Below are 72,089 nucleotides of genomic sequence, written 5' to 3'. Positions count from 1 at the left end.
CTAGCATCTCATTCCGTGTCAATCGCCGTAGTAAGTGTCTTATACTTGTTCATCTATTGTCATTCTTATAAGTTAACAAACCCTAATTTGGTTAATTTGGGGATTTAGGGTTTTGGTCATCATATGTCGTTGATTGTTGATTATCGCTATTGTAGGTGATGATGTGTTACTAGTTGTGCATTTGTATGATTGATTGCAGCGTAGCGGATTAAAAAAGGTAGGGTTTCTCCTACTCGATCGTTAATTGATTGAGATTGCATATGTTTTATAATTGTTGTTATCTGCACGATCATCGGAGGTTGGGTGTTGTGGTGACGGTATTGGGGTGGTTGTCTTTGCCGACGATTGTGGTGTTGTGACAGCTGTGATGCTGTGTGTGTGATTGTGGTGGAGTCACTTGCGGGAGTGGCTTCACACCCTAGTTCGCCCTCCGTGGAACCCGTCACGGGAGGGGATGTGCACATTAAGGGACAGGGATTGTTAGTCGCTCGTTGATGAGCTGGACTAGGTGGGGATGGGCTGCGGTCACCCACTGGCGGCGAGGATTACCTGTTGCGATGGGTAATCTGGCAGGGCTACACACTTCGGTGTGTAGTCGGTTACTGTGTGAGATCGATGATCAGCTGGTTGTATTGTTGTTGTCTTATATTGATTGGGTAGTACTGACCCCGTGTTGTTGTTTTGTAAAACCTGCGGTGATCCATTCGGGGATGGTGAGCAGATTGTGACAGGTAATGCAGATGTTTAGCTATGGGACAGTCATGGGGAGTCATCACGTCAAGTCTAGCTTCCGTTGTTATGAGTTTAGATGTATTGGATTTCATTTGTATTGAGACCTTGTACGTTTATTTTGAGTTGGTCTGAGATAATGTAATCTTTAACTTTTATACTTTAATAAATGTGGTTTGGAATTTGTAACTTTGATATACTAACCTCGGGAAACCGAGATGGTAACAGCCTTTCATGCTAGGGTAGTCCTTGGTAAGGTACCTTGGTATGAGGGGGTGTTACAGGGGGGGTGTAACACCCTCATACTCCAAGTGCCTTACCAGGACCACTTAAGGCATGGAAGTGCTACCATATCGGTTTCCCGAGGCAATGATAAACATAAGACAATAACGAAACATACTTAAAAGTAAATAATGTTTAAAGTGATTACCAACCAACTCCAAAACTGATAAAAAGAAATACAAGATTCTCAGACGGTCTACTGCTAAAACTATCAAGGCTATAAAACATCATCTCGACACGGCGAAGACTTCTAACTCGCCACGTGATGACTCATCCCGCTATCCCATACGCGTCATATCATACCGCTCAATAACCGCTCACCACCCCGAATGGATCACCACAGTTTTTAAAACATTTAAACGGGGTCAGTACTGATTACATAAAAACAAATGCCACAAAGAAACAACGTCACAAACAGCTCAAGCAGTTCACACAAATCTCCAGTCTCCATCTCCAAACTCCACACAACTGACTACACACTAAAGTGTGTAGCCCTGCCAGAGTACCCATCGCAACAAGTACTCCACGCCGCCAGTGGGGGACCGCAGCCGTACCCACCAAATCCCCGCTCATCTCCATCGAGCGATAAACCCAAGTTCATTAATGTGCACATCCCCTCTGTGACGGGTTCCACAGAGGGCGAATCAAGGGCGTGAAGCCACTCCCGCAAGTGACTCCACTCAGCCAGGGACGCTCCCCGAAGAACACAGACAGTTACACAATCAATCAACAATATACAGCCAACAACCGTCAAAATCAACCAACAATATAATTAACCAATAATCACAACAACAATCACCACACATTATGTAGCCAATACTGAGTAGGGAAACCCTACCTGGAATGCAACACAAACATCAGACGATCTAGCAGCTGTCTCAAAACCTTTCCTCTACGAACCATTCTCCTATACACATAATCATACAATCACTACCACATCAACATAAACATAGAAAACCCCCAATCCCAAAATTAGGGTTTAACGAAACTTAATTAAATATAACAAAATTGGTATGTAGATCTTACCCATGACGCAAGGAACACTATGATGCAAAGAACGAGATGATCCGACACTCCTAGCCTTGGGGATTTGCCAACATCGCAACGAGAAAACATGCTCTATGTCTCAATTAAGCCATAACGATCTTCCTTTTCTTTTTCCACTATCTATCACAACCACATATAACTCATGTTCTCCCACCGAACTCATACTCACCACAGATGCCACTCACTACACCACAAGATTGGGTAACTTACGCGTCAAGACCAACGTACATGTAAAACAATGCATAAAGAAGCAAAATATCACCTTTGAATTAAACATAATATGCAACGAAGTCAAAAGATAAGCATATGACCCAAAATAGGGGTCACTAGATCGAGTACAAGACACTCGATCGAGTAAATGACTTACTCGATCAAGTAGGTGAAAGTCAGAGACACGTATATAAAAATGATCAGGGCTACTCGATCGATTAAGGGGTACTCGATCGAGTACCAAGGTTCACTCGATCGAGTAAGGGCCACTCGATCGAGTACCCTACGCATTTCTCAGCACTGTCCAGTTTTCGTAAAACGGTCATAACTCACTCATTTCTTGGTCGTTTTGGGCGTGTGACCTATCGTTAGAATCGTAAAAGAACAAGCTATCACCTCCAATTGGAATCACATTAAAATCATTTATAAATCTCAAGTTATAACAGTTTAAAGACAACCTCTTTATAATCGAAAAACACAACTACTTGATTTTACTTCCAAACAACTTAAACGACAACAAGGTAAACAAAAACAACCCAATACTCATAAAACCAGTAGTCCCAATCATATGTTACTATTTTCGAAAGCAAAGCAACAACATTCATCATGCAAATAATTTATTTAACTTGCCAATCATGACTTACCCACATGCTTTTATTCTATCACTTTTCGTAAACAAAACATACTCATGCATTACAAATCCTATTTCCATGTTACTAATACAACAATATTACAAATACACTTCGTCACCTAAACATATTCATAATCACAAATTCATATTCTCATGCAATTGCCACTTCATCTTTTCCAATCAATTCATCCATTTCCACCACATTCTTCATACAACATATACATATGAACAATAGTAGACATGTATAAGAAATCATTATATAAAATTACACAAACAAAATTATGTATAATCATATCACATATGAACTACTTCCTTTTTTCCACCACATTACTCATCATTCTCATACACTTTTCTAACAATTCCAACCAACATTGTAAACCAACTATCATGCAACATGCTTTCAATCAACAACATACGAAATCACATCATCACCATCTTTTCTACACATTCCCCATTATCCACATACGTACATCCACTGATTCATGTCACACATCACTATATAGATACACAATTCACAAGATAAACACATAGCGATCCCGACTCATATCCCATGGTGACCGGTTCAAAATTGTAGGGCGAGTTCGCGACTTTAGGACGTCTCCCAAGTCTTTGCATTAGCTCCTACAACTTCTACCCCGGGTTCATTTTATTTGACTCCCTATATTCATTGGATTCATTGGTTACAGGTTTCAGGATCGTCGCTCTGATACCATTTTGTAACACCCCCATACTCCAAGTGCCTTACCAGGACCACTTAAAGCATGGAAGTGCTACCATCTCGGTTTCCCGAGGCAATGATAATCATAAGACAATAACGAAACATACTTAAAAGTAAATAATGTTAAAAGTGATTACCAACCAACTCCAAAACTGATAAAAAGAAATACAAGATTCTCGGGCGGTCTCTCGCTAAAACTATCAAGGCTATAAAACATCGTCGACACACGAAGACTTCTAACAGCCACGTGATGACTCATCCCGGCTATCCCATACGCGTCATATCATACCCGCTCAATAACCGCTCACCACCCCGAATGGATCACCACGTTTTTAAAACATTTAAACGGGGTCGATCGATTACATAAAAACAAATGCCACAAAGAAACAACGTCACAAACAGCTCAAGCAGTTCACACAAATCCCCAGTCTCCATCTCCAAACTCCACACAACTGACTACACACTAAAGTGTGTAGCCCTGCCAGAGTACCCATCGCAACAAGTGTAACACCCCCATATCCAGAGGAGCCTTAACACTAGGCCTTCCTTAGCATATAAGGGCATTACCATCTCGGTTGCCCGAGGACAGTAATAATCAAATGTCGATAAAAGAACTATTATGTTATATTACAAGTGATTTAAAACCAACGAACGTATAAAAGATACAACTCAGAGGCTACTCACTATAACTATCAATTCTCGTGAAGACTCATCCCTGCCCGGACTCCAGCTATCAACGATATCCACACCTGCTAAGACAGACTGCTCACCATACGGGATCACGGCAGACACATAAACAAACAAGACAACCACACAAGGTCAGTACTGAGATAAGACACAACAATATCAACAACAGCTATCAACACAGTACAACACAATCGGTCACACACACAAGCACACCCACTCCAATCAATCTCCACCATCGACTGTCCACTGGACCAGCCCTGCCAGTGGGGGACCGCAGCCGTACCCACCAAATCCCCGCTCATCATACCGAGCGATAACCCTGTCCCATTAATGTGCACATCCCCTTCCGTGGCGGGTTCCACGAAGGGCGAAACTAGGGCGTGAAGCCACTCCCGCAAGTGACTCCACTCAGCCGAGAACGCATCTCGAGAACCAGAGACAAACAATCACAACCATCAACAGCAATCAATCAACAACCATCATGAAACCGGTACGACAATATACAACAACCACAACACAACCACAACAACTGACACACTAGACCATCTACAGCAACTGAGTAGGCGAACCTACCTTTAAGCAACCGCGACCAATCCATGCCAAAATACGACATATCCAGCAATCAAGCAAAGCCTATAACCACAACACAATCATCTATTACTATCAAGCAAACCCTAATTGTAAAGACAAGGATACGGATGATGATGACAGCGTACCTACAAGGAGAAACCCGGCAAAAGACCGCTACCCGACCCCATGCCAGCTATGCTTTCCTAAGGCACAAGGACCTTCAAAAGGGCTTCCATGGAGGTTTTATGGTGAAGGGAAGGGAAAGAGGCGACTAAAGGATAGAAGGAATGAGGCGGAAATGATTTGCGGATTTAACAAAACGCGATTAAAAACCCTCGCTGAAAACACGATACTCGATCGAGTGTCCCACATACTCGATCGAGTGACACCCTACTCGATCGAGTAACTAAGCTACTCGATCGAGTAGCCTCTACTCTATCGAGTACCTCGCATAACTCCCAACCCAAGGTGATCTGGCACGCACTTCTAAGGGCTAAATCGCTCCCAAGGTCAATCAACGCTGGTCAAAGGGTCTCTAAAAGGGCGGGTATCACAACAAGTACTCCACGCCGCCAGTGGGGGACCGCAGCCGTACCCACCAAATCCCCGCTCATCTCCATCGAGCGATAAACCCAAGTTCATTAATGTGCACATCCCCTATGTGACGGGTTCCACAGAGGGCGAATCAAGGGCGTGAAGCCACTCCCGCAAGTGACTCCACTCAGCCAGAGACGCGCCCCGCATAACACAGACAGTTACACAATCAATCAACAATATACAGCCAACAACCGTCAAAATCAACCAACAGTATAATTAACCAATAATCACAACAACAATCACCACATATTATGTAGCCAATACTGAGTAGGGAAACCCTACCTGGAATGCAACACAAACATCAGACGATCTAGCAGCTGTCTCAAAACCTTTCCTCTACGAACCCTTCTCCTATACACATAATCATACAATCACTACCACATCAACATAAACATAGAAAACCCCCAATCCCAAAATTAGGGTTTAACGAAACTTAATTAAATATAACAAAATTGGTATGTAGATCTTCCCCTTGACGCAAGGAACACTATGATGCAAAGAACGAGATGATCCGACACTCCTAGCCTTGGGGATTTGCCAACAACGCAACGAGAGAGAACTACGTAACTCCTTTTTCTTTTGAAAGGTTTAGAAAGGATAAAAGTGATTAAAAATACTGACGGAAACCTTTTATATTAAACTCGCGTTATTAGCAAAACCCGATAAAACAACCCCGTAAAACACACTTACTCGATCGAGTAACTGACGTACTCGATCGAGTGCCGCCTGCTCGATCGAGTACCAACGCTACTCGATCGAGTACCCTACAGGTCAGAAACTATTTTAAATTGCAAACCACTCTTACTCGACAGAGTAAGGCCCACTCGATAGAGTACTGATACCCGTCGTTGTGAGTACCAAAAATAATATTTATATTTCCTATTAAGACTAACAGAAGCTAGTGGTAACAGGGTCGAACCACAGGGAGGCGAATGTAATTAATAGTTGTCTAATTTAGTCTAAGGTAACGAATGTGGGGGTTGATTTGATTTGGTCTATAGCTAATGGCAATAAAAGACAATAAACTAAATAAACGGATAAAACAGATAAAAGAAGGGTACTAGGATGGTCGATTCACTATAGTTTCGGCGGCAGCATACTAAGTAGGTCTAAATCAAACACATGAGGCGGGAAAACAAGAGGTCCTCTCGGTCCACTCTTAACATATAACATCTCTCGATCTCGCTATAAGTCCCTAATATCACTAATATTGACTTTCGTCCTGAAAAGTGACTGATAATCTAAACTTTACCTATCTTTCGATCTCAGCATAGTTTAGTCATTTTAATTGGTGGTCAATCAACTGTCCTTATCTCTCGATCTAATGGGTCAGTCAAATATTAAGCATTCAACTAGTCGTGTGCACTCGATTCGTCGAATATAACAATTAAAACAATTAAAATGAAATAAAACTCACGAGGTCAGTCGATCGACCAAGTAGGGTGGTCGATCGACCAACACGCGATTCAGGCCATGTTAATTCTACGCCGCCTAACCTACAGATCCCCTACATCCTAGCACGATTAAATTAGCTACTCATACTAGGGATGATAACAACAATGAAATTAACGAAATTAACTACTGAATTCATGATTAAAACAACGGAACAAAAGGCTAGCATAAAACGATAATTATGGTTTCGGGAAACTAACTAACAATTCTATATCCATGAATGCAAATAAAGTAATAAACTGGAATAAGAAGAATACCAAAATCGCAGAAGAATTGTAACGGAATGATTGAAAGCACGAACGAAAATCCAATGCGAAATAATATCCCGAACCCTAATTATTTGATAAACTAAAACTGAATGTAACTGGATAATTTTCTCAATGCATAATCCGTAAACCTACCTTACGTTATATAGAATACAACGTAGTTCTTATTCCAAAACCTAATGTATCATGGGCTTCAAGTTCCTCGATCTTTTAATTCTCGTCTGAAGTACGGTCTGGTCGATCGACCACGATGACCGTCGATCGATCGATGAAATGTGTGTACAAGAGAGCTTCGGATGTCGTGGGTTGGTCGATCGACTGAAGGCAGTGGTCGATCGACTGAAGTAGCTGACACTTGACTTCTAACTTCTCGTGGATTTGTCTTTTGGGCCTCGAAATGCGCACCAAACTCGTTCCTTAAGTGAATACTTCACGTCAAATGCAATGCAAGATACTCGGGGGCGGATTTAGCTTGATTTCCGCTGAATTCTTCACATTTCTGCAATAATGTACAAAAACACGAAAGTAGACGGAAATAGGGGAAATAGTAGCATAAACTACACAAATGAGCTCTGAAATGCGTGTAAAATGAGCTATAAAACATCATATAAATGACACGCATCAAACTTCCCCAAACCAAACCCTTGCTTGTCCCCAAGCAAGAACTAGACTCGATCTAATGACCTAATGGAACGAGTTCAATCTCAGAGCGAATTGCAAACTATAAAGCCTAAACCATTTTAATGCAATAACTAACAATCAATTAGTAATGTGAATCATGCAAACGAATTATGAAGTCGTTAAAAACTGCTGAACCGTCAACTGTAGAGACTTATCAAATCGGACTCTCACGGGTCGCTCATATCACACATAAGCACAGGTGAATATATAAGAAGATAGAAAGAATTAATTTTGTAATAACTCTCACCTAACTACGACCTATAAGAACATGCCTGCAGTATAATATGAAAGTAATCTCTATGACCGTACATATGCATTCCAACCAACAAATGACCATGACACATGCCGAGGTATGTATGGATATGTGAGGTGATGGGTAAGAAGAGGCAAAACATTTATGGAAATGTAGGGGTACAGGTGATCAAGCTAGTACCTAACAGAACCATACGATAACATCCAACTTCTTGCTCATAATCAATCGAAATGGTGCTATTAGCAAGCACAAATCTCACAATCTCCAAAATAATAGTAATCAACCAACTCCCCATAAGATACTAATGCAACATGGGAGCAAAAATCGCCATAAGATAAAGGCTTGAATTATGCGAATTGACTTCTTTCTTTTTCTTCGGACCCCAGTCGATCGACCAGAAAGGGCAGCCGATCGACCGTTTTGAACAGTACATAACTCTTTTTTTTTCTTTCTTTTTCGAATCATTTTTTTCTTTTTTCCTTTTCTTTTTTTCTTTCTTTGTTTCTTTCAACTTTTTTTTCCTCCTTCATTCTTTTTATCCAACTAAATCTCAATAAGAGCATATGCCACCAAAAACGAAGTAACAATCCCAAGAACATAGACTACTAGCTTGACAAGGGCAGGCTAAGTGTAGAATGTAGTAATGGGACAAAAAGGCTGTTTTTGGCAGTGTGGAGCTTATGGGCAAAACGAATAAAGGGAAACCTCTACCACATGTGTCAACAAACCACAAACCGAATGCATACAGGTATTAAGCAGATTAAGTTCATATTTATGCACATTAATGTAACATGTCTCATAAGGAGTACTACTCACATTCCTAGATAAACCGGTCATAGATGTCACCAGTTATAGACTCTAAAACTCAGAATATGAATAGTTTGCCAAATATCAAAGTCAAGTCTCAAGTCCAGCAAATAATTTAACGAAAACTCGTAGACTATGCATTTGATTCTACTAATAACATGTCAATTTAGCACGGCTTAGGCATAAATAGATGCAAATGCAATGTCATCATTGAAATACTACCGTTCCGACTCGACCTATATGCTAAAGTAAACGTGATATTTTTTTGAAATTTTTCGAAATTTTTCAATTTTTTTGGATTTTCTGTATATATAAGAAATGAAATAAACGATGCAAAACATAAATGTAAACGTGAATGGAAGCAAATGATATGCGACGCAAAACCCTTCCCCAAACCAAATCGCACAATGTCCCCATTGTGCAAAATCATGTAATGAAAGAAAAGAGAAACGAGAATTTGCGTGAAATGAAATAAATAAATATGACATGAAGTGGAAAATCGGGAACTCACAAGACTTTAAGCGCAGCAAGGGAAACCTCCCCAAACCAGCGGGAGCTAGGAGGTTTCAGTAGCCAGCAGTGCTACCATAGGTACCTGAAAAGACAAACAAAGTACCACGCATAAAATCGAGAAAGCAATAAAGAAGCGATATTTTGTGCATAATTGAGAAAAATAGAAGAAATAAATAATGACGGAAGATAAGGTGGAGTAGAAAACTCCCTCAATTCCGCAAATCGACCAAACACAGCAGAGGAGAGGTCGTGAACAGGTACAGCAGTGCAGGGCGGTCGATCGACCACATCACTCAGTCGATCGACCAAGGCGAAAGAAACAAGAGGCTCTCCCGGAAATCTGAGACGACCGATCGATCGACCATACATCTGAATGATCGATCGAAAAATACTGTAATTTCTGATTTCTTCGTATTTGCTCAATTACTTGATCTAATGAGGTCTATAAACCTGCAAGTGCACAATAATACGCGCCCAAAATTGCGCAAAAACCCAAACTAAAGTCTAAAGTATTTAAAAACTCCTAAACAAAATAATTAAATGCGAAGTCTCGCTCACACAAATGCAATAAAAAGAGAGTCTAACAAAAGCAAATAAAATAAAGGTTTTTGATAAAACATGTGATCAACTAGTAGTTGATCAAGAACGGCCACGGTATGGCCCACTTGGTCGGCTTCTGGCTACAAGAGGTAGCCTCAACGGTGCTCATCTTATCAGTTGCACCCTTCTTAGCTTCCATGTCCGTAGAACTCAACGGATCAACACTTTCATCATTTCCCCACTCAATGACTTCTTCAGACTCATCAGAATCCAAGTCGGACTCCGTTGCTTTGACTGGCTCATCATCAAGCTCCTCATCAGTGCCATAGCTAAGGCATCCTAAGCCACCTCTTTGAACGATCGGCTCCTTCACAGCTGGAGCAACATGCGGCTCTTCCTTCCCCAAACCAGCTCCTGCAATATCAGAAACAGACGAATCTTCCTCCAATTTTCTCCCAGTCTGGGGCGGAGGTGTCACAACAGGAGTAGGAATAGAGACAGGCATATCAGGAAGTATAAAATAAGATTTCTTTTCAGAAACCGTGTTGCAAGTGACAGGCCACATGGGGTCTTTCTTCCTAGCTGTATGGGCAAAGACAATGGAATGCTTCCCCACTTTGAATGTCAAGGTACCCGAACCGACATCAATAACTGCACCAGCAGTGTGCAGAAAGGGCCTACCTAGTATGATAGGTATGTGTGCATCTTCGGGCATATCTAATACCACGAAGTCAACAGGGAAGAAAAACTTCCCTATTTGCACGGGGATGTCCTCTAAGACTCCTATTGGCTGGACCGCAGAGCGATCAGCCATCTGTACTGTCATATCTGTGACTGCAAACCTATTCAACTTTAACTTCCTAGCAAGACTCAAAGGCATTACACTAATACTGGCTCCTAGGTCACATAAGGCTTTCTCAATAGGAAAGGTGCCAATATTACACGGGACTGAAAAACTACCCGGGTCTTCTAGCTTAAGGGGTGCGATGTGGACAAATAAGAGCATGTCTCTTCGATTAATGCGACAAAGATGCACGATTTCAAGTGACTTCTTTTAGACAAGAATTGCTTCATAAACTTCATGTAAGCAGGCACTTGATTAACTAATTCAGGGAAAGGTACTTGTACGTTTAAGCTACGAACAACATTTTCAAATTTATTGAAAGATACCTGTTCCTTCGTCGGCACTAGTCTCTCTGGATAAGGGGCTGTAAGAAGTAACTTAGCCCTCTCCTCTAAATCTCTTATGCCGGCATCGGTGGACTTAGGCTGAAAGTCCACTACCTTCTCCTTGTTGTAGCTTGAACCCTCTTCAGACCGTCTCAAATAGGAACCATTGATCGACATTAGGTCGTACTTAGGAACCGGGACTGACCCATCAGCACTCGGGTCTTGCCCCAATATTTTCGGGACTGTCGTACCCCGAAACAAGTGATCCCTCAAGTTATTAGGCATCGGAGGACGAAAAGGTTCACTATCAGCAGCGATCTCAGTCGATCGACCAGTGAGGTCAGTCGATCGACTGTCTTGAACAGGACCAGAAGCTACTGTTTGTCGCACTTCAGTCGATCGACCGGGTATGTCAGTCGATCGACTGACATACCTGTTGATCGTCTTTTTCTTTCAACTTTTCGTTCCAGCTTTGTTTTGACTCGGTTCCGGCTTATCTTTTTCAGGGGCATCCTCAATCATAGCAGGCCCCTCCAGGGTAGACCCACTCCTCAAAGTGATGGCATTAAGGGTCTCCTTTTGGTCAGTTTGAGTCGGTAAGTGTCCCGGAGCTCGAGTGGTATTCTTGCTAGCCAATTGAGCAATTTGGCTTTCTAGCAGTTTCATCTCGGCCTCTCTAGCTTGGGACTCCTTTTGCAACATATTCTTCAACTCAACAAAGTCGGAATTTTGGGATTGTTGCTGCTGCGGCACATAGGGAGGTTTTTGATATTGTTGTTGCTTGTGAGGGGGCACATAAGTTTGCTGCTGCTGCTGCTGTGGAGGTTGAGTCGGATTCAGAACATTCTGGCTACTCCACCTCAAGTTGGGATGGACATTCGGATCATAGTACGTGTTTGTCTGCCTGTAATGTTGAAAGGCAGCACAAGACTCGAAGGGACTAGGACAATTTTCTGAAACATGTCCCTCAGCTCCACATCTTCTACAGACGAAAGGACCGTCGAAACAGCATTCACATGATACATCCCTCCTTTTGAAGCTCCTCCCAACTCGTATTTGTCAAACCTCGTCGTGAGAGCCTCTAATGCAGCTACAGAAGGGGATTCAGCACTCCTCCTCTGATTGCCTCTCGAATTCCCATATTTAGCTTTATGGGTGGCTAAGTCATCAATGATCTTCCACCCCTTAGTCTCTCCCATATTCTCAGCAAATCGGTCATTGGTCGCAGATCCAAGATAGCCCTCTCGATCGTCATACACCCGTTATAGAACCGATTGCAAAGACTCCATTTTTCGAACCCATGGTGCGGAATGGTTCGCACCAGCTTCTTGAAACGGACCCATGCTTCATGAAAGTTCTCATCAGGTCCCTGTTTAAAGCTCGTGATCTGATCTCTAATGGCATTCGTCTTCGAGGCAGAGAAGTATTTTTTGTAGAATGTCAGGGCTAATGAATTCCAGTCGGTGATCCCATGAGCAGCTCGATCCAGATCTATGTACCACTCCCTATCAGCATCGCGGAGTGAGAATATAAACATGGTCTCCTTTATCTGGTCCTGGGTCACACCGGTCGGTGGGGGTATAGAGCAGCAATAATCGATAAATATCTCCATATGCTTGGCTGCATCTTCATTTGCAGCACCCCCGAACTGGTTCCTCTCAACCAAGTTGATATAAGAAGGCTTCGGTTCGAATTTCCTATCAGCTCCCGGTAATTCGAACCCCTTGTATAGATTTACAGCTGTCGGCTCAGAGTGACTTGCTATGGTTGCTTCTTCAGCCATGATTGGAATTTCCGGAGATGTGACTGTCTCAGCTGAAGAAGTAGAAGCAGGAGATGTAGGTGGATCTTCTTCGAACAACTCGTTCTCGTAGTAACTAGACAGAGTACTCAGCTCTTCCTCTGTCGGCAATATCCTAGATGATCGTCTCAACTCGCGCAAGGTCTTCTCAATCTCAGGATTGAACGGTACTAGTTCACCACCCTGTGACCTGCGCATAAGAAGAAACTACAAAAATAATATAAGAAAAGTTTAAGGAACGGATGTCCCTTAAACTAAGAAAGACTAAATAAAAACAACTAAAAATTAGAACAATTGCCTCCCCGGCAACGGCGCCAAAATTTGATACCCGTCGTTGTGAGTACCAAAAATAATATTTATATTTCCTATTAAGACTAACAGAAGCTAGTGGTAACAGGGTCGAACCACAGGGAGGCGAATGTAATTAATAGTTGTCTAATTTAGTCTAAGGTAACGAATGTGGGGGTTGATTTGATTTGGTCTATAGCTAATGGCAATAAAAGACAATAAACTAAATAAACGGATAAAACAGATAAAAGAAAGGTACTAGGATGGTCGGTTCACTATAGTTTCGGCGGCAGCATACTAAGTAGGTCTAAATCAAACACATGAGGCGGGAAAACAAGAGGTCCTCTCGGTCCACTCTTAACAGATAGCATCTCTCGATCTCGCTATAAGTCCCTAATATCACTAATACTGACTTTCGTCCTGAAAAGTGACTGATAATCTAAACTTTACCTATCTTTCGATCTCAGCATAGTTTAGTCATTTTAATTGGTGGTCAATCAATTGTCCCTATCTCTCGATCTAATGGGTCAGTCAAATATTAAGCATTCAACTAGTCGTGTGCACTCGATTCGTCGAATATAACAATTAAAACAATTAAACCGAAATAAAACTCACGAGGTCAGTCGATCGACCAAGTAGGGTGGTCGATCGTGTTGGGGCTGGTGTCCTCTACAGTTAGTGTAAGGACTTATAAATCTCTAAAACGATCAAAGGGCATACTTTTGTATTATTATCAGTTGGTCCACGTTTATCAATAATGGTTGGCTTGCTAGATAAGTTTGACGTTATTGTCATACAGATGGCGGTGATCAACTGGTCCCTAAAAGTCACACCTATAGGATACGTTTGAGAGATGTGACGGTATGAAAATACAGTCATGTTGATGCCAAATTTGACTAACCAGTTAGTCGGAGTTATTGACTAGTAATTAGTCAAACGCGATGTTGAGATAATTATTTAATACGGATTAAATAATAATGGCTAAGACGAATTAAGCAGTTATTAGTTGATGCTTTAATAACCTATAACCGATGACGATTTATAATAAAACCGCGTCATATACATTTAGCATTTTTCGAGCCGGACCACGAGTTAAAATTAAAAGGAAGTGGAAGCCCACTTCCCATGAGGGCTCACGGTTTTGGCCGAATGAAGCAAACAAAAGAGCGCTCTCTCTCTTTTGTAACCTAATGATTCATTTTGCAAAAATATTAGGGTTTTTGAGGAGCATTTTCTCTCTGAAAAACCTAGATCTCACATCTAGCAAAAACTCACATAACAATTCTCTCAATATTGCAAGGCAATTAGAGAATACATTCTAGCACAAGGGCATGGTCTCAGACGGTCTTGGGTGCAACAATTAGGAGAAAATCTACGTTGATTTCTATTCATTTTGCCGAATTGCACTAGGACCCGAGGTTGATTCTTTACCTTTATCTTTTCTATTGTATTTTCGTTTGATACTGTCGTTTCGTACCAAAAATAAAATACCTAAGTACAACTAACAGAAGTCAGCGGTAAGTAGGGTCGATCTCCACAGGGAGGCGGTGTACTATCTATTTGTCTATTTATCTGTCTAAATGTCACTAATGGGGGTTTTGATTGATTTGGACTAACTAAATTACTGAAGCTAAAGGCAAGAGAAAAGGAATAAAGGAAGTTAACAATAAAAGAAAGGAAGTATGCTAGGAGTCGGTCCACCGTGGCAGCTATCAGATCTTATACTATCGAGAATACTAAGGCGATTAGACTATTGATAAGAAGAGCTATGGTCGTCACCTTTCGGTCCTTAAACCGCCCTAGAGCGTAAAAAAACTTAACTTTCGCCCTCACTGCAATACCCTATTGTAATTAAGCAAGCCTTCCCTTCCAATCTTTCGATCTAGGTCGGGGTTAACTAAATTTATGGTCTCCTGCATGCATTCATTCGACCGCATAACAATTAAATTGCCTAATACAATTCCTATCGCAAGACTAATCTATATAAGTCAGTTAAAACACATTGCTACCACGGCTTCCCTAATCCTAACATACTAAGGGGATTTAGCTAGACATAATTAAAGGAGAACAAGAAATAAAGAAAGAACAAATAATAAACATTAAATTAAATTAAAGAGAGAAAAGGGAAGAAATGTTACTGAAATAATGATCCGGAATAAAAAGCAAAGTAACAGTAATAATGCAACAGTGTGTGTCGTTCCCAGAGAAAAAGAGGAGAGAGGGAGAAGTCCCGTATATTGATCCCCTTTGATTTATATATAACCTCAAAACATAAAACCTAATCTAAACTTCACGTGAATAGAGGCCCAATAGCTTGTAACTGCACGATCGAACAGTTAAGTCACTCGATCGAACAGTTTCTGCGTCTGTTTACTCGATCGACCAAAGATAAGGCTCGATCGAACAGTTGGCCACTCGATCGAACAGTTCTTCCGTCTGTTCACTCGATCGACCAAGAGAAACTGCTCGATCGAGTGGTTCCTGGTTCCAGCTCGTGTTGGTCTTGTAGTTTGGTCTTTGACTTGTCCTCTTAGCTCCCGAAATAGCTTCACGCATCCCAAGACAGCAATATTTCCCGCTCCAAATTATCTCTTCCTCCAAATGCATGCAAAACGGACGGTAAATGACTTGATTTCGCTACTTTATGGCTCATTCCTGCAAATAAGACAAGAACTTCCAAAGTATGCAATTCGGGGCATTTCGTAGCATAAAACCACGATAAAAGCATAGAAATACGTGCATAAAATAGGCTAAAAAGACTATATAAAATGCACGTATCAAATCTCCCCAAACCAAACCTTTACTCGTCCCCGAGTAAACTGAAATGCAACTAAAGGAACGGAAAAGGATAACTCAGAGCTAGCTACAAATGCCCACTTAAACCAATTTAATGCAAGCAAACTAGCACTTATAGCAGACAGTCAAATGCAAACGAGTTATAAGATGTTTATAATAAAGCTGAACCGTCGACCTTGCAAGACCTTTAATAATGGACTCTCACGGGTCACTCTTCTCTCATAAAGCAAAGGGTAAGCATATATATGTAAGAGAGAAAGAAAAATAGTCGCTCACTTAAACTACGACCCACATAAACACGCATGCAACTAATATGATAGACAATTCTAACTACCGTACACACATTCCAACCAAACAAGGTCCCGTCACAGCCGAGGGCTTACAAAAATATGGTAAGGTGAGGCAATGGGTAAGAAAAGGCAAAACATTTATGGGAATGTGGAGGTATAGGTGATCAAGCTAGTACCTAAACAGAACCATATGAAACATATCCATTTCCAACTCAATTATGAATTAAGCATATGCCCTTCATTTGGCATAAAATCTCACCAAACCGAACTAGAAATACTCCTCAAATGATATAAGATAGAACATAGGAGCAGAAACCGTCTCATCAACATCTTTTTTTTTTTTCGATTTTTTTTCTTTTCTATTTCTTTTTTTTCGGTTTCTTTTCTTCACATTTTTTTGTTTTCAACTTCTTTTTTTTTTCCTTTTTCACGTTTTTTTTTTCATCATCCTCCTTCCCTCTTCATAAATTACCAACTCCGATTCAACAGAATCCAAGCCAAAATTTGATACAATAGACAAAATACCGCAGAACAATCTAAACTAGCTTGACAAGGCAGGCTAAATTTGGATGTAGCTAAGGGTCAACTGGCAAATTTGGCTAATGTGGAGTTAAATGGGTAAAAATGAAAGAAAGGGAAATTGTAAGCACCTCCATGCATGTGACACCAACCACTAACCCGAATGTATGACAGCAAAAAAGCAATTGAATTTCATAAACGTGCAAATTGATGATACATGATATGCAAGGAGTAACTACTCACAATCCTACATGAAACTGGTCATAAATGACACCAGTTTATAAGGCTCTAAATCTTAGAAATTATAAGTAGGTTGCCAAAATTTAAGGTCCAGTCTATTCGTTCAGCTAAATTTAAACATTAACTCGTAGATTATGCAAAAAGACAAAGCTAAAAGATAACAGTTTAATGCAAGGCTTAAGCAAAAAGACAATTGCAGTGCAATTTCATCATTGAAATCTACCGTTCCGACTCAACCTACATGCTAAAGTAAACGTGCAAATTTTTTTTGAATTTTAACAATTTTCTGATTTTTTTATTGAATTTTTTTGAATTTTTATGAAAATAAACAACAATGCAAACATAAATTAAACGTGATAACTGAAATGCAATAAAAACAAGATGCAGACACAAATATGGATGCATAACCTCCCCAAACCAGACCGTACAATGCCCCCATTGTACCAAAACATGGAAAGGAGATGCAAACTGAAAGAGAAAGAGAGTAAAAGCGGAAAAACTCACAAAATGCGCGAATAAGGGGACCTCCCCAAACCGACCATGAAATGGGAGGTTGCTAAGGCCCGGAAAACCGTCTCAGGAAGCTAATCCAAGTCAACAATACTCGATCTAGAGGAATAGTGTCTGATCGAGTAACATGGGCGCTCAAAAACTGCTCGATCGAGTAAAATAGCAGTCGATCGAGTGGTTCTCTATTTGCAGGTGGTCGATCGAGTGGATGAAATGCTCGATCGAATGGATTTGGCAGCAAAAGTGCTCGATCGAGTACAAAAAGTACTCGATCGAGTGATCCTCAGCGTATTCCTGCAAAATGCAATGAAAAACAGCCCGCAAACTAACAAGACAAGCATACTGAGAAGTCTATGGTATAAAAACCATTTATTACAACTGGAAGTAAATAAAAATGCAAGATAAAATCGCCGGGTTGCCTCCCGGGTAGCGCTAGCTTCAGTCAGGTCCCAGCTCGACCTTCTTTTTCTTCGAGCTCCTCTAATTAATCACAATCAAAACAGCTCAAAGCGCGCAGCAACCTGTCAAAAAGCTGCGCATGTGCTACACAAAAGCATAAGTAGCACAAAAGTGGATTACAGAAATAGGAAATAAAAATATGTAAACATTTAAGTCTAACAAATTTCCTATGCGAACTCCTAAATTTATCCACGAAATATAGGAGCGCGGGAGCAATTGTCAGTATATCAGGGTCCCGTTTCAAATTAACAAGTTTGTGACGATAAGGATGGTGAAAAATCGTTAAATTACGCGTCCACATATGAGGAGGTAAAGCATTAAAAGAAAAAGCATGAATCAGAGGAGGCAATATACAAACAATAATAAAATTACCGTTTACTACCTCAGGTTGGTTGCTCTCAACGACGGAATCACTGACAAAGGAATGTAATACCTCATCCGTGATAGGAGTAAATACCGACTCAGCTACTTCTTTATCAACCTCCTTGATGGATTTCATCCCGTAAATCTCAGCCTCAAGCGCATCCAGCTCGGCTTTGAATAGGGGGGACTCACCGTATCCGTTATTATCATCAAAATTATCGTCTAAAATGACCCCAAGTAACGCATCAATGCTCCAAATGGCCAAGTCAGTCGATCGAGCAGAATAATCACTCGATCGACCAACTTCCTCCTGAATTCCACTCGATCGAGCAGCAATTTCACTCGATCGAGCAGTTTCTCCTGGAAAATCACTCGATCGACCAATATAAGTCACTCGATCGAGTGATTCCTCCCCGTCTGTGCTGAAATCCTCGTGTGGGGCAATGAAATGTGATAGAAACTCGTCGTCCGAGTCATAAAAGTCGTCCTCAGCATTGGGCAACACGGTTTTTTCATGGGAAAAACCGTTCTCAGCAAGGTATACCTCTTCTGGTTGCCAATTATCCGACTCAGCTGTTAACTGAGCAATTTTAGACTCCAGCTCAATGATTTGAGCATCCGCACGTCTATCACTCTCTTGCCTCACTCGATCATAATTCTCCGTATTTGAGATGCAAGTATCTCCATTAAAGATCTCGCTTCTGCAACCTCTTCTTCTTGTATCTCACCGCTAACCGAGCAATGTCGATTCGAGCTTTTCAAGTCGCGAAGAAGTGCGTCTATCATGATCTTGCCTCTCTCGGTCACGATCTTGCAATTGGGATGCAAGTGTCTGCAGATGGGATTTCAGCTCCGCAATTTCTTCTTCTTGTATATCGGGAGGATCTTGTTGCGGTGGCCATTGATAGGGTGGATGTGGCGGCACAACTACGACCGCATTGTGCTCGCAGAACCACATCTCCCGTAGCGCATCACCTACTGCTCCATATAACGGGACATCGTGATGGGTCAAAGGTACTAAAGCCTTCCCTTTGATCGTCTTTTCACCTAGAACTGTCTAGGTAGTACCCGTAAGGCCTATCAAAACAAAGACTAATCAAAAGATTAAAACGGCCTCAAGGGAAAAATCCCCGAGGCTACAAACGATAAAATTAAACAAATAAATAAATAGATTGCCTCCCCGGCAACGGCGCCAAAATTTGATACTGTCGTTTCGTACCAAAAATAAAATACCTAAGTACAACTAACAGAAGTCAGCGGTAAGTAGGGTCGATCTCCACAGGGAGGCGGTGTACTATCTATTTGTCTATTTATCTGTCTAAATGTCACTAATGGGGGTTTTGATTGATTTGGACTAACTAAATTACTGAAGCTAAAGGCAAGAGAAAAGGAATAAAGGAAGTTAACAATAAAAGAAAGGAAGTATGCTAGGAGTCGGTCCACCGTGGCAGCTATCAGATCTTATACTATCGGGAATACTAAGGCGATTAGACTATTGATAAGAAGAGCTATGGTCGTCACCTTTCGGTCCTTAAACCGCCCTAGAGCGTAAACAGCTTAACTTTCGCCCTCACTGCAATACCCTATTGTAATTAAGCAAGCCTTCCCTTCCAATCTTTCGATCTAGGTCGGGGTTAACTAAATTTATGGTCTCCTGCATGCATTCATTCGACCGCATAACAATTAAATTGCCTAATACAATTTCTATCGCAAGACTAATCTATATAAGTCAGTTAAAACACATTGCTACCACGGCTTCCCTAATCCTAACATACTAAGGGGATTTAGCTAGACATAATTAAAGGAGAACAAGAAATAAAGAAAGAACAAATAATAAACATTAAATTAAATTAAAGAGAGAAAAGGGAAGAAATGTTACTGAAATAATGATCCGGAATAAAAAGCAAAGTAACAGTAATAATGCAACAGTGTGTGTCGTTCCCAGAGAAAAAGAGGAGAGAGGGAGAAGTCCCGTATATTGATCCCCTTTGATTTATATATAACCTCAAAACATAAAACCTAATCTAAACTTCACGTGAATAGAGGCCCAATAGCTTGTAACTGCTCGATCGAACAGTTAAGTCACTCGATCGAACAGTTTCTGCGTCTGTTTACTCGATCGACCAAAGATAAGGCTCGATCGAACAGTTGGCCACTCGATCGAACAGTTCTTCCGTCTGTTCACTCGATCGACCAAGAGAAACTGCTCGATCGAGTGGTTCCTGGTTCCAGCTCGTGTTGGTCTTGTAGTTTGGTCTTTGACTTGTCCTCTTAGCTCCCGAAATAGCTTCACGCATCCCAAGACAGCAATATTTCCCGCTCCAAATTATCTCTTCCTCCAAATGCATGCAAAACGGACGGTAAATGACTTGATTTCGCTACTTTATGGCTCATTCCTGCAAATAAGACAAGAACTTCCAAAGTATGCAATTCGGGGCATTTCGTAGCATAGAACCACGATAAAAGCATAGAAATACGTGCATAAAATAGGCTAAAAAGACTATATAAAATGCACGTATCATCGTTTATGACCATAAATCACATAAAATTTGCGTTATAGTCCTAAATTTTAAGGGTCTTATACGGATATTACCCTACAAGTGGTATCAGAGCGAGGCCACGTAAATTTTTCTATGTGATTTCCATCAAACGAATTTGAATCGATAATATTGTTTGCATAAAACTTCGTGCGGCACAATTTTTTTTGTCTCGGCATTTTTTAAAACCGTGCGGCCATTGTTGTTCCTCGGCCTGTTTTCTTTTTTTTTTGCCTAGAATTGCGTGCCACACAATTCTTGCTGGATCAGACGATCTTTTGTTTTGTTTTCGATTTGTTCTTTGCATATTGTTCTTGTAATCGATATTCATTACAATATGTTAAGATCATGTCAATTGTAATTTTGTTTTAATCCGGATTATGTTCAAATTGCAATTGGGTTTTGTCAAATCGATTTGGTTTTGTCAGTTGAGGCTCTCGGTTTATTGAGCCGCTGAAATTTTTTTTTTTGAGCTGCTGTTTTTTTTGGTCTCGACATTCCTGCTGAATTAAAAAAAAAAAAAAAATTTTGGTTGCTCCCGGTCAAGCCGTGAGAAGAAAGAAATTTTTTTTGTTTTGTTCCTTTTTTGCTGCTCACGGCATTAGCAGCTAAAATAAAAAAAAAAAAAAAATCGGTTTTTGGCCATATCATATGCATAACACGGATTTTATGCATTCGCTTGATAGTGAAACGGTTCACTCACGTACCATTTAGTTACTTTAAAGCGAGTTAAAGTAACGGATTGTAATGAATTAAAATTAAGTTGATTAAAGCGGTTTTGTCACATAATTTTAATTGTCTTTGGTGGTTTGGATAAATTTAACATAATTACGGAATTATGTCACGAATAAATTTGTTTTAGTTGATGCATTTTATTTATCGTTATTGTTGAATGTTTTGAATGCTTTTGTTGCGTATTTATTTATTTTACAAACAGTTGTAACTTAGTGTGGCCTTAGTAGAACGTGTTACCGTAATGATGGAACACGGTCTTGGTTGTATTTTGAGATCTCGTATCTCCGTTTTGGATTTTTCAATTGTAATTACAGTTTTATTTAGAATGTAAATAGGTTTATATTTTGTAAATTTTAAATTGTAATTTTTGAGAAGACCAAAGATGGAGAATCGGATGCTCACTCCCGCTACATGGATCAAGATGGAACATCAAGACAAGCTTCTCGGGTCCAACGGTGGATTCCAAAGTTGTTTTATGTTCTTTTTATTAGGATAGGCCACACTAGGAATTTTATTTACGTATTGCATTCTTTTATTTATTTTTCGTAACGATAATATGCATCATATTCCGCCTAAAAACCAAACCACCTAATATTTGCATGAAAACTGACTCATATAGAGGTCACGTGTTAGTTTTCTATGACATTCTTATGTCACACGATCTTTTTAAGCCATCACCTAAATTAATTCATTCACGTAATGCTAGTTTTTCGTTCACTTAAAATGAATTAAAACTAAGTTGATGGGATCTTCCTCGTATAAACCAAAATTGAGAATGGTCTTTATAGGTCAAACTCCAATGAGTCCCTTCTTCGTCGGTAGGCATAATATGACCCCTTCTACGTCGGGTAAGTTGGAACAAATTGACCTATTTTATCTCAACACTATGGTCACTCGTACGATCCTGTGATTATGGTGGACTATAGATAGGATTTACGGAAATCTATCGACCAGGAGTTCTTACGGAAGAACTAGCTAAACAGTTGGCTTATCAATTTACGGAAATTGAGTCTTGGGATCTCTTGTATAATTCTTGAGGGAGATCAATTATGCAAGTGCAATGAGTCTACACGTTAAAATGAATTTTTAAATAGACTTAAATCACCTCGATGAGTTGCTTATTTTGTTTTTGTTTTTCTTCCTTTTTCAGTGTAGAACACGATCATTAAACTGCTAATAACAAAATGGCTGGCCGTACTGACGACCCAATGCCAAGTGTCACATTGGACCGTGAGTCCTGGCTTCGGATCTTCATGGATCAGATGAATCAGTCTACTCGACTGAAGAATGATGGATCAAACTTCGCGGACTGGGAGGCGGCATTACGGAATGCTGCCATTGCTGATGGGAAGCTCAAATATCTGATTGAGCCCATCCTACCAAACCCAGGCCCCACGGCTGGAATTAACGAGATCGACAAGTATAACGATTTCGCCATGGAAGCGGGTGCGGTAAAGAACGTACTTATTTTTGCAATGGAATCCAATTTGCAGAAACGCTTCATAGCCCAAAGTGCAAACAAGATTTTCACTACGCTCACTAAGGAATTCTCGAAAGCTCCGAGAATCGTGACCTATGAGCTTACCAGTCGCTTCTTTGAGGCGAAACTCCAGAAGGGCCAACCGGTTAGCCCACACATTCTCAGCATGATTGAGAATGTCGAGAAACTGGAGGCACTTGATTGTAAGATCAGTGAGAACACCGTGATTGACCGCATGCTTCATTCACTCCACGATGGTTTTGCGCTCTTTAGAGCCAATTACTATATGAATGATTTGAAGAAAAGTCCTCATGCACTACACTCCCTTCTCGTACAGACCGAGAAGGACATGAAGTTTAGTGGGAGCATGAAACAGGATGTTCTCGTTGTGTCAAACAAGGGCAAGGGTAAGGGCAAAGTTCAGCCAGACCTAGCAGTAGGTAAGCCGAAGTTCAAGAAGTCGGGTTCAGCTAAGAGTGGGCCTGGTGAGTCGAGCAACTCATCAGGCGCGACAAAGAGCAAGAATGATAACATGGAATGCCATCATTGCCACAAGACTGGGCATTGGAGGCGTACATGTCCTGTTTATCATGAGGACATAAAAGCAGGTCGCGTTAAACCTGTTGGTATGTCTTCTTCTCCTACTTTTATTCATATGATTGAGATTAACCACGCAAGTTACGGAACTTGGGTACTAGATACTGGTTGTGGTTCTCATCTGTGTAATCATGTGCAGGGGCTCCGAAACATCGAACCCCTCGTAAAGGGTGAGGTGGACCTGCGTGTCGGGAATGGAGCACGAGTGGCTGCCGTCTCGAGGGGAACATACGTGATCCAGCTTCCTAGCGGATTTGAGTTATTTTTATATAACTGCTATTATGTACCCAGTCTTTCGAAAAACATTATTTCAGTTTCTGCACTTGACAAACTTGGTTTTTCATTTGTAATAGAGAATAATTCTTGCATTTTCTCATTACACGATATGATTTATGGCAAGGCAGTCTCCATGAATGGAATTTATGTTTTAGATCAGACCACCGAAATATTACACGTAATGAATAAAAAGCTAAAGGTTGGTGACAAAGATCAAACATACCTATGGCACTGCCGTATGGGACACATTAATGAGAAACGCGTAAAACAGCTCATAAAGAATGGAGCTATCTCGGCCTTTGATTTTCAATCATTTGGCACGTGTGAATCATGTCTCATCGGTAAGATGACTCGAATTTCCTTCAAAGGTGTTGGAATGCGCGCTGCTGACCTATTAGGACTCATACACACGGATGTATGTGGTCCTATGTCAATCACCGCACGAGAAGGCTATAGGTATTTCATCACTTTCACAGACGATTTAAGTAGATATGGTTATGTCTACTTAATGAAGCACAAAAGTGAATCCTTTGAGAAATTCAAGGAATACCAGAATCGGGTACAGAACCTACTGGGTAGAAAGATTAAAACACTACGTTCAGATCGTGGTGGCGAGTATCTTTCTCACGAGTTTGATCAACACCTTAAGGACTCGTGGGATTGCCTTACGCTTAACTCCACCGGAACACCTCGGTTGAATGGTGTGTCCGAACGGAGAAATCGAACACTACTTGATATGGTTCGATCCATGATGAGTCACACCGTGTTGCCCGACTCATTGTGGGGTTATGCTCTTCTCGTCACCGCTCTAATACTTAACCGAAGTCCGTCTAAAGTCATTGACAAGACTCCATATGAACTATGGAAGGGAACGGTCCCTAACTTGTCCTTTATACGGGTTTGGGGCTGCGAGGCTTATGTCAAGTGGAGACACGAGGATAAGCTCGGCCCGCGATCGGTCAAGACATACTTTATAGGTTATCCTAAGGGAACACTTGGTCATTACTTCTATTCGCCAACCGAACAACGTGTATTTGTTGCGGCTAGTGCGACATTCTTAGAGAAGGAATTTCTCGAGAATGCAAAGAGTGATAGAACCTTCGAGTGCTCGGAGGTTCCAGAACCAAATACCGAGCAACCATTGGAGGAACCAATTCCTTCAATCCCGCTGCGGTGAATATTCCCGAAGAACCTAGGAGGTCGGGAAGAGTCTCCTGTTCCTCCCACAGATACATTGGTATGGTCGAGGAACATGACATAGATGACATTCTACTCTTGACGAGTAGTGAACCCGCAACCTATAAAGGTGCCATGACTAGTTCTGACTCAAAGCTATGGCTTGAGGCCATGCAATCCGAGATGGACTCCATGTATGAGAACAACGTATGGGATCTTGTTGACTTACCTGCTAAGGTTCGTCCCCTTCAATGCAAATGGCTTTACAAGATAAAGCATTCTGTGGAAGGTCAACAAGATATCTATAAAGCACGACTAGTTGCTAAAGGTTTCACCCAAGTGCCAGGTTTGCACTAGTTGCTGCGTTCCATTCGGATTATCTTAGCGATTGCCGCTTTTCATGACTATGAAATTTGGCAGATGGATGTGAAAACCGCCTTCTTAAACGGCTTTTTGGAGGAAGAGTTGTACATGGTACAACCCGAAGGTTTCATCGATCCAGAACATCCTAAGAAAGTGTGCAAGCTTAAGCGTTCCATTTACGGACTTAAGCAAGCATCTCGGAGTTGGAATCATCGCTTCGACCAAGTGATAAAAGAAAATGGATTTACTCGATCGGTCGAGGAACCATGTCTCTATATCAAGTCGAGTGGGAGCAAGATTGTCTTTCTAATATTGTATGTTGACGACATACTCCTGATTGGGAATGACATACCTCTCTTAACTTCGGTAAAAGTATGGTTGAAGAACCATTTCCAGATGAAAGATTTGGGTGAGGCACAAAGAATTTTGGGCATCCGTATCTATCGAGATAGATCACGTCGGATGTTATCTCTCGATCAGAGTCTTACATAGACAAAGTCCTAGAGAGATTCAACATGACTAACTCCAAAAAGGGGTTTCTTCCTATGGCTCCGGGGGTGCATTTGAGCAAGTCTCGTGCACCAGACACCGGAAGAGAAAGAGCGCATGACCCGGATTCCTTATGCTTTGGCAATAGGATCAATCATGTATGCCATGATATGCACACGTCCGGACGTGGCATATGCATTGAGTATCACAAGTCGATTCCAACAAAGATCCAGGTGATTCACATTGGATGGTGTCAAGAACATTCTTAAGTACCTACGGAGGACTAAAGATTGGGCATTGACTTATGGAGGCGATCAAAAGCTATGCGCAACCGGTTCGCAGATGCTAGCTTCCAAACGGATCGAGATGACTCGAAATCTCGATGCCGGATTCGTTTTACTCTTAATGGCGCTGCAGTCACCGGAAGAGTTCCAAACAAAGTGTTACAAAGAGATTCTACGACCGAGTCCGAGTACTATGCCGCGTCTGAAGCTGCAAAGGAAGCGATATGGATGCGTCAATTCTAACAAGGACTATTCGTAGTGCCTAGTTCGAATGACCCGATCACCATCTATTGTGACAATAGAGGTGCCATCTTCCAAGCTAAGGAGCCTAAGTCTAGCAACAAGTCTAGACATGTACAACGGAAAGCTCATCTAATCCGAGATTAAGTGGAGCAAAAGGAAGTAGTGATAGAAAAGATTGCTACAGATGATAATATAGCAGATCCTCTCACTAAACCATTACGACAAGATAAGCATGAAGGGCATGTTAATTCCATGGGAATTAAACGTGTTCCTGAGTTGTAGTACTCTTTTATGGATTAGATTCATTCTCTTTTGTACTCTATACGACATCATCGTTTTGATATTTATATATATATTTTGTTTTTCATGTGGAATTGTACGACAATTTTGAACACCACAAAGTGAACTGAACAAACATTATATTTTTCAGTCCTTAATTGCCCACGTGAGCTGATAACTCTGGCAATTATTTTGTGACGTTGGTTGATGGTGGGTTCAACGAGCCATAAGTCAAACGGTTGACTGACCAATCACAGAGGCGAGTTATACGGATATCTCGTAGGACACAATTGTGACATCGACGTGGAGTCCTAAATGTTTTATAACATTCGGTGCCCAGTCGTGGATAGGACCTCCATGGTGATCCTAAGAGTCGATTCTTTTGACTATCGACTCTCTTGAGACTAAGGCCGATTTTGGGTGACTTTGGTTTCTTTCTCACGGTCATCCGTAACAGGGGCCAAGTAGATTTTTTTCTGGGTCATTTCATGCCGTGCTTAGATCGGAAGGAGTCGAGTTGAAGGAAATATTCAGCCTTTATCGTGTACTCGATATTTCTCGGGGCCACTCGAGGAGTCAGAATCGAAATGCATGGCCATGCTCGGATACGGATTCGTTTTATCAGTTAAGTTACTCTCTAGTCGGGGAAACCACTCTTGATACAGATCGATTGTAAAATACGACCTTTGCGGATCCGGATCTGCAAATTGTTTTACATTGAGTGGGAGAAATTTTTAAATGGATATGAGAATCGGTTATCGCACATACACTTGTACGGACAAGTGGGAGTTTGTTGGAGGTGGTGTCCTCCAGTTAATGCGGATAACGTCATTGCACGTACACTTGTACGGACAAGTGGGAGCTTGTTGGGGCTGGTGTCCTCTACAGTTACTGCAAGGACTTATAAATCTCTAAAAGGATCAAAGGGCATACTTTTGTATTATTATCAGTTGGTCCACGTTTATCAATAACGGTTGGCTTGCTAGATAAGTTTGACGTTATTGTCATACAGATGGCGGTGATCAACTGGTCCCTAAAAGTCACACCTATGGGATACGTTTGAGAGATGTGACGGTATGAAAATACAGTCATGTTGATGCCAAATTTGACTAACCAGTTAGTCGGAGTTATTGACTAGTAATTAGTCAAACGCGATGTTGAGATAATTATTTAATACGGATTAAATAATAATGGCTAAGACAAATTAAGCAGTTAATTCTTAAATTGAATATAAACAAATTATATTTAATTAATGTATATTGAATTAATTATACAATATTGTCTTTGTCGGACATGTATTAATAATTCAACTAATCCGTGTTATTAGTTGATGCTTTAATAACCGATAACCGATGACGATTTATAATAAAACCGCGTCATATACATTTAGCATTTTTCGAGCCGGACCACGAGTTAAAATTAAAAGGAAGTGGAAGCCCACTTCCCATGAGGGCTCACGGTTTTGGCCGAATGAAGCAAACAAAAGAGAGCTCTCTCTCTTTTGTAACCTAATGATTCATTTTGCAAAAATATTAGGGTTTTTGAGGAGCATTTTCTCTCTGAAAAACCTAGATCTCACATCTAGCAAAAACTCACATAACAATTCTCTCAATATTGCAAGGCAATTAGAGAATACATTCTAGCACAAGGGCATGGTCTCAGACGGTCTTGGGTGCAACAATTAGGAGGAAATCTACGTTGATTTCTATTCATTTTGCCGAATTGCACTAGGACCCGAGGTTGATTCTTTACCTTTATCTTTTCTATTGTATTTTCGTTTATGACCATAAATCACATATAAAATTTGCGTTATAGTCCTAAATTTTAAGGGTCTTATACGGATATTACCCTACAGATCGACCAACACGCGATTCAGGCCATGTTAATTCTACGCCGCCTAACCTACAGATCCCCTACATCCTAGCACGATTAAATTAGCTACTCATACTAGGGATGATAACAACAATGAAATTAACGAAATTAACTACTGAATTCATGATTAAAACAACGGAACAAAAGGCTAGCATAAAACGATAATTATGGTTTCGGGAAACTAACTAACAATTCTATATCCATGAATGCAAATAAAGTAATAAAATGGAATAAGAAGAATACCAAAATCGCAGAAGAATTGTAACGGAATGATTGAAAGCACGAACGAAAATCCAATGCGAAATAATATCCCGAACCCTAATTATTTGATAAACTAAAACTGAATGTAACTGGATAATTTTCTCAATGCATAATCTGTAAACCTAGCTTACGTTATATAGAATACAACGTAGTTCTTATTCCAAAACCTAATGTATCATGGGCTTCAAGTTCCTCGATCTTTTAATTCTCGTCTGAAGTACGGTCTGGTCGATCGATAATATAAATGAGAATATGAATTGTATTATTTCAATACTGTAATCGTGTGTCAATACAAGGTATATGCTAAGCTATTTATACCAAAGAATCAAAACTAATAAGGAATATATACAAAGGGAGAGATATATGGAAAATGATTATATTTTCCTTGTATATGAATATTGATGAAATATTGTGCAACAGCTATATTGCTGATATGAGAGCAACGGCTCTTTTGGATATCGGCACTGTTATTACCCCCCCTCAAGTTGGTGCGTGGAGGTCGGTAACGCCCAACTTGGATAGAAGATCTTCAAAAGAAGCACGACCGAGGGCTTTTGTGAGAATATCGGCGCGTTGATTTTTGGTGTGGATATAGCCTGTAACAATAGCACCCTTTTGTATTTCGTCGCGCACAAAGTGACAGTCCACCTCTATATGTTTGGTTCGGGCATGGAAGACGGGATTTTGAGCAATGTGTAAGGCGGATTGGTTGTCACAAAGTAGACTGATTGGCTTTATTTGTGGTATGCCGAGGAAGGAGATGAGGCCCGTGAGCCATTTGAGTTCGCACGTAGTGTACGCCATTGCTCGGTATTCGGCTTCCGTTGAGGATAAAGAGACCGTTGTTTGTTTCTTTGTTTTCCAGGAGATAGGCGAGGAACCTAGATAAATAAGGTACCCCATGAGAGACCTTCGAGTATTTGGGCAGGTGGCGTAGTCAGAATCGCAGTAGGCATTAAGCGATAAATCAGAATCCGATTTAAAGAGAAGGCCTTGACCCGGAGAGTTCTTAAGATACCGTACTACTTGCAATCCGGCTTTCCAATGATCGGTGGTAGGGGCATGCATAAACTGAGCCAAAGTGTGAACTGCGTAGGAGAGCTCTGGCCGAGTGATTGTGAGATAGACGAGGCGGCCAACTAGTCGTCGATACGGTTGCGGGTCCTTTAGTAAAGGTGCGGTGGAGAGACCTAATTGGTGGTTGGGTTCCATGGGAATGCTTTGTGGTCGTGACCCAAGGAGGCCTGTCTCACTGATTATGTCGAGAGCGTATTTGCGTTGAGAGACAAATAAGTCGGTTGAATTTCGGGCTATTTCGAGACCAAGGAAATACTTGAGGTTGCCAAGGTCCTTCATATGGAAACAAGTAGATAAATAATTCTTGAATTTAGAAATCATGATAGGATCATTACCACAAATGACGAGGTCATCCACATAAACGAGGACATGAACTTCAGTTTTGTTGATAGAGAATGAAAAGAGTGAGTGATCATACGGGCAATGTTTGAACCCATAGTTAGTAAGGGCAGCGGCCAACTTAGCATACCAGCACCGGGGAGCTTGTTTGAGCCCATATAAAGACTTTCGCAGACGACATACTTTTCCGTTGGTGGAAGAATTAAAACCCGGAGGAGGGCGCATATACACCTCCTCGTCTAAGTCCCCGTGTAGGAATGCGTTATGGACATCCATTTGATGGAGGGTCCATTTCTTCGCGGCGGCAATGGCAAGGAGAGTGCGGACTGTAACAAGCTTCACGGTAGGAGCAAATGTCTTATTGTAGTCGACGCCTTCAACCTGTCGGTTGCCCATGACAACCAAGCGAGCTTTATAGCGTTCAATACTACCGTCGGCATTATATTTGATTTTGTACACCCACTTGGAACCGATCGCTTTCTTATTTGGTGGTAAATCCTCGAGAGTCCAAGTATTATTCCTTTCGAGAGCTTCTATCTCGAGTTTCATAGCCTGCTTCCAGTGGTCGTCCTGCATGGCATCATAAAAACTACTAGGCTCGTGATTTTTGGTCACGGCCGACAAGAAAACTTGATGGTTAGGGGAAAACTTATCGCAATTAAGATAGTTCGAGATAGGAAAACGTGTACCTGAGGAGGTGGATGACGTTGTAAGAGCGTGTGTCGAGGGACGAGTGGTGTTGACAACGAAGTCTTTAAGGTTCGAGTTTGGGAACTTCGTTCGATGTCCACGGCCTAAGGCGTCGGTGTTAGGATGGGGCACGGTTGAAGGCTGCTCGGCGGGTGTAGGGTCAGAGGCAGCCGTGGTGGGAGTGTCGGTCGTGGCTGGGGTGGAAGTGGAGGTCGTGACTGGGTCGGACGTGGGTGTGGAAGCAATGTTCGTGGGATCGGGATGGTGAACAAGGAGAAGATTGTCGTCAGTTATGGTGTCATCAAAAAAAGAAATAGGTGCGTCATTTTCATGAAGATTAAGTGTTTGATATGGAAAATTGTCCTCCACAAATATGACATCACGGGAATCAAAGTAGGTTCCCATGTCGAGATCGTAGAGGCGCCAACCCTTTTTTCCAAAAGGATAGCCAATAAATATGCATTTACGGCTGCGAGAGGCGAATTTGTCGCGACTGCGATTTATAGTCTTTGCGTAACAAAGGCAACCAAAAATTCGTAGTTGCTCCATAGGTGGAGGCTTGTTAAATAAGAGCTCGTATGGGGTTTTACCATTTAAAAGTTTGGAAGGGGTTCGATTAATTAAATAAACAGCTGTTAAAACACACTCCCCCCAAAATAAAACGGGTAAAGAGGCTTGAAAAAGAAGAGCGCGAGCTACATTTAAAATATGTCGGTGTTTCCGTTCAACTCGCCCGTTTTGCTGTGGGGTGTCAACATTGGATGTTTGAAAGAGGACCCCATTTTCGTTAAAAAAAGGTAAAAGACATGAAAACTCGGAACCGTTGTCCGTGCGTAAGCATTTTATTTTCTTGTTAAATTGACGCTCGACCATAGCAAAAAAATTTAATATTTTTTGACGAGTTTCGCTTTTATATCGTAATAAATAGACCCAAGTTGATCGTGAAAAATCATTGACTATGGTAAGAAAGTAGGTAGACCCACAAGATCCATTTTCGGAGTAGGGACCCCAAAGATCGCAATGTATTAAATCAAAAATAGATAAAGCATTATTAGAACTTAAAGGAAAACAAGTACGGGTTTGTTTGGCACGAATGCAAATCTCACAAGTTTTACTATGGAAAGATGAAATAGAACGAGAGGCATTATTCGAAAAAGGGAGAAAACGATTTATTTCGGAAGAAGGGTGCCCCAACCTCCGATGCCATAGTTCGTTTTGATCGACGGAGTTCACCATAAAACTCTTGACCTCATGATGTTGGACGTCATGTAGGTAGTAAAGTCCCTCACGCTGTTTACCCGCACCAATCACCCTCCTCGAGGAACGGTCCTGTATTAGACACAATTTTTGAGAAAATTGAATTATTAGGCTATCGTCAAGAAGTAAACTAGAGACAGAAATTAAGTGGCATTGGAGATTAGAAGCAAACAAAGCATTTTTTAAAATAAGGCGAGGAGATAAAATTATATCCCCGCAATGTGTAGCCCGTGTTCGGTCTCCATTCGGTAATCCAACCAATAGAGGAGATATGGGCCGTAAATTAGTAAAATGAGAGCGACACCCCGACATGTGATTGGATGCCCCGGTGTCAATTATCCAAGAAGTAAGAGGAATATTACCATTGAGTTGTTCAGGAGCAGCTGTTTTGTGAGATTTTAATAATTTCGAGAGCACAGCTAGTTCCTCCGGAGTAAGATTATTGACATCAATATTGTCAAACGGTGAGGCAGTCGAGGATGATGACGCAGCCTGTGTAACCATATGAGCCCGAGGAGCAGCCTGCCGCTTGGACTTATGTCGTTCGTCCGGGATAAAGATGGCTTGACTAAGGTCAGTAGCATCGGGGGGAAGGATAATACGGTCACGGGGTCGCGTCCCCCACCAATCAGGAAAGTTTCCTGTGACCCGAAAACAGGATTTGAAGGAGTGTCCTGGTCTTTTACACGCAAGGCAGGTGGTCTTAATAGGGTTCGGGTTCGGGTTCGGAGCAGAGGTCGAGGAGCCCCCCCTGCATTTAGTGGTCCCCTGTTTCCAGTCCCCCCTGTTTGAGCACCGTAGGGTGTGGCAGTCGCAGCATAAATCATGGGTTCGGGTTGAGGAATGGGGGTTGAGTTTTGAAGGGTGTTACGCATACCTTCTTCGTGTTGAAGACGGCTATAAATTTGATTCAAAGATGGTAAAGGATCGGTGCCTAAAATATGAGAACGAAGGACACCATACCTAGCATCGAGACCCATGAGGAAAGAGCGTACCCGTTTTTTGTCCCGACGGAGATCCAAGTGTGCCTTCAGATTACAGGCGCATGGATTGCAGCGACACATTGGTAAGGCATCACTTTCTAAAAGATCGTCCCATAATTTTTTGATGCGACCAAAATAGGACATGATTGTCTCCGTCGGTCCCTGTTTACAAGCAACAATATCACTTTCTAATTGAAAAATGTGAGCATCATTTACCAGAGTGAATCGGTGCTTGATATCGATGAGCAATTGCGTAGCTTCCTCCGGCAGACTGATCGAAGTACGGAGATACGGTTCTATGGAGTTGTAAATCCACATACAAACCAAGGCATTAGCAGAGCGCCAAGACTTGTAATCCGGATCAGCAGAGTCGGGTTTGGATATGGTGCCGTCAACATAATCGAGTTTTCCTTTGGCAAGGAGCGCGAGACAGAGTGTGCGACACCATTCATCGTAGTTTCTACCATTTAGCAGAGTTTGTGTGATTCGGGCTCCGGGATTTTCGACCGGAACAATCGAGTAAGATGGGGTATTTTTGGATTCTGGAATCGTAGTTGTAGTGTCGCCTGTCATTTGGGGATGATGAATAATGACGGCGAGTTCGGCGGTTTAGGATCAATGAAACCTAGAACCTGATACCATAATATAAATGAGAATATGAATTGTATTATTTCAATACTGTAATCGTGTGTCAATACAAGGTATATGCTAAGCTATTTATACCAAAGAATCAAAACTAATAAGGAATATATACAAAGGGAGAGATATATGGAAAATGATTATATTTTCCTTGTATATGAATATTGATGAAATATTGTGCAACAGCTATATTGCTGATATGAGAGCAACGGCTCTTTTGGATATCGGCACTGTTATTAATCGACCACAGTGACCGGTCGCTCGACTGAGCTGCTGTGTACAGTAGCTTCTGGATGTCGTGGGTTGGTCGATCGACTGAAGGCAGTGGTCGATCGACTGAAGTAGCTGACACTTGACTTCTAACTTCTCGTGGATTTGTCTTTTGGGCCTCGAAATGCGCACCAAGCTCGTTCCTTAAGTGAATACTTCACGTCAACTGCAATGCAAGATACTCGGGGGCGGATTTAGCTTGATTTCCGCTGAATTCTTCACATTTCTGCAATAATGTACAAAAACACGAAAGTAGACGGAAATAGGGGAAATAGTAGCATAAACTACACAAATGAGCTCTGAAATGCGTGTAAAATGAGGTATAAAACATCATATAAATGACACGGATCAAGTACCCAGAGACTCATAAAACCGTAGTATTACAGGTGGGGGGGGGGGGGGGGGTATTTAAGCCGAGAGGCCCGTCCTCGGTACTACCGTTCTTGGTAATCAAGATGGTTGAAGTCGTATGATAACAATGCATCATAGTAAATTATAAGTTACGGGTTGTTTGGTTGCCTTCCAAATTCATGTGAATTGGAAGTTCTTAGGAACTGCAAAAATGAGGTCTTGTTTGGTTACCCAATTCATGGGAAGTTGAAGTTCCTATGGAACTCCAATTCCTACATAATGTAGGGAGTCATTTACCTAGCCCCCCCTTTGGTAAGTGGAACTTCCCACATGAATTGAGTTCACATATCCCAACCAAACAACTTTTTTGCGATTCACATGATTTGCAAAATCATATGAATTTTATTTCATGGGAACTCCATCTTCCCATTGTCAACCAAACAATCCCAATGATACAATGTACCCATTTAATAGCATCCTTTGAGTTCCTTCCTCAGCTTGTATAAATAGCTTATATTGGATGAATGGAACAACACAAGTATTCTCTAATCAATTAGATTATCAATAATATTGTCCTTACATTCTTATCATTGTTTAACTTAGATTTTGTGTTTAGGATTTCTTTATCTTTATTTATTTTTAATAGATTATTGTTAGGTGTTTGAAGGTGGAAAATGTCGGTCACACGTGTCGTTTTTTAAGGGCTATCTTTGCTACGTAGAAGTTGTGAGTTGTGCAGGGGTGTCTAAGGCTACGGGCAACCACGGGCGTGGGAACCGGGCCTTCGCTTTTAATCACCGTATTATGAGGTTTTATTAATGAAATTCAATACAAATCTCGAAGTATAATATACTTAAGCATTCATTTTGGGGCCTCATTTTTCCGTGTCGCACCGGGCCTCAATTTGTTTTAAGACGCCCCTGGAGTTGTGTACTTGGTAACTAGCTCCTTAACTTGGCACAAATTCTCATTTGTGACGGTCGATATTCGTCATAAACTTGTAAAGGGTTAAATAAAACTCACATGGGAGGAACCAACAATCAGACTAGGGGGAGTATATGATATTTGGTTTTCATCAATTCTAATCTAATTTGGCTAAAAAAAATCGAATAAATTCAAAAAAGTGTGACGAAGGGAGTATTCAAAAATAATAATATTTCTTTTGTTTTGTAAGCTCAGTCCACGACGGGCCCAAAGACTGAAGGCTAAAGTAGAATAAATAGGTGGATAGTGGACAATAGACAAGATCATATAAAATACGATCCGGACTAAATTATGCAATCCGGTCTCGTCTTAATTTCGAACCACCAATTAAACAATCCTAATATTAAAATAGATTTCCCAAAGCTTCTATCCAATATATAAACACGCTCACAACAAAATCTTGTTTAGTTTGACCAAAAACAAAAACAAAAACCAAAAAAAAAAAAAAAAATCTTGTTTAGTTATTAACCCTAAATAAGAGGCCTTGACGATCGACAATCTCTACCTTCCTCTCCAATATGGTGGTACGTGTTTTTTTTTTACTTGTGTAGTTTTATTTTACAGTTGTTTGATGATGTGAAGAAAATTTAAAGAGGTTGTTTACACGATGAGCATATATTTATTCTTATTCATCATATGTTATATTTTTCTATCAAGTATTTTAATTAAAAGTAAACAAATAATAAAGACGAAGAAGAATTATCAATGATGACAAATTCTTAGGCCCAATCCTCTGTATCATATAGACATCTTTCTCAACCCTAGAAGATCCAGAATTGATGCTTGCCGTTTGAGTGTGTTTAGCCCTAGGAAACTATGGAGTAAATTAACCTATGATTTCGCATGCATATTTGCCACTTCTGAAGCCTCGCTATTAACAATAAATAATTCAGGCGAGGGAGACGCTTTGGGAATGTCTTACTAAACAGATCGAAAATGATAGCAGCGAAGATTCAGATAACTCTACTAATAGCTCAGAGTAATCTTCTGCCTTTTTTTCCTTTTGTCTCATCTACCATACTTGGCCCGTTTTATGTTTAAGCCATATATTGACGTCTTAAACAAGAATTGAATCATTATTCAACTTATAGATGTTATGTTGGCTACTTATGTTTTTCTTAATTATTTTGCAGCTCCATTGCTTTCTCTCCGGGAAAGCGACTTCGTCGTCTTCTTGAGTTCAAAACGTGAGAAATTTTTCCGTTTGCAACATCATTGTTTGCTTGTTAGCTGATCAATGATATTAGTTTGTATATTCCGCAAAATACAGGGCTAAAGAATTAAAGGACCTAAAATCTGTTGCGAGAGAGGTCCTAGAGCTGAAAGATTACGCTGAATGGTTCATGTCAAGATCCGAACCCAAAATCGATGAAATCTTGTATGTGGAAAATTATTGTGAATGGGTTTCAACATTAGGAACTGAAGCTAAGGCGAATGTGATCCTAGATCCGTACAACTATTGTACATGGTACCATTATTTCGTTGTTAAAGGAACTGAACCATCTCGTGATGATGATCGAGGGGAGACTACGGAACAAATGAACAGGAGATACGGTGAGCTAGCTTTGGCACATTTCAACGCGACTGCGACTGGTGACTGCACCGAGGTTTTCTCCTTAACCCTATTGTTTAATAATTTGTCTATTTTGTACTCGTTAATAATGTTTCATTTCTCATGAGTTGGATGTTTTCCTTGTCAATATGGTGCTAGTAGGATTACGAATATACGATGCAGTGTGAAATATTGGACTTTGAAGAGTTCCTACATTTGAACTTCTATGCTCACCTCAAAGTCTCCGAATCTAGACAAGAACAACTCTTTTTTGCCGAGGTGGACAGTGAAAATAAAGTTACTTTCTGTTGCATCCTGGATTCTAAGGAATATGGTATGTTAGTGAAAACTGAAAAGTCTCCCTTGGTTCGGAATATCTATTTTGTTTTTCCCTCTATCAATTTCCCTTCAGTTAAACTAGTTACGTAATCATTCATGTAGCTAATTGTGATTGTTGTGGGCGGTCTGCAGTCTGCGCGCTAATTTGTGCATTTCATTTTCACAGGTGATTCGGACGTACGACACCCTCCAGGTTTTGAGTGCTTGGAATGCATGGAGTTCAATTCGGTGTGTGGTTTCGGCTATGACTGAAGGTTAATCATGGCGAAGCTTGTATGTATGTATGTATGTGTATCTCAAACAAATAATGCTGCAATTGTTTTCAAACCTGGTAACCATTAACCACCAAAAAACAGAGTAATCTATTTAAATGATTTTTTTGGGTGTAAACCGATGTCTACACCCTCGATAGCAACGAGAAAGGGGTGTTTGGTGTAAACTGATTTGACAGGTCTATTTCAGACTGATCTTTACCAGAAAAACCGCACGGACTAACTCGGACGGGACCAAATTGACCACCACGAATACATGATTGCCATCACTACAATGTGTTGGAAATAGGGGCTTTGTGAGGCTTCTCTTTTTTTCCAATTGTCCCACATTGGTGAGGAAAAGAGAGCTTCATGTGTTTATATATGTCTTCTTACCTTACACTATCACTAGTGGGTCACTAGTGGGTCAAGCGAGGCTTTTGTAGAAGCCTTGCGAGGTGCTTAATTCAGCTCGCACACCCGTGCGCGTGCCGAGCCCGGCCCGGACCGGATTTGGATTCGGGATTCGGGATTTGGCAATCGCCTGCGGTGGGCTGTGACCCTTTCCCTCGTTGGGGAATAAGTCAACCGCCTGCTCTGCTGTATATTCCACACCTTTTACACACAGAAAATTATTCCGAGTGGGCGGAACTGCGTGGAGATTGTAGTGTTATCCTTGGGGAACTACCGGCACTAGCTGATCGCCACCACGGTCAAGCGAGGCTTTTGTAGAAGCCTTGCGAGGTGCTTAATTCAGCTCGCACACCCGTGCGCGTGCCGAGCCCGGCCCGGACCGGATTTGGATTCGGGATTCGGGATTTGGCAATCGCCTGCGGTGGGGTCGTGACCCTTTCCTCGTTGGGGAATAAGTCAACCGCCCGCTCTGCTTGTATATTCCACACCTTTTACACACAGAAAATTATTCCGAGTGGGCGGAATTGCGTGGAGATTGTAGTGTTATCCTTGGGGAACTACCGGCACTAGCTGATCGCCACCACGGTCGTACCGGGGAAATAGTTTTCAAGGCAGTGGCTTCTACCACGGCACTACTTACGGGTTTTACTTTCTGATCGCTTATAATTCATCTGGTATTTCTATTCTCCTTTGTTTCTACATCTTTCAAATAACACAATGCTCCAATGTTTGATTGGAGCATTTTGGAATGAAGTTACCCAATGGATTCTAACTCCATTCCAATCCCTTGTAATCTCATACACACCTCTTCTCCATGGATTCAAAACTCCATACCTTGGATGTGTATTTTTTCCAATAAACCAAACATGTTTTGAAAGGTATGTAGTTAGAACTCCATAATTCTGTAGTTTTTCATCCCAATTCATTCCATTCCTAGACAGCGAATTTTTATTATTATTTTTTTATTATCTTCTTATTAGATTCAACTATATATCTCATATAGTGTTAACAAATAGGGACAAAAATGGATATTGTTGTAATTTTAACTTTTTTTTATAAGCTTGGTCTAACCACCGAATCTAAGAGCATCCTTTATCTACTAAAAGAATATGTGATTTCTATTATTTTTCTGTCAAAAAACATATTCTCAAAAAAGGAAACTAATTATAATTATGTTCATTCAGTAAATAAGGAAACTAACAATCACAGTTTAATTCATCTATTATATTTTCATTAAAATTAATCTTCTCATCAAATTCTATTATTTTCACTAAACTCTAAACTATAATAATATTTTAATTAAAATAAAATAAAATTGATACTCCCTCCGTACCACACCAAAGGTAACACACCACACAAAAGGTAACACTTACTATAAACGGACGTATCACACCAAAGGTAACATTCCTTATTTGGCCCACAACATTACCAAGTTATCCTTATACTCATTTGATATTTACTCAAAATGTCATTACATATCCCACATACTAACCCACAATTAAACCCACAATTACATACCCCACCTATTTTTTACCTCTTTACCCTTACTTTTTCCACTTTTTCTTAAATACTCCATTTTTCCCTACATTATCTTTGGTGTGGTACGGAGGGAGTATAAAACAATTAGTTGTTAAATAAGGAAACTAACCATCACGATTTAATTCATTTATTATATTTTCATTAAAATTAATCTTCTCATCAATTATAGAATAGGAGGAAGTATCACTTTAGTTCAATGAGGTAAAACTTAAAAGAATAGTGTTAAATTTATCTATTCCACATTTTAACATTGGTGAATTGTTTATATTTGAAATCACAGATGTTAGAAATGAAATTACCAAACAAGAAGAAGAAATGTTTCCATTTTTTTTTTTTTATGTCATTCTCACTTTTTGAGAGACTTCATTCTCTCTTTAATATCTCTTAAAATATAAGAGTAAACATAATGAAATGTTTACTCATTTGAAAATTCTTTTCATAAAGAGTTTTATGGTACAATTTTTATAATTTTTGTATAAATGAAAGTCAAAGGCTCACCTCGAAAAAACAAAAACGTCATATAATATAGAACGGAGACTAATAAGTAAAGGGTAATTACGTCGAATGCTCAAATCGACGATGGTCAAATCATTTGTGAATTAGGATTTTAAGAAAGCAATATGTTTTCTTATTTGAAGCTTACTTTGTAGTTTCATTTAATTCAGTTTAATTTAATTTAATTAAGTTAATTTGGAACTCGTTTTATTTCACTTTATGTCAGGTTAGTTTAGTTCAGATGATTTCGTGGGAAAAAACCAAGTGGTGTTAGTCCAGTGGTAGTCGGGTTAAACTTTGAAACTTGCAGAAATGCAGGAGTTGAGAGGTCCCGGGTTCGACTACCAGCTGGGGCGATGATCACTTGGCAACTGTAGCTCCCGAAAGGGGTGGCTTACATGGTCCATGTGGTGGTGCGGGAATGCATGGGCTCGGGGGGATTCAACCCTGGAAAAAAAAAATTGTGGGAAAAGAACAAAGAAATTTATTTCACAAATATTACTATACAACCAGTTGTATAATAAGCATGGTACAACCATATATATATATATATATATATATTAATCCGAGCTTATGTGTAATTTTTCGAGTTTTATAAGAGTTTATTTTTTTATATTTAAGTGTGTGAGTTCAAGAACTTTACAGCATAGCTCAGATTCTTTTAAACAAAACTCGAAAACTTTAATACACAGCTCGGATTCTACACCGTACAACTGCATACAACTGCTTGTATAATTTACTGATTGAATTTATTTGTTCTGCATTTTCAATATTGATGCATTATTTATATCAGTAACCAAGAAAATTAGAAAACAAGATTATGTATTAAAAAATAGCAAGATTAAGAAGATAATTACGTCGTATTCTTGATCGATGATTTTCAAATCATTGGTAAATTAGAATCACTAATCTCAATTTAAACTTAAAAGCACCACTATAGTACTATACCATGAGAAAATAATTAATCCAAGATGAAAATAGAAAGCTAAGTATAATAATGTGGGATTAACATTGTAAGTGGAAAGCATCAAAGAAAACCCAAATTGATTTTGGATTCTTTTTCTTAATCAAGGCTCCAAAAGTAGTGACTTTATATCTTTTCTTCCTAACTTTAGTGAGTAAAAAAACTTTAGGGTGAATTAATAAAGGCAAAATCAAAGGAATGAACAAATAAAAAGAATGGAAGGTGATGCTTTTCTTTGTTGAGCCTTTTAGAATATACGTACTCTTTTTCTAATTTTGTAGCATGAGGTAAAGAATTAACGTGGATAATACTCGTTGGTGATCTTGTTATGTTTCTTAACCGTGTTATTTTGTGCTAGTAAAAGTACTTTTTTATTTAAGTCATGTTCTTTTTGGTGGAAAAGAGTTAAACTTAATGAAGCTGAACTGAATAAACTAAATTGAAGTGAATTAAGAGTTAATTTGTGAAAAGATGAACTGAACTGAATTAAACTGAGTTGAATTAAATTGAAATAGACTGAAATTAAATCCAAAGAAACAAGGTCTTAATTTTTTTATGTACAAGATTGTTATTTATCGTATAATACTCACTCTTTTTTATATGAGATGATTTTTTCAAGATACTAACTAATTTAATGAAAAAACAAAAGTGTTGTTTCCAACTTGAAGATTTAATGAAAAAACAAAATTGTTTTCAAATACGATAATTTTAAACAATTTTGTTTTTACAAATCGTCTTTCTTGGAAAGAATAATAAATTTGAAAAAAAAATTATCACTTTCTAAATTCCTAGACACAAGTTATAACCTCTTAAAGTTTTTCAAAACAAAAAATTGAGTATTTCGGTAAAATGTGAAACTTCAAGAGCACCGCATATCGTATTTTTCTTTTTTTTGGTAGGTAAAAAAAAAACAGTCCGTCTTGCTTAAGACCGCCTTATTTCAGACCGCATTAAGACCTCTCACAAGTGAGAAGCACATGGGTGGTGGGACAACCCCATGTGCTTTCCCACTCACACCCTAAATGGATTTTTTGTGAGGGGAAATGGTATCCGTCTGACCATTTCAGACGGATATAGCGGTCTGAAATAAGAATTTGTGAAAAAAAAAAAAGGAAGGAGGGCCCACAAAGCATTCCACTAACTACCTCTCACATAAACTCCTAACTTCTTTTCAAAAAGCTTCACTCCATCAAACCTTTTGTGTCCCTTCTTTCCTTTCCCTCCTCTGATCAATTATTCAAAAAAAAAATGCACAAATATAACAACAACAACCACCACCACAACAACAACAAACCACCGCGCCCTCCACCCTTAGCAGTCTCCCTCCCTTCCCCAACCCGACCCAAACCCGTCCTGAAACCCGCCAACCCAAATGACGACGACAAACCCCACATCATAAACGACACCGCATTAGTCCCCTCCACCGCCGTCGAAAAATACTATTCCCCACTAACTTCCCCACTCCCCGCCACCCCGCCGCAACCACCACCACCGCCTCCGCCTCACCAGGTCGTTCATTTCAGTCGCCGGGAGGATCCTCCGGCGAACTCTGCCATCGTGTATGGCGGTGGAGGTGGCGTAGGGGAGGGAAAGGTGAGAGGAGTGAGGTTTGGCGGGGTGGAGGATGTGGTTACGCGGTCGAAAAAGGAGGTTGTTGTTAAGAAGGTTGGGTTGGGGATGAGGGTTTTGGAGATTGTGTTTTGTGTGATTTCTTTTTCTATTATGGCTACTGATAAGACTCAGGGTTGGACCGGTGATTCTTTCGACCGTTATAAAGAGTACAGGTTTGTGCCGGTTATTTGTTTACCTATTTTATTTTTGAGTGTTTTAGTCGTTTGTTTAACTCTTCAATTTGAGTGTGCTTTTAATGAATAAATTGATCATTCACTCGCGTTTTGGCCTATCGTAATCAAATGACTGAGACAAAGGAAGTACGAGTAATTTATTTGTTCGTAGTCTAAAGTTAATTAGTTGAAGGCTATTGACTGATAATACTAACCCCAAATCACACTCAATTCATTTGCATCATTGGTGGTGGTGGTGGTGGTGTATAGAAGAATACAATAGTAGGAGACGCGAGAAAGACGTGGAATTTGGCATTTTTGTTCCTCTACTATCTGGCATCTGCACTATAGGCCTGCAGTACACCAATCAATATATCCATCGCGAAGAATTGGAAAGAGGGCAATTGAGTGAAACAGATGGAATTATAATAGCCGTGTAGTAGGTGTTGTTGGCAATTTAAAGCATAGGAGGAAGGCCGTTTTTACTCGAGCTTATATATCCAATTGATATGTGTTCAAATGAAGTCGTATGTTAGACTGTTAGAATGAATTTTAACTTCAGTTGACTATAAGCCTCTTCATCATGTTATGTTCTTTGAGCTCCGTTTCAAGAGGTGTAATGTAAATTGTCTGAAACTGTCAATGATGAGTATCTTCTATGTGGGTTGGTGGGGGTTTGAACATCATTGTCACACTTGCCAAGTCGAAGGCTTACTCTTTTGAAGTTGGATGAAACGTTTATTAGCTAAAGGGCGACGTTGCAGAGCTTGTACTAGGCTTCATTATGATCACATGTTCGGAAACCTGTAATGTCTACTCTGTCTAACTTTCATATAACTTTGAGACCTTTAAACTCGCGTCTGCGTGATTTGCTCATCCTGTTTTTCCTTTGAATGATATCAACATCCTACTGCTCAAAATTCAGAGTCAAGACCTCTCCCCCTCTCTTTAGGTAACCGTATGGTAAACTGACTTTTCTGTCGTTTGATCACAGGTTTTGTTTGGCAGTGGCTGTATTCGGATTTGTGTATTCCGCATTTCAGGCATATGATCTAGGCAGTTATATGGCCACAGGAAAGCATGTTATAAGACACCGGTTTAGCCACCAATTCAATTTCTTCATGGATCAGGCAAGTATAAGAATGTATTTTAATTTATCCGTATCTTATACATCTGATATATGCCAGCATATGGTAGGTTTGTCTGTCCCTGTCCTACGTTACCTTCATCCATGATTATGATCCTCTCAAACTGCTAGATGCTGTGATCTGCAAAATCAAATTCATCATTTATAGATATGTTTTATGGCTTATTTGTTTGAAAGATTACTGTTATTTGACAATTTGTTCAAAGTTAAGGCCTTAGATTTGAATTGTTTGAGCTGCATTTACATCATCCTTTCCACGTTTTGCATACCGTCATTTTCAGCTATTCCTGATATCATGTCTTGGGATTAATTCCCTCCGTTATGGAGTGATATGTTTCATGAGAAACATATGAGAATGAATTCTCTAACTCAAAGAAACTTACTTCATTAATCACTTGAACTAAATGTAAGATGTTATACATAGTTATTATTATGTCTTGGAGTTATAGCTTGTGATTAGCTATAAAAGACGAGGATAGCTATGCAATTTGTATCCTCATATTGAGTGATCAATAAAATTCCTAGTGCGACTATGGTGAGGATGTAGCCAAGTTGGTGAACCTCGTAAATATTGTGTCCTTGTTATTTTCCCGATTCTTGTATTTATTATTGTGTGTGTGGTCTATACCAAAAATCCCTACATCATGCATAGGCAAAAATGTGCGCAAGGCCGTCCTATACGAGTATGAGGTAAGGATACAAGGTTGTGAGGTGAGTTTTCGAAATTCCAGATTGAGACTATCTTAAAAACTCACCAAGTGCTATCAGAGGACCGTCTCACCCAAGACTTATTTTTCACGTCATGTTATGAAGTTCATCTTGTAAAATTTAAGGAGCATCTTATTAATCTTTAATGATGAAGTACCCCTGTTCCATATACTGCTAAACCTTAACATCAATCTCCGTTCTCTTAAGCCCTAGTCAAATAACAGTTGCTCATTTTAATGTTTTTTGCAGATACTTGCATACCTTCTGATATCAGCCGCCTCAGCCTCAGCTTCAAGGGTGGATAACTGGCAACAAAATTGGGGGAAAGACGAGTTTACAGAAAAGGCAACCGCGTCAATAAGTATGGCCTTTCTGGCTTTCATTTGTTTTGCAATGAGCTCTCTCATTTCTGGTTACAACCTTTGCCACCGCGATTCATACTGAAATTATTACAGTAGTTTCTTCCCTTATTATTAGCTGTAGAATTGTACAGAAAATACTGATATAATATGTTAGATTACTTAGATAGGTCCTTGTTCACTGTAAACAATTTTATGTGTTGTTCTACCAGTTTACAATAATATAAATGACAATGTTGCGTACATCCGACCCCTAATTTGAAGCAGTCGTTGAGACAACTGGGGTATGACGAGCAAACATTCGGGTCCATTACGTCGAAAAAACATCCGGGTCAATGATGTCTTGTACCTTGAGTAAGCTGAATTACAGTAATGGACTCTGACCCATGACACTCTATGTACAAGACAGCTTAGCATGCTAGAAGTTGTTGAAGACATTTTTTTGGGTTATAAATTGGACCGGGCCTCATTGTTAGTCGTTAGATGGACTGAGAGGCGATTTAATACGATTATATTTTCTCTCATTCATCCCTACTAATCCATATTCTTTAATCAGTTCAACTGAATCAAACGTCATTACGTCACTATACCGATTATTTATTTACTTATTTTATTTTTCGTGTGTTGCATAATCTCAGCTATTTATTTATACGGATTACCTTCATTTGTTTCGTAAACAGTTTTTAATTTTTTATGGGTAAAATATCCACTCGTGACCTTTAGCTTAAGTAATTAATTTTTCTTTTGCAAAAACTCAACTTACCAACCTTGAAAGTGTATAATCCCTTGAATAGGGTGATAAACCATATACAATATTTATAGGATGGTTACAACTAAAAGCCTATATTCTAGCCTTATTTACAACCATATAATGTGGACTAAATATTTTAAGCATGTATATAAAATCAACGTAATATCAACAAGATTTTTACTAATACATCCCCGCAGTCGTAGTGGGAGCGGAGCAAACACTAAGGCTGGATCTAAACCGTGTAAACAAATGCTTGGGAACGCCTTTAGTGAAAATGTCCGCGTTTTGATATTCGGCAGGAACATGGAGGACCTTGACAGTACCAAGACGGACCTTTTCGCGAACAAAATGAATATCAATCTCAATATGTTTAGTTCGCTGATGTTGAACGGGATTGCCGGAAAGATAAACTGCGGAAATATTGTCACAATAGACAAGGCTAGCTCGTGAAATAAGAACATGGAGTTCGAGAAGCAAATTACGTAGCCAGCATGTCTCGGCAACCGTATTAGCTACACCCCTATACTCGGCTTCCGCACTAGACTTTGATATAGTGGGTTGGCGCTTAGAAGACCAAGACACTAAATTATCACCAAGAAAGACACAGTAGCCGGAAGTCGTGAGTCAGGACACCCCGCCCAATCGGCATCGGAATATGCAGTTATTGTATTGTAGGGGGACTTGGAAATAATCAATCCATGGTCAATAGTTCCCTTTATATATCGTAAAATACGCTTGAGGAACTGAAAGTGTGGCTCACGGGGGGGGGGTTGGGCGTGAATAGACATACCTGTTGAACAACATAAGTAATATCGGGCCTAGTGATAGTAAGATATTGAAGTGCACCTGCTAGGCTTCGATATAGAGCCGGGTTTGGTAAAAGAGGGCCGGCCGTGGAGGATAGTTTGGCACCGGGTTCAACAGAAGTACACACGGGATTACAGGAGCCCATAGAGGCGCGTTGGAGAATGTCACGAGCATATTGGGTTTGCGAAAGGAAGAGGCTCGTGCTGTGTCGATGTACCTGTATCCCAAGAAAGTGATTGAGCTTCCCAAGGTCAGACATAGCAAATTCAGTTGATAGAGCCTGGATGATTTGGCCAAGAAGAGAAGGATTGGACGCCGTCAAAATTATATCATCAACATATAAGAGCAAGTAAGCCAAATTAGCACCATCACGATAGATAAATAAGGATTGATCACAAACGCTACTGCGAAATCCCCGAGACTGAATAAAAGTCGCGAATCGATGATACCAGGCCCGAGGGGCCTGCTTTAACCCATACAAGGACTTTCGAAGGCGACAAACATGATGAGGAGACGAGGGATCGACAAAACCTGGCGGTTGATTCATATAAACTGTTTCCACAAGATCGCCATGTAAGAAGGCGTTCTTGACATCTAATTGGTGAATTGGCCAGGAGCGCGAGGTAGCGAGACTTAGCACAGTACGGATAGAAGTGGGTTTCACAACCGGACTAAATGTTTCATCGCAGTCAATACCAACCTGCTGACATTTACCATTAACCAAAAGGCGAGCCTTGTAACGCTGCAAAGAATCGTCAGACTTAAATTTGTGGCGAAATAACCAAAGGCACCGAATAACGGGAGCATTGTGAGGACGCGGTACCAATTCCCATGTTTGATCAGCAATTAAAGCACGATACTCATCGGTTATGGCGGCACGCCAATTCGGGTCTTGGAGGGCCAGTTTGGGTGACTTGGGTATAGGGGAGAGGACGGGTTTAGTAGTGGCAGCTAGGGAAGTGGGAACACGTGGTTTGAAGACGTCGTGCATAGCACGGGTACTCATTGTGTGTTCACGGTTTTGGCGGAGGTGGTGGGGGAGGGGAAGGTGGTGGCGGTATAGGGTTAAATGAAGAGGGGGTAGTCCGGGGAATACGATACTGTGGCGGCATATATCAATCAAACGTTGCCAAATTTTGAGACAGCCCGAAGCATGATTGAACTTGAAAACCATCATCACTCAAGCCGTGAGGAGGCCACGGCACTGGTGGCTCCGACTGTCCCCTCCGCCGAGACCCGTGACGTGGACGATGTTCCTCCTTCCTCTCGCAACAAGATATTTACTAATGGTGGCAAGCGCGGCAATTCCAAGGGTGGCTATTATGGTGGCGGATCGCGCTACCAGTCGAAAAATTCGTCCACCCCTGCCTCTGGACCCCATGCCTCTCAGTGGGGCCCTCCACCAACGTGGCCTGGTCCTTGGACACCGCCTCCCTGCCCGTACCCTACCTACCCCGGGTGGACAATTCCGTGGCAACCATGGTCTGTCCCTAGACCCAATTCGGCCTCTCGACTTGGTCTCAACCGTGGTGGTTCGCGTCAGTCTGGTTCGTCTTACGGTCAGGCTCACATCGCCGCTGATGATGGGCAGCCACCACAGCCAGCGGATTTAGCCCAGGCATTCGCTGCGCTTCAGATGCAGCCTTACGCTCCGGGCCCCTTCAGATGCAGCCAACTAACGAGTGCAGCGATGTATCCTTCTTAATATTAAAACAGTCACGGGTCAATATCAATAACATAAATCTTTTATTTTTTCATATACATTTTATTTTTTGTCTTATTCAATAAAATAGATATACATATACTCGTGTTAAATGAAAATTTACCCTTAAACTTATTATTTATTACGGCCACCTATTCAGTGGATCTTACCCATAGATCCATAATGATACGTAGTACAGTAGCTAGTACGGAACACAACACACCGTAGCTTTCATGACAGTTCGATAAGAGTACAGTAGATTAATATTATTTCCCTAACCACAAAACAAAGCAAAGCAAAAAATCTCAATAAATATTTACGGGTGTTTTTGGAACTTATAAATCATGTGCTAGCATGCACGAGTTGTCTCCTTCAGCCATGTTACGTTGAGCCTCCAATTGCAAGTAAATGACAAGTAATGTTCATCTCATTGCCCCTCACAAAAAAAATTTGCCCATCAAACTACTGTTGTGTACCACGCTGAATTTTACGGAGTATATGAAATCGTCTTATGTTCTCAACATCAGAGTATTTCGTTTGTTATCAATTTAGGGTTGAGCATTGGTTCAAAATCGGGTCGGACAAGACCATATCGAACCAAAAATGAATATTGGTAGACCGAAAACAAACCTAAAAGTTACATTTATGGACAACACTGAAAACGAAATAGTCTGTCCAATCCGATCTTAGACCAAAATGCGCCAAGACGGAGGGTATACAATAATCTCCCTTAACCTCCCTTACTACTAGGAGAATAAAATTCTCAATAGCTTTCCCTCCTACATGAATCTGCTTAAATATGGAAACAATACTTTATTTTTCACTAAATTATTATCTTTTAATCAGTATAATTTTTTTTTAACTAAATTATAATTTTTTAATCCCCCTACTACTAAGAGAATAATTTTTTCTTTTAGTTTTTCCTCCAAAAAGCATCTAGCTAAATAAGGTAACAAGTAAAAAAAAATCATTTCATTATTATCTTTTCAATTAATATATTCTTATAATTAAACTCTAATCTTTTTAATTAAAATTCATATTTATGACTTTTTCATTAAATCCATAATTTATTATGCAATCATTTCCATTTCCATTTTCATAGATATTATTCTTCATCAATTACACTCTAAAATTACGCAAACCTACTTCTATGCAGTCTTTAACATAATTATTGTCATCACTTACACCCTAAAATTACGTAAATCTGTTTCTTGTATTATCTTTCATCAGTTACACTCTAAATATAGTGTATATTTTAAAGGACGTATAATTTTTCTGTATTTTTTTAATTAAAAATAAAAAAATTAGACTAATTATTCGTAAATCGTCTTTTTAAGTGTGTGGTATACTGTTTTTACCTATTTTTGTTATAAGATTTATGCGCCTTTTAATTAGAATTTACATTTTTACATCACTTCATTGTAATTTAATGTCATAAATTAGTTTCATGCAATGATATAACATTATAGAGTTAATTTTTATAGTAAAGTAAAAATGGTTTAAGACAAAAATAACTTAACTTAAAGTGTTTGTTGATGGTAATAAACTTTCCTTTTCTATCTCTTACTAAAATTATATTAGTACATTATAACATTAAAGGTAAAGTTAATTTATATAATTAATTTAATGAGAATGTCTCTTTATAAAACAGAACTAAAAAATACCGTGCTGTAGCACGGGGATCTACACTAGTTAAAAAAAAAAAAAACTGGTATAAATCCCAAAGTTCGTATATAAAAAATCTATAAATTGATACTATTAGTTTCGTATAAAAAAACTTACCACGTACTTAATTCGTATAAAAAAAATTATGAACTGATATTATTAATTTCGTGACAAAAAAATTATTTAAAACTATTTGAGAAAATTTATAAATTGAAATCATTTGTTTATTTTGTGGTAAAAAAATTCATCAAAAGACATACTCCCTGCTATTCTAAATAACTGTCCCATTTGCCATTTTCGACTATTCACATAACTGTCCCAATTGCCATATTTGGACATGGTTTTTTACTTTCCTACCCTTAGCCCTTTTCTTTATTTACCACCCTAACCACCCATAACCCATCATATTCAATACTTTTCATTATTTAACTCATATATTCTTACCCCTATACAATAATTTTCATTATTTTAACTATATTCCTTAATTTTCGTGCCATTGTCCAAATGGGACACTTATTCGGAATAGGAGGGAGTATTTGATGACTTTACTCAATTCTTTTGATTAGTTTCCTGTTTATATTTTTTATCCTTGTCAAAATATGAAAAGTTGATAATTTGTCAATTTTAAATTTATAAATAATACGGAGTACATTATAATTAAATCAACGGATTTTTTCCATGGTACCCCTGGGATTTGTCACTTTGTCCATGGTACCCCTCTTTTTAAGAATGTGTCTATGGTACCCTTGAGGTTCATTGTTTGTGCCAATGGTACCCTTGTTGGGTTATAGGCGTTAAATTAAGACTAACGGAGTTAGATTAAGGCCAATAACTGTTTTTGGAGAGAAAATTTGTTTTTTAACTTTATTAAAAAATGGAGTTTGCACCAAATGCACCCGAGGTTTGCAATATACCATTTTCTCATCCAACAGCTACTCATCATCTTTTTTTTCACTATAATAATACACATTCAACACCTCCATTCAAAGTTCATGTCACTAAAACCCTAATTAAAACAGGAAAAATCAATGCATGTTTAAGGAAAATTACAATCATCAAACCACTATTAAGCATATAGAATATCATGTTAATTTTGGTTTGATGAAAAAATTGATAATCTATTTCGGAAAAAATCATACTTGTTTTATGAAAGATAACCTTTAATGAATAATCAACAACAAGGAAGAGATTAATTTGCTTACAATCAAAACGATGAAGATAAATTAAGGAGAAAATTTGTTGGATATGAATGAATTAAGGAGGAACTTTGTTGAAGGTGAAAAAAAAAAGAGTACACAAGAAGCTTTATGGTTCTTTAGGGTTTTTAGTCTAATGTGTTTGTGATAAGGAAGGATAAAGGGGATTAATTAGAAGTATAAGAGTCATTAGGAATAGGTTTTCCTGCCCAATTGTAGACTACTAACGGAAATAGTAACGGCAATGGCATACTAGGCACAAATAATGAATCTCAGGGGTACCGTAGATACATTCTTAAAAAGAGGGATACCATGGACAAATTGACAACCCACAAGGGTACCATGGGAAAAAACCGTTAAATCAAATACAATAAAGAGTTTTTTTTTTGTCAAACACAACCTTTAAAAAAAAAATATTTCCAAACACCACCATTAAAAAAAAAAAAAAACAGTTTGTCAAACACAACCTTTAATAATTTTTTTTGGGTCAAACACAACATTTTGGCCGGAGGACTCGACATTTTGGTGAGCGTTTGACCACTTGCAATAGGGTGAGTTTTAGTCGATGTTTGAGATAGCAAACGAGGTCGATTTGAGGTGTTCTTAGACTCGTTAGAAAAGGTGGGAGTACATACTTTACAGTGGTTGTCAACACAGTAGTCAAAGGTGGCCTTATGTGGGGTAGATTGGTGTGTAAAGTAAGGTTGGTCACAGAGGATGAATATAAGTCAAAGTAGAATTTTTTCGTGGGTCAATTCACTCCCCTCGAACCACCACTTACAACAAATGACCACCACAAACAACACAACTACGACATACATTCCACTCCCCTCAACTTACATACCAGATTTCAGATCAAACAAAACAACATAACCTCATTAAAAGACCCACGAAGAACCCCCTAACCACCCGCTGTAAACCCAAACTTACAGATCAGCCTTACTTTACCCACCAATCGACCCCACATAAAGCCACCTTTGGTCACCGTGTTGAGAACCCCTGAAAAGTTTGTACTCCCACCTTTTCAACAAGTCCAAGAATACCTCAAACGACCGACCTCGTTTGTTATCTTAAATATAGACTGAAAGTCACGCACCTCATTGCAAGTGGTCAGGAAGTTGTTGGAATCCGGTCAAAAAGTCGTGTTTGGCAAAAAAAATTATTAAAGGTCGTATTTGACAAACTTTTTTTTAAGGTGGTATTTGGAAAAAAAAAATTTGAAGGTTGCGTTTGACAAAAAATAATCAAACTAGTGCTATATTTAAATAAGGGTAATTTGATAACTTATACCTTGATTAAGTCACTTTTTCAAATCTTATACCTAAGATAATCTTCTTTAAAATTTTATACCTAAAATAACATTTTCTTCCAAACTAGATATCAAATCTTTAAAAAAAAATCTCTAAATTAGCGATTTTGCCTTTACTAATTTGATGGTTTTTAGTGGTGGTAATCGTGGATATGTGTGTGTGTGTGTGTGTGTGTGTGTGTGTGTGTGTGTGTGTGTGTGTGTGTGTGTGTGTGTGTGTGTGTGTGTGTGTGTGTGTGTGTGTGTGTGTGTGTGTGTGTGTGTGTGTGTGTGTGTGTGTGTGTGTGTGTGTGTGTGTGTGTGTGTGTGTGTGTGTGTGTGTGTGTGTGTGTGTGTGTGTGTGTGTGTGTGTGTGTGTGTGTGTGTGTTAATAGGTGAGGCAAAAGATGACAATGTTTAATTAGTAAGGGTAAGATTGTTAATTCAAGACTTTTTTTCAGATTTGGTATCAAGTTTGGAAGAAAACTAGGTTTACGCCCGTGCAAAAAAAAATGCACGGATTTAATTTTAGGGTTATTTCATGTGAATAATCCATCCTATGTCTCATCTTCTCAAATTAATCTATCCTTGTGTTTAACTGAGAATAATCTCACCTTTGACGTCATTTAACTTATAGTGAACTAAACCCATAATTGACTGTTAATACCAGCTTCCCAACAGTCATTGTTTTATTTTCTTTTTTAAGGTTCTTTCTTTATATCGTCTTCTTCTTCATTCTCATGAAATAACCAATCATTTTTTCTCGGTTATATTTCCGCACCCATTCCCTTCGATTTTCCCCCTTCCCCTTCTTTTCTCTCTACTCTACATTTTTACTGCAACTTCAATTTCTATGTCTAACCCTTTTCGCCACCATTCTCAATTCATTACACTAGGTAAATTTGGATATAACCCAATTGAGAAAGCTTAAATTTACAGCAACAAACCAGAATGAATTCAACAGCTTTAATATTAAAAAAATAGCATAAATAAATAATTAAATAAAGCAGAAAGAATAATCTTAAGCTTGACATTTTTCATTTCATTGTTTTTTTACTATTTAGATGCCCGAATCCGAATTTCCGTCAACTGAATGGTAAGCTCTCCCGTTCGATTTTAATTTCAACAAACTCAATTGATTTTTTTGGAGGGGCAAACCCAGAAATCGTTTGAGTGAACCCAGATTTTTTGGGGGTTTATCAACAAACCCAAATCAATTGAAAACCTAACTTTAAACCCAGAAACCTAGATTTTTTGGGGGGGGGGGGGGGGGGGTTTAATTACCAACAAACCCAAATCGATTATGAGTGAACCCAGATTTTTTTGGAGGTTTGGTAAACCCAGATTATGGGGGGTGGTAGAGTGAAATTGGGTGGGTGAAATTGTAGAATGAAGAAGTGGTAATTGGTAAAATATTGGTGGATTTGTCTGATGATAGATGTTAGTACTGATGTAGTGATGTGTAGTGAAGGGTAATTTATAATAACACCTTGGAATCTTGGTGTTAATGGAGGATGAAGTGGTGAGGAAATGTTGGTGTTAATGGAGAATGAAGAATGAAGTATGAACAAGTGCTAAGGAAGGTGAAAATAATTGGGTAACCGGTTTTACAGGTATCCCTTCTAAGAGATCAATATAAGTTAAATGACGTCAAAGATGAGATTATTATCAGTTAAACATGAAGATAGATTAATCTAAGAAGAAGGGACATAGGATGGATTATTCCTATGAAATAACCCTTAATTTTATTAAATTGGAAATATCAATAAGAAGGTGCATATATTTAATAACAATATGATTTTAGTATTACAGTTATATCGATGTAAGAAGTGAGGAAATTTTATACGCTTAACTTAGCTGTAAGTAAAAACAACGCATTAGCTCGACATTATAATGATATTGGTCTCTATGTTAAATTTGGTGTATAATGATATGAATTTGCTTGTCTATATTTTATTTGTTATTATTCATTCGGTTTGTTATTTTCTAATTTATTAGTTTGAAATTTATTTATTAATTTGTAGTCGTTTAACATATGAATTTCTGTACAGATTATTTTCATTTTTTCATTTTTTTTTTATTTTCTTTTTTAGCATAAAATTTTATGTAAATAAACTTTTTATCATAAATTTAACATATGAATATGAATATTTTGAAATTTGTAAAATGAAAAACTAATGAAATTGAAGGAGAGATAGTAATTAATTGGGAGAAATTGATGCGATTCAAGTCAATGATTCGATTCAAGTCAATGATTTTCTTAGCTGGTCACGCATTTCAAGGAGAGGCTCGGGTGATGCTCGTCACACACGGTCCAATAGTACATTTTAGTTAAGTAATAAGTTTATCTTATTTTGCAAACAAAATAAAGTTGGTAGTAATATGTAGTAAAGATTGCATTTATGTTGAGTCTTTTCATTTTGAGTAGTTAATTGTTGTAATAAGTGAAAGAGTAATTGGCAGCTCTTCACTTGGCTTGGGAGGTCGAGTATTTGCCTATATAAGGTCTAAGATTTCAGCAATAAAACATGAACCAGAAATTAAGAAAAAAAAAAAGAAAGTTGTTGCTTTGTTTGGTATTTTGCGGTATGTAAATTACTGATCCGGATTGATGCGCTCGATCCAAAATCGTTCTTGCTTGATGCGTTCGAGCATTAAAACGATTGCTATTCAATAGGTCTTGAATAACAATCACCATTGTTTGAGTTATAGGTCTAGCTCAAGCAAATATCTTTTATTTCTTGTTTCATTTACATATAAAAAAAACACATAAAAATTACTTTTTTCAAATTCATAATCAGACAGTTCGAGAGACCGTTCAAATCATACAAATTCGTAAATCGAAAGTTCCAGAATCTGTTCTGTTTCGTTAATTTCGCTGCACCCACACGAGTTTTATTCCTTCGAATACAATTCGTATCAGAAATTATGATGGGGTCCATTGCTCTAAAACTAAGCAGCCAATAAGAAGCATCTAAATGCTTTGACTTTTATAAATAGAGGAAGTTATTTTAGGTATAAGATTTTAAAGAAAGTTATCTTAGGTATAAGATTTGAAAAATAACGTATTCAAAGTATAAGTTATCAAATTACCCTTTAAATAATGACTTATATTGATTTTGTAATGTCTTTTGAAAATAAAGAGCTTGTTTACTTCATAAAACTATACTCCGATATATATAGTCCTGGAAATCATCAAATTCGTTCCATTCGACCATTATCTAAATTAACCGGTCTTAGTCGGATGGGACTGAAGAGCAATTTTTTTTAAAGAGAATGAAGGGCCGGACCTAAATGAATTCAGTTCGGCCCAAACTAAATAAATGGTTCGATCTGGTCCATTATTCCGATCCCGCTCACCCCTAATCGTCGCAATAGGGACTATTTTTAAATTTTAAATGTGTTTTGGTTTCTTTACAACTTGAAATGATTGATACCAGTAGCAGAGTTAACATTCATGATCGAGGACAAAAAATTATATAGAGTAGAACAAGTAATAACATAAGTTAACCACTTAACCTCAAAGAAGTTTGAAATTTATAATTAAGAATTGCAAATTTTTCATAGTCCACGAAAAGTAAACCCCTTAATAATCCACCACAAATACAACCTTTCAATTCTAACATAATTGTTCTAATCCACCCAAACATTTGATCCATAAATTCCTGCTATAATTGTTGTTGCCTGTGCATAATCTGAATCTTTATGTGCAAATTGCAATCATTTTGCCTCATGATGATTGTGTAAAGCCAGCAAGCTAATGCTATGATTTTGCCGAATTTCCTGATCCCAAAAGTCATCTAACCTTAACGCGTATCCAAAATGAAGGTTTCATGTCACGTACTACGTACGTAACGTACACCTTTACCAAGGAGAGAAAGTCCGCTTAGTAAGGTCAAGGAGGTTTCATTCTAAAATTAATTGGCAATAGATGGAGTAGCCCCTTACCTTATAAGGTAGTAACTCCTCAGCCCAGTTAATTCATCATACCCAAGATAATAACCGTGGGCTCTGATACCATGTTAAATCATGCAACGGGCCTGGACCGAACCCAAATGGAGGAGAGAGAGTCCGCTTCATAAGGCCAAGGAGGTTCCACTCTAAAACCAATTGACAATAGAGGGAGTAGCCTTTTACCTTATAAAGTGGTAACTCATCTCCTCTTCTATCAATGTGGGACACTCATATGTGTATGTGTGGGAATATATGGGTGATTTTTTTCACGGGGTCTAAGGGCATTAGCAATAAATGAACCTTCAATAGGTTTGTTCTCATGCCACATAAGTTAGTATACAAACTCATTTAGTTACAAACCTCATCCCAACAATAAATAAACCACCATACTATTTCTTCTCTCACATTCTCTCTCCACAAACCTGGATACTATATTGTAACCCCTCTCATCCATGAACCTCAACACCCATGTCCAACAATAGAGGGTTTGTAGACAAACCTCAAAAATAATTGACACATCATTGATATAAGACTCTTTTGCACCTTTTTTCCCTTTGTTTTCATGTTTTCCGACTCGATTTGAGACGGTTTTGCATGCCCTTGCTTGTATTTTTGTGCTCCGAACCCTTGCCTATGACGTCATGCCCTCCTCGTAGTAATTGAGGTGAAAATGGTGGAATCAAAGCAAGAAGATGGTTTTTGAAGTTAAGCATGAAAAGAGGAGAGAAATGAGCTGAGATGTGGTCCCAACCGATAGGCTGGCTGGAAACCCCCAAATGTATACAATTCAAGATTAAGGGTGAAGTTACAGGAGACTCCCAGCCGGTCACTTGACCGGCAGCCGGCTAACCGGCTGGGAGAGCACAAGTGAAGATTTGAGCCAAAACTTACAGAAACTTCCCAGCCGGTCACTTGACCGGCAGCCGGCTGCCCGGCTGGGAACACATGTAGAAGCTCTGAAGTCAGCTGAAGAATGGAGAAGTCAACGGGCTCCGAGGCGGTCCGGGACCGGCAGCCGGTAGCCCGGCCGAAGCCACCTGATGATATCCAAATTCACCCAAACTTTACAGAAACCTCCCAGCCGGTCATAAGACCGACGGCCGGTTGACCGGCCGGGAGCACGCACCCGCATTTCAAAAGCCCAAATGTAATCCTACCCTAATCTAGGTGCAAACTATATATACCCCCTCCCTTAATCAGTTGTACACACAACCCTAGATCTAATTTATTTCTCATTTCCAAGTTTCAAACTTTACTAATTACTTTGTTCATCTTTCCTTAATTAGAGCAAGTTCTTCAATAATTAGACTATAATTAGTGTTAGAAATTGGGTTGTAAGAAGATTGAAGGCATCTCCTTTCTTATTTTCAATCCAAGTTCTTCTCTTTGCTATTGAGTTGGTATAATTTCTCTTCCCAATTTCATTTGTTTACATTTGCTTTTCTTTCAAGTTTTGTTTAATTGTTTATGTTAGAAATTCAATCTTAGTTGTTTGATTGTTGTTATTCTCTCTCTTGTTCATCTTTTCTTTGTTCACCATTGTTGTTTACACCCAAAGATTGAGTCTTTGATTTTCCTATGTTAAAGATTGAATCTTTGAGTTACTTGAGTTAAAGGTTGTATCTTTTAGTTTAATCCTCATCATTTCTTAGATTAAATTGTCCTTCTTCATAATTGTGTTGGATTATTGCATGATTAGTAGTAGAATTTATTATTCCACCATGTTTATGCTTAAAGACTCCATCTTTGTTGTTTCTCTTACCTTTAGAAACATGATTAGTGAGTAGTTTTCTACTAGGACTCGGTTTGACCCGACATGAGTAATTTCACTAATTAATTCTTATAAAGGCTAATTGTTTGGGGAAATTGGTGAGGGTAGTTTAGAGGAATGACATGCTTTATGGATTAATTTTGGGTAGTGTCGACTTGTGACCCTTTGCCACCAACGAGAGTTGGTTAGGTTATGAATCGGGTACTCGGAAATTGGTCTTATCACTAACCAAGGTTGAGACCGAAAGGGAGAACCAAGGGAGGGTACCTTTAGACTAGTGTTTGAAATCGACCTCCGAGAGGAGGAGGAGTGGGATGACCCGGAATACGATGGGGACTTAATGACCTTGACCAAATTCTTGACCACCTCGGAAAAATGCATGTTTTTGGGGTTGTTGGGTGTTGAGTTGGGGATTCCGACCTTCGAACCTGAGAGGGGGGTTGGTGGGTAGTGCTAGTGTCCTACTTCGAACCCGAGAGGGGGGTCTTAGGCGAATTAGAGTCATCTCCTCCTTGCCCGTTTACCCAAACGATTAGCCTAGGGGATCAATGTGTGGAATTATGAATTGTCGTGGGAGAACCGAGTTCTAGGCCTTTTTAATTCCTTGAATTACAACTTATCCTCGTCTTGCTCATTTATCTTTCTTTAGTTTGGTTTGCATTTTATTTTATTTAAGGTAGAATTGGTATAACAACTTCATCTTTATATTGTCGGCTTAGCTAAACAAAAGGATTAGAACGATTAGTAGTCTACCAACTCCTTGTGGGATCGACCCTCAATTTTGCACAACGATAAATCGTGCACTTGCGAGGTATTATTTGATAACCATCAATCATCTTACAAACCTATTGACAAACCTTTATTGCTATTGCCCTAAGGCTCATTCACATTTAAAACCTATCGAATTTACCGAAAAACTCATGAAATCCTATCACTCAATATTGTTAGAAGTGATCATTACGGAGTTAAACGTAATTCTTCTATAATGATACTCGTATTCTCATCTTATTAATCGTTTATTTATTTTTAATTAAAATATCTCACAATATAACAAAAACTAAACAATTTACTCAGGCATGAGGTTTCTTAATTAATACTCCTTCCACTCCAATCAATTTTATATCGTTAATTAAAATATAATTCACATATATTATATAAATGTATAGAGTTGATTGAAATAGATAGAAAAATAAACTTACATAAAACGGTGTTTACACGATTGTTCGCAGATACGATGAGCACCTACTATATCAATGGGCGGCGTGAGTTCCCATGATTCATTCACTAACCAACGTGTGTATACATGATTCGCTAAAACATGATTAATGATTAATAAATATACTCATAGCAACCAAATTGATCTGCCAAATTGGCAAGTAGTGTTACAACATGACCTTGCAACAATACATATAACAACAACGAGATAATCCAAATCAACGAAAGATTAGTTAAATATTCCCGTGAATTTAAATATTGGATTTTGTACCTTCATATGTACTGTACTTGTTGTGGTTGTTTCGTACGAGCTATAGCATATAGACCTAATCGTGGATTAGTGGAATATAATTATTTGATCAAGATGCTACATACGTTGATAATTGATTCATGTCCTTTTATTTGTACGGAAAGGTTAGGTTTACGTTAATTACTTTGATCTCTCCTTATGCTACGCTCTCTTCTTGCGCATGCACATCAATCTCAAGACTAGTCTTTGAGTAACCCTACCTTCCCACCTTTCTCGATTGATGCACACTAGATAAAGTACCATGATGAATCATCTCTATAAACTATTTAAGAAATTGGTTAGTTTTATGTAAGATTGTTATAGGTAAAATATCGGATATTAGGCATCGTTTGGTTGATCCAGGAATTAAACTAACACCGAAAAATCCAATTCACGTGAATTATTTTCCTATAGACAAATTCACATTATTCGGAAAATTCGTTTGGTGGCGAATGTTGGAGTTGAATTCCAAGGAGTTGCCAACTACCTAGGGGATGTAGGTAGTTCAATTCCCCCATTATGTAGGCATTCAAAACTCCAAAGAATATTGAATGCCTACATTTTGCCAAAAAAATTGGCAACCAAACACTCTCCATTTTTTGTAATTCATGGGATTTTGCAATTCCCATGATTTGTAGGCAACCAAACGACACCTTAGTTTGATGGGTTATGATAAATACAACCCAGTGAGTTGTATTTAAGTAACTAAAAGAGAAAATAAATAGTTAATATATGCATTAATTATATTAATTTATGTGTAATTTACTCTCTAATTTCTAAATTAATATCAAATATAGAAGGGTATTAAATGTTTAAATACAACCTAGTGGGTTGTATTTATCATTTCCCTAGTTTTATTATGAAAACGGAGTAAGGTTATTGTATACATAATTATATTTAACGATCTTATTTAAGTATTTACTCAGTACGTTAAGAAGCATATGAAACAGAATTAAGTTTGTCGGATATTTAAGAGCGTCTCTTATAAAATTCCCAACAAAGTTACCTTTCATGCATGCAGATGAATCATCCACGAAATAAAATTTAACTCAATATGTAGTTGATTATTGCTAATGTCTTAAATTAATTAGATTATCATCAATTGTTTAATTAAGAAGATTCATACATTGAGAAACACAAGGAATAATTCAAACCAACATTAAGAGAATAATCTCGAAGAAGATGAAATATATTTTCCATGTAAAACTCCATGCCTTATAAACATAAATAAATTTATAAGGACTTTTCATATACGATTCATTATCTAAAAGTTTCATGCAATTTAACCCATTTTGAGCTGAACTAAGATAATTCATCGACCAAAATTTAACACAATACCGTACATATTTGTACATGCATACGACATACCCCTAGTAAGACTTGTGGGCGTGTCAGTGTGCGGTGTGCCCAATGGGGCATTGCGCCATCACCTTTTCATATACTTTGTATAATATATAAAGACTGTAAAAATAATAATCACATACTCTCTCGGATCTACACCAAAGATAACATTCACTTTTTGGTGGTCAAACTTCGAAAACTATGACCATGAATGCCGTTAAAATTATGAAATTTTGAAAGACGAAACTTATATATATAGATTTGGTATGAAAAAGTCTTTTATAAAATTTTATTTTTTGTACAAAAAAATCACGTATATGTGAAGAAAAATACACTTAAAGTACCTTCTCGAAAATCACCCAAAAGCAAGTGCTATCTTTGGTGTGAATCGGAGAAAGTAAAAAATTGGGAAACTATTGATACTCAAATATTGTTCGATGATCTACGATCCACGAGTATCGTGACCATTTGGAGTCTATTGTTGACAAAGGAAAGACCAAGACAGAGAGTGAGACACAGACGTTGACAAAGGTGAGTAAAGTAGGAACAACAGTCAAAGTACAAAAGACTTTACTGGCGTAATAATGGAGATGTACAGTGTTTTGTTTTTAGCTTAAAAATTACAAAGCAGGAAGTATTTCGCAATAAATTAGTAGGGAAATAATGACATAAAAGGAGAACCTAGACCCTTTAGACCGTATACGGAATAACCATACGGCTCTGTCCGACAACTCTACGGACACCTTTTTTTTGTTGCCTCCTTTTCTGGGCCCCACGTTGTTGTACTCTTTACTGTTTACTTCCCATTTTACCCTTGCCTTCTTTGCTAGAATATGACAGTTTTACCCTTGTATTTTTGTTGGTGTTGAGATTTACAATTTGATGGAGGATGTGACATGTGTGTGTGTTTTTTTAACGTCCCTCCATGGCCTAGAGAGTCAAGCCACAATAACCAAAGTAGGTGATTTTATGAACACAAAATCTCATTATAGACGGTCACTATCCGTCTATAATGAAAGACGGGTCAAATACAAAACCATTTTCCTAATAAAACAAAAGACAAGTGGGGTAGTGGGGCCAAAAATATCACCACTTTCATTGTATTTGACCAGTCTATAGCTATAGACGGATATACCCGTCTATAGCAAGACTAGAGCTGATCATATGGCCCAGGCCCGCTAGCCCGACCCGGCCCAGCCCGATTTTTCCCCGGGCTTGGGCCTCGATTTTAGGCCCGAAAAGCCCACAAAGCCAAGCCCACGGCCCGATTCAATATAATAGGACCGGGTTTGGGCCGCCTTTTACGCCCGACTTTTTGGCCCGCCCGAACATATGCAAAATTTACGAATATGTACAATTTAAGAATGTTAATAAGCATTTAGTAAAATAATTAAGCAATTAATTGTTGTATTGTAAATAAGCCGTAGTCACTTGTTTACATGTATTAGTTTGTTAAGGCTTAGTATTTTCCTTTATCAGTATTTATATGATTAAAAATGAGCTAATGATTTTGTATCACACTAGTGCCGATAAATTGTTTACCATTATCGGCGTGCTAAGTCAATGTTTTTGAGCCTAAAGAACAACAAATATCAAATCATTTACAACACTACAACAACATACATGAGTGAGCACCGCACTAAAATATATTATTACACTACTAAAAATTGTGCATTTAGTTTGTATGAGTCACCTCAAGAAGTAGGTTCATAAAAGCTACACTAAGTTATTACTTCTTAATTGACAATACTCGAAAAAATCACATCATTCTATACGAAAATTTTGATAACAAATACACAAAGTATCTAACTTCATAATGGAGATTTCTAAACTTATTTCAAGAGGAAAAATATTTAGCCCGAATTGACCCGAATCGGCCCGAAGCCCAGTTTAAGCCCGCATGGGCCGGGTTTGGGCCAATAAAATAGGCCCGCACTTGTAACCCGACCCGGCCCGGCCCGCACATTTGGGCTTAAATTAATGCTTGGGCCCGGCCCAAACCCGGCCCGGCCCGACCCATGATCACCTCTAAGCAAGACTAATTGTTTTATGAAACATAAAATACTTGTTTAAGACATGCTTTATCTGTCATAAGTATAAAACGGGTTAAATATATTCATGTGAGATGAGTAGGATAAAAATAGAATGCATTAAAAAAGGTAAACGATTTGTGCTATATATCCATGTGAGTAGTGGCGTAGCCAGGAAATATGATAAGTGGAGTCTTAACGTAAATTTAATAATCACCCATAAAATAGAGGGGTCTTACGTAGTCAAGAATCAGTACAATCGTACATATGCTGGCCTACGATACGGTAAATCTACAAAAATCTGCGAGATCTTAAGACTCCATTGCTCATAAAGTGGCTACGCCATTGCATGACTGCATGTGAGGTGATATTTGATCCGTTTTAAATTTAAGACGAATAGTATTATATTAAACAAAATTAGTTGTATAAAAAAATGTAGTCCATAAAAAAGATGCAGTTGGTCTGACTCTCATAAGTTATAACGGAGAAAAATAGATAGTTTTATAATAAAATGTAATTAATTTCAAATTAATCGCGTTGTGTTTTCGTATCGTGTCATTATTTACCAACATTACTTGTACAGCTAAATTTATTCATTATTATTTGAAAGCGGATTGTTTAAATATCACCCAATAGATAGGTAAATGTCTAGTAAGAAAAGTGCAATATTGATGTCATGTATACACAACAATGCTTTAAAAATGTATGTACTTGCTTGTTTTAGAGTAAAAGTATTATGGAATCAAGCTGTTAAAGAACATAATGTTTGAAGCATATGTTTCTCCTATTGTATATCCACTTTGTTTGGAATGTAAATAAAAAGGTTAAAGGTAGATTAACAAAGTTATCTTTAGTACTAGTAGCCTCAAAGTGAAAGAGGAAGCATATAGCAACAAAGATAGATTTTTCAGTATGAATTAATTTGAGAAGAGAGATTTAATTAGTTTGAGTTGTTCTTATGAAATACTCCGTAATAAACAATTCACGATGAAGTTTCAGAACGATAATCAATTATATTGTGTTTCTGGTTATTTAACGAAAAAAGCAGTAACAATAGCTATGAAAGAACAGGAAACAAAGGGATATTAAGCTTTGAGTTTCGACCTGAAATCGCAGCTAATAACGAAAGAGATTGGAGCCCAATCCTCATTTGCAAGATTTGAAGTTCGTTCTCAAATCAAAGAAATGGTGATAAAAAATTGGTCGGTTTTTTCCTAAAAATTTATTTATCATCAGTCATTTGCGAACGAGGATTATTGAGCTCCAATCTTCTTCTTTATTAGGTGCGATTCCATGTTGATATTCTAGGCTAAATATCCATTTATTTCGTGTTCTTTGCATAATTACAAATGTTTCATTCTAATTGAATTAATGACAAGTTTTTTACGTCTAATTTATAGCACATGAGTTATGACACATCTAGTCGTGCAAGTTGAGTCGAATTTCAACCTTAAATTAACGATTATATCGAATTCAAATTGACCGGGTCATGGATCGATATATATACAAGCCTTAACCCTGAGGAAAACGAGTTAAGCCGAGTCGGATTTACGGACCGGACAACATTTTAACTAAGTTTACACATTTTTACCATTAGCTCCACAAGACTACAAGTCTACAACCATTCGACCACAATCGACAATCATTTATTAATTGGTGTACGGTGTACCTTATTAAACCCCTTCTAGAGATAATGAAAGGGCAAAATGGGAAAACGAGGGGGTAACAAAGGTCCAAATCAAAGAAAGAAAGTGTTAGCCCTGTTTGTCTCCTCATGCGAGGATCTCGCACGTTATCATCGTCACATTCGCCACCCATTTCTTCTCCCCCTCCCCAAATACTCCCTTCTTTCTACGTTTTCACTTCCTTAAACACACAACTACCAACCCAACACCATCCTTCATTCCCTCTCATTTCATTCCGATTCGCTAAGACTAAGTATATCCGACCCCCTAATCCCAAAACACCCCCCTCATGATAGTCATTACCAAATTCATTTAGATTACGTACATCTAACTTTCCTGAACCCGAAACACTTACTTATAATAAATCATATCATTTTTGATTTATTAAGATTACTACATCTGACCCCTCCTGAACCCAAAACACACTCCTTTATAATAGACATCCCACATTAAAAAAAAAAACACTAAACATTACCAACAATGAAGAACTTGCATTGGCTCAAGCAAGTAATAACAAAACCCAAACCCAAACCCGAACCAAAACCCGAAACAAAAATCCGAAATGGGAGTAGTAGTAGTAGAAGGTTAAAGAGGAAGATTTCACTGGGAGAGTACAGAAGAGCAGCATCATGGTCAAAATACTTAGTATCAAAAGGAGGTGAAATTAAAGGAGAAGGTGAAGAACAATGGAGTGCAGATATGTCACAACTATTAATAGGTTGTAAATTTGCTGCAGGAAGACATAGTAGAATTTATAGAGGTCTTTATAATCATAAAGAAGTTGCTATTAAACTTATTAGTCAACCTGAAGAAGATCCTGATTTAGCTTCTAAAATCGAAGGCGAATTCGCTTCTGAAGTTTCTCTCTTGTTCCGCTTGACTCACCCTAACATCATCACTGTATGTTTTTTTTTTTTTTTTTTTTTTTTTTTTTTTTTTTTTTTTTTTTTTTTCTGTGGAACCTGTAGTCGCTATCTCTTTTGTGTAACCATGTGCATGTCACATATGTGACTAATTGGGTAAATGTGGGTCGTGTTTGTAAAATTCATGGAAACTGTAGTCGTTATCTTTGGTGCGTTGTTATTTTTGTATGTTGTACGGAGTACTATCTAGGTTAACCATGGGCATGTTACGTATGTGACTAATTGTGTAAATGTGAGTCGTGTTTTTAAAAACTGTGGAATCTGTAGTCGTTATCTTTGTGTGTTATAGTACATGGTTAGCCATGGGATGTCACATATGACATATGTGACTAAATATGTAAATGTGGGTCATTTTTGTAAAACTGTGGAACCTGTAGTCGTTACCTTTGGGACGTTTTTTAAATAAGTAAACGCGTTAAGGAGTACTCCGTACTTAATATATTGGACCAATGAGTATATTATATGGAACTTAAACTCGTGGTGATATTGAGGGGAATTTAAAAGTGGTGCAAAATTGAGATAATTGAAATGTGGGGTAACATAATTAATGTTACCCTTGTTGCATGTTCTCCAAATGAATGTGTGACAAGATAGTCAGTGGTAAACTGTACATGGGGTTAGTTGTAGAGGTACACATTGAGTTACGGAATAATGCTACTTTTCAGCAAATTAATGATTAATAAATTCTGTCTGATTATTGTTTGATGTAGTATGGACCGAGTGTACGTGATAACATGCAAACTACACGTACATCAGGTTAACCATCTTTTTTAGGGGTGACAAACTCAAAGTCTAGAAGGCATAGTTGACAGCATTGTTGACAGCATTGTTTATTACCTCGTCATAGATGGGAGCATTGACGCATAATAATGATTAGTACAATGTCATTGTTCGCGTGAATTATCAATAATGATGTCATTTGGATGGTTTATTTGCTAGTTCCTTAGGAGGTCGCCGACATTCGTATTCAGGACATGTCGGAATGATTTATTATCGATTTCCTGGATAATATAATTTTTCATCAGATTATTTAAGCTGTAAATGCATATTTAAGATATCTAATCCAATACAACTTCCTGCAGTTTTTTGCAGCATGTAAGAAACCACCTGTATTCTGTATAATCACAGAATACATGTCCGGTGGATCACTAAGAAAATACTTGCATCAACAAGAGCCACATTCAGTCCCATTAGATTTAGTTCTCAAGTTGGCACTCGATATTGCTCGAGGGATGCAGTATCTACATTCACAAGGAATCCTTCACAGAGATTTGAAATCAGAAAATCTTCTTCTTGATCATGATATGTGTGTAAAGGTTGCTGATTTTGGGATTTCATGCTTAGAGTCGCAGTGCTGCGACACGAAAGGGTTTACTGGCACCTATCGTTGGATGGCACCGGAAATGATCAGAGAAAAGAAGCATACAAAGAAAGTTGATGTCTACAGTTTCGGCATAGTCTTCTGGGAGATTTTGACTGCTTTGATCCCCTTTGACAATATGACTCCTGAACAGGCTGCTTTTGCTGTTTGCCAGAAGGTAATTTACTTTAGCTTACTAGGTTGGTCTTAAAAAAGCGATCGATTTCAAGATTACGTCTTAAAACGATATTTAATACCATGGTTGCAATAGATCTGTGGGCTGCTAAATTACAGTCTCTAAAACGGAAGGCAATGACGGTCGTACCCTAAATTTTTGAACAGACTGAAAAAGATAAAACAGAGAAACAAATTACGGAATGTACTAGCCGGTACCGTGGTACCGCTTATCTGCCAATAGTTTGTGACATAAAAGCTGTTATTTGGGTCCAATTGATAAGATGTTATAGTATGATTAAGATTGAGCAGTGTGACAGTGTGTAGCCAAAAATGTAACCTGAGTTGAACCACATGATACTGCAGTAATGTGAATTGCCTGATCAATTTGTCATATTCAAGCATACGAAGGATCGCTATAGGCAGCGGAAATCAATTTCAACACGATAATCTAATGCAGTTTTACACTTTTACTGTGCAGTGAAGGAGTCGGTTTTGGTCTGATTAAGTCTAACAAAGTCTTTTTTCACTTTCACCGTCTGAATTAGTCTCTGGCATGTTAACGCGTAGTCGTCTTGTCGATGTAGTGATATCGTGGTCGATGTCAGCTAGAATTCTGTTTGATGATGCATGCAGAAAGCTTATCCATCATCACAAGCAAAGGAATTAATGATTGAATTAACAATTAATGAGATCTGTAATCTTGAATTTGGGCCCTTCATGTAGGGGGACCTAACAGCTGTTTGTGGCCCATAAGTTGGAGATACTCAAGGACATGTTCTAAATTTCTGTCCTTGACATAATGTTAATTAATTGTTATTATTGTGTGCCCTAGTCCCTACCTAATATGTGCATTCTGCGTCGATTAATGTGGCGCTATCTCATTTTCCTTGCTGAAACGCGCGTTGATACATATTTTACTGCATGTATCAATCTACTCTTATGTCTAATGGAATTTGGTTTTATTTGCAGAATGCTAGACCTCCAATGCCGACACAGTGTCCTGCACAACTGAGTCGTCTAATCAGGCGATGTTGGTCAAGTAAACCGGACAAACGACCACATTTCGACAAGATTGTTACTATTTTGGAGAGTTATGCAGAATCGTACCATAAGGATTCCGAATTCTTTTCTAATTTTGAAACATCTCATGATCGGAAAATTTTTCGCTGTTTACCAGCGTGTTATTGTTAGTAATTGTGTGAGCATGCTTAGTTATGAGCTCTCTAGGAAATTTGTGAATATATTGATGCATTCTGTATAAAATTCTCCATGACAGAAGTCATTTGGAGTATTAGTTATGTGGCCATTGAACTCTCAGAATTGCCATTTTCAAAGGCCTAATTGAGTCTGTACCTATAATGTTCTATCATTTCATTTTTTTGTGTATCGGTAATCGGTAGTCGGTACGGAGTACTATCAAGATTTCCCAATATCGGTAACCGAATATATCTTTATGCTATAAAATCACAATATCACTCTCTATGATTTATTTTGAGATGCCGTATTCTCAAATTATGATATGTTGATAACATATAGACAAGTATCTTTTCAAACCCCAACAAATTTCAAACGTATGATCCATAAACATTGTTTGGATCAAGTATCTTGGATCAGATAACTTCCTGATACTAATCCCGGCCTTAACATGTATTCCTTCCTATATGATCAATCCAAATATTTACATCTTTTTAGCGGCGTCAACGTCGTCCAATTCTGAAAATCTGCGAAGACCCTCCTCGGCGCCTTTGTTTACCAATCAAAATTGGTAAACAAAGGCACTCAATTGGTAAACAAAGGCACCGAGGTGGAGATTCGCAAAGGAAGACAACCCTAGGTATCATATTATTCATATCATAGTAACTAGTTTAGATCTCATGCAATGAATGTGCGGTATTTATAGAATTATTAATATAGACCCCATGCAATATATGCATGGTATTTATAGAGTTTTACTTTATAGTGTATTATTTATAGAATTTAAATTGACAATTCACTTATTTTTCATGTTTCTCGTTAATGTATTTTTATTGGAGAAATAAATAAAAATTTAGATCGTACGAAGTAACAGAATGATTTTTTTTTTTTTACCGAGAAATTAGTGATATTAATTTACAAATAGACTAATACCATATTTTTTAGCCGCAACTTCTTGTCATAAAAAGTCAATAAATTTTTATCATTAGGTTCTTTAAAAAAAATCTCTTATCCTAAAAAGATCGGAGATAAATTTGTGCAGAATGTGAAATATTTTAAATGATATAAATATTTAAATACAAAAGATTATGTCCATTTATAACTTATCATGTCCATATAACAGTATATGTTAAAATACCATACACTATTCTAGGAAATATCTTTTAGGCAGAAAAAAAATGAAAATTTCACCTATTCATTTAGTAAATAGAAAATGTATTATTACGATTCTCCAACATACATCCACTACACTATTTATGCTCAAGTCATTGTATTATGCCTTTAAAAATTTGGTGTCTCGGAAAATTGGATACGACTCACGAGTATATATTAAGTAATATGGAAAAGTTTGGAGGTAACACATTAACACCTGTATCACTTTATTATCAGTAGCAGAGCCATAAAATTTTCTTTCCCAGTCATTATTAAAATATAAAGGCTATTTTTGAGAATAAATTATATTGATTTAGACGTAAAAATTTGATAAAATACGCATAAAGTTCGTTTCCTGGTGTCTTGGAATCCTCCGGTTCCATACACATGGATGCACCGTAGGCCATTGTCAATCGAAAACTTGCGTTCTTTTAAGTTCTAACTCAAAATTTTGGCATTCTCTTATTTCACCTAAATTTTAATTTTTTATTTTTGAGAACTGTCATTGATCATTTCAATTTTCAATGTTATCCAATAAATTGTGTTACTATGTATTTGGAGAAGTATTTAGAATAATGGAAAAGTACTTTAGTACAAACTAAATATTTGATAATTAACAGATACAATATTAACATCTGACAGTTTGGCCGAGTGGTCTAAGGCGCCAGATTTAGGCTCTGGTCCGAAAGGGCGTGGGTTCAAATCCCACAGCTGTCACTTTTTAATCCATTTTCTATTATACGCTCATTTTCTATTTTTCCTTCACAATAACAGCTTGTTTAGCCCTCATTTTTAGATACTGTGTAAATTTGTTTATTGGAGTTCTTGCCTTAGATTTAAGTAGCCACATTTCACCTTCTTTCAAATGTTCGTGTTCGGATTAATGATGGTTTAAATGTAACGAGATATGTTTTGATATGGTTTTGATCATCGTATATTTTGTATATCTTTTGATATGGTTATGTTACCATATATCATTTATCTTGTCTATATTATGTCGGTAGAAAATATAGGGTTTCTTGTACGTTGTAACCTGTATATACGTCGTCTTGTATATGGTATCAAACACAGAAATAACAAAATCACGTTTTCCACTTTACATGTTTTCATGCGTTAAATCTTTACATGGTATCAGAGCCAGGTTGTTTTCCTAGCATCTTATGAGCGATAAGAAATGCGGTGCAGATACTTCGACCGTCAACACTACTCTCGTTTCTCAAAACACTCCTCGCGCAGACTCTGATTTCGAGTCTAACGGTATGACGAAGGGTGGAAAACTAAGTCCATATTTTCTCTCGACCTCTGATAAGTCCGGAGATAAGTTAATCGTTGTCGAATTGAAGGGAGATAATTATGATGAATTGTCGGTTAAGATGCGGGGTGCCATGCGTTCGAAGAAGAAGACGGGTTTCATCGATGGGACAATAAAAAAAACTTGCCGATGATTTTGAAGATCTTAAAGACTGGTATATGGTTAATGCCATGATCGTTAATTGGATATTCAACACGATTGAACCAGGACTCGGTTCATCGATTACTTATGTTGAAGAAGCCAAGGCATTATGGGACGATATTGAACAACGCTTTAGCGTTGGGAACGGTCCTAAGTTGCATCGCATTAAGGAATCAATCGCGACTTGCAAGCAAGGGGATAAAGAGACCGTCACTGAATATTTTGGCCGTTTTAAAAAACTTTGGGATGAACTTGACAAGTACGATCGAAACCCGACATGTAATTGCAGTGGTTATAAGTGCGGGATAAACGAACAATTGGACATAAAGCGAGATGAAAGCAAGGTCCATGATTTTCTTTTGGGAATTTCTTCTACCCATTCTATGGTGGTTTTAAAATTACTTTTACAGGAACCATTGCCTTCTCTTAATCGAGCATATGCCACTGTGAATCAAGAGGAAGGTGTTCAAGGCAAAGTTGTCCATGTTGCAGGTGCTAGAGGAGGCGACAACAGGGCAGAACCGATGGGTTTTGCAGCTCGTTCAACACCATCAATGATGACTGCACGTACAGAGGACACGAACAACAAGGAATCTGAAGGTTGGCCTTTTGTGAAAAGTGCAGGAAATATAGGCATGTTATAGCCCGTTGTTTTGACATTATAGGCTATCCGAAAGGGTGGCGTGACAAAGGAGCAGGTCGTGGTGGTCGAGGAGGATGCGGTGGATACAGAAACGCACAGGGCAGGGGCACCTCTGCCAATGCGGCGCAAAACGAGAGCACAGTTGCAGACGCTAAAGAAAGTTTCGTCACCGTACCAAAGGAGCAGTGGAATGCATATGTGAATCAAAATAAAGCTTCATCTTCTAATGTGCGGATGAATGGTAAGGCGAATGATTATAAATTTTGGTTACTCGATTCCGGAGCTACCCATCATATGACGGGGTGTTTCGATATTTATATTATGTGCAAGATATTGACCT

At 38.6% G+C, this 72,089-nt stretch overlaps 3 protein-coding genes and 2 non-coding genes across 5 annotated transcripts; all 5 read left to right on the top strand.

Annotated features, from left to right (window-relative positions):
- The first annotated feature begins 12,448 nt into the window (after positions 1-12,448).
- On the top strand, positions 12,449-12,555 carry LOC141654565 (small nucleolar RNA R71). The gene has a single exon (XR_012548121.1). It is a non-coding gene; the product is annotated as a small nucleolar RNA R71 (small nucleolar RNA).
- A 23,417-nt stretch (positions 12,556-35,972) lies between these two features.
- Positions 35,973-37,882, top strand: LOC141653139 (uncharacterized). Its single transcript, XM_074460805.1, has 7 exons — positions 35,973-36,008; positions 36,063-36,125; positions 36,495-36,580; positions 36,735-36,788; positions 36,872-37,208; positions 37,316-37,487; positions 37,659-37,882. Exons 2-7 carry the CDS (start codon positions 36,120-36,122, stop codon positions 37,742-37,744), a joined length of 741 nt encoding a protein of 246 aa, XP_074316906.1. The 5' UTR covers positions 35,973-36,008; positions 36,063-36,119; the 3' UTR covers positions 37,745-37,882.
- Positions 37,883-42,344: 4,462 nt separating this feature from the next.
- On the top strand, positions 42,345-45,396 carry LOC141653138 (CASP-like protein 4A3). Its single transcript, XM_074460804.1, has 3 exons — positions 42,345-42,939; positions 43,934-44,069; positions 45,044-45,396. The coding sequence occupies exons 1-3, from the start codon at positions 42,404-42,406 to the stop codon at positions 45,236-45,238; spliced, it is 867 nt and encodes a 288-aa protein (XP_074316905.1). The 5' UTR covers positions 42,345-42,403; the 3' UTR covers positions 45,239-45,396.
- Positions 45,397-65,031: 19,635 nt separating this feature from the next.
- Positions 65,032-68,673, top strand: LOC141653137 (serine/threonine/tyrosine-protein kinase HT1-like). The gene is made up of 3 exons (XM_074460803.1): positions 65,032-65,747; positions 66,853-67,308; positions 68,277-68,673. Exons 1-3 carry the CDS (start codon positions 65,328-65,330, stop codon positions 68,496-68,498), a joined length of 1,098 nt encoding a protein of 365 aa, XP_074316904.1. The 5' UTR covers positions 65,032-65,327; the 3' UTR covers positions 68,499-68,673.
- Positions 68,674-70,290: 1,617 nt separating this feature from the next.
- On the top strand, positions 70,291-70,370 carry TRNAL-UAG (transfer RNA leucine (anticodon UAG)). The gene has a single exon. It is a non-coding gene; the product is annotated as a tRNA-Leu (tRNA).
- The last annotated feature ends 1,719 nt before the right edge of the window (positions 70,371-72,089 follow it).

The sequence above is a fragment of the Silene latifolia genome, chromosome 4 (genome assembly GCF_048544455.1).
Source record: "Silene latifolia isolate original U9 population chromosome 4, ASM4854445v1, whole genome shotgun sequence".
NCBI lineage: Eukaryota > Viridiplantae > Streptophyta > Magnoliopsida > Caryophyllales > Caryophyllaceae > Silene > Silene latifolia.
Note: the sequence above shows the minus strand (reverse complement) of the source record. Positions and strands in the feature narration are given on the sequence as shown.

Coding starts and splice junctions, on each gene's coding strand:
- LOC141653137 (XM_074460803.1), top strand. CDS start 65,328: ATGAAGAACTTGCATTGGCTCAAGCAAGTAATAACAAAACCCAAACCC. Junction 65,748..66,852: donor CTCACCCTAACATCATCACT/GTATGTTTTTTT, acceptor AACTTCCTGCAG/TTTTTTGCAGCATGTAAGAA. Junction 67,309..68,276: donor CTTTTGCTGTTTGCCAGAAG/GTAATTTACTTT, acceptor TTTTATTTGCAG/AATGCTAGACCTCCAATGCC.
- LOC141653138 (XM_074460804.1), top strand. CDS start 42,404: ATGCACAAATATAACAACAACAACCACCACCACAACAACAACAAACCA. Junction 42,940..43,933: donor GACCGTTATAAAGAGTACAG/GTTTGTGCCGGT, acceptor GTTTGATCACAG/GTTTTGTTTGGCAGTGGCTG. Junction 44,070..45,043: donor TCAATTTCTTCATGGATCAG/GCAAGTATAAGA, acceptor TGTTTTTTGCAG/ATACTTGCATACCTTCTGAT.
- LOC141653139 (XM_074460805.1), top strand. Junction 36,581..36,734: donor AACTCTACTAATAGCTCAGA/GTAATCTTCTGC, acceptor ATTATTTTGCAG/CTCCATTGCTTTCTCTCCGG. Junction 37,488..37,658: donor CCTGGATTCTAAGGAATATG/GTATGTTAGTGA, acceptor TCATTTTCACAG/GTGATTCGGACGTACGACAC.